At 37.3% G+C, this 72089-nt stretch overlaps 1 long non-coding RNA gene across 1 annotated transcript; it reads right to left on the bottom strand.

The window, feature by feature from the left end:
* Positions 1 to 14065: 14065 nt before the first annotated feature.
* On the bottom strand, positions 14066 to 61306 carry LOC132530929 (uncharacterized). The gene is made up of 4 exons (XR_009543945.1): positions 61125 to 61306; positions 44885 to 44954; positions 42869 to 43029; positions 14066 to 14183 (listed from the first exon to the last, which is right to left on the bottom strand). It is a non-coding gene; the product is annotated as an uncharacterized LOC132530929 (long non-coding RNA).
* Positions 61307 to 72089: the final 10783 nt, after the last annotated feature.

The following is a 72089-nucleotide window of genomic DNA, read 5'->3' as shown; positions in this document are numbered from 1 at the left end:
TCTTACACATGTCTACAGAGTTGCATTTGCATTTTGAAAGAGAATTTCACGGAGACGAACACAAAGAAATAAAGTCCTTGGCAATACCACTATAGCAGTAACAGCAACTCATTTTTGAACAGCATTTTGACAAATCATTTACATTTAAAGTTGTAATCCATCTTAAGCTCAGTGTGGATCAGTTGTTACCAACCTTGGGCAACATTTTACAAGTGTGACAATAGGCTCTCATTCCCCAACTAGGAATCTATACGTTTAAAATGCAGTCCAAGTGATTCTAATAATCAGCGAGGTTTGGAAACCACTGCACTAGGCAAATGTTCATATTTTAGAAGTTAGAACAACAACTAAGATTCAGAGGAGTTATCTAATTTAGTAAGAGAATATAACTGGTAACAACACATCAGAGAATTAAATATTAGACTTAGACTTTGATTCTAAAAGAGTGGAACATTTAATGTATATTGTTAGTTGAGAAGTATATGGATTGGGAGATCTGTTCCACCTAGTGGTGATGTAAACCTAAACCTTCCAAGAAGGGTTTATCTTGTGCTCCTTCCAAGAAAGTATACTCAATGAAGCATCCAGCTCACAACAGTAGGACTGGTTTGACCTAAAGAGGAACTTCATGATCCAGCCCTCCGGAATAGGTGTGGGACAGCAGTTTTGTGCTAGATTTCAAGGTCTATTATGTTCTGATAAATTTCAAGGTCTTCCACTTTCTGAAAACTACATGAATTAGTATGAATGAAATTTAACCATCTGTTCTCTTTGAGATGGCTTTGTGCTGTATCAACATATAGGTTCAAAAGTTATAACGTCTTTTACCCTCAAGTTACTTTCAAAGACAGACATCAATGGGAAACATAGGATTCTTTGTGCCAATACATCTTGAAAATCAAATGGCTTGGTTTCTGTCCTGTGCTGTTCAATCCAGAACAGAAAAATTGAGCAATCAAACTCAACATCAGTTCTTTTCACTTGGTTGGTTGATACACCGCCAAGGCTGAAGTTAGGGGCCAGCCTGTCACTGAATAATTCTTCTTTGAGGGTCAGTGCTATAATCTGAACTACTGCAAACAACACAGCAGTGTACCCAATCAGTGTTGTGCACACACTCTTTATTTCTTATGGTCTATATATTTTACTGGCTGAGTCCATTCTGAGTTTTCATTAACTTTTGCAAAGATATTCCTATTGAATCTTAGATAATAAGAATGATTAAATAGAGTGCAATAGATATAGCCTAAAATAGCTTCAAGGAGTTCAGAGAAAAAGAAATATAGACCTTCCCAGCCTATGTTTCACTGTTTACCTGGAAAGATGTTGAGGCAGTCTCTATTCTTTAAAAATACACTTAAGCATAATTTATGAGAGTGCTATAACTTTCTCATTAAAAAGTAACATATATATATATATATATATATATATATATATATATATATATATAAATTAGTGAGCAGGCAGGCAGTTTAAGCCTGGGAACTATCAGAGGAGGGGAGTTTAACCTGGCTATAGGAATCAGGGAAGTCTTCTTGGAGGTGGAAGGACAAAAGAAAAAAGTCATCGAGGATGGGAGAGCCACAAGATGCCTTAGTTCTATGAAACCTGGGCAAAGAAGGCCCAGGACCTTCAAGATCAGGAGGGAGACACACTCACATTTATTCATTCAACAGATATTTATTGAGTGCCTACTACATGCATGATGCTGGGGACACAGTAATGACCAAGACAGATACGATCCCTGCCCTCCTGGAGCCAATCAAGTGGTGGAATATAAAAATAAATGTATAAATTAATAAAAACTGAGCAAGTAAAAAGACAAAAATTAGGGGCTTCCCTGGTGGCGCAGTGGTTGAGAGTCCGCCTGCCGAGGCAGGGGACATGGGTTCGTGCCCTGGCCCGGGAGGATCCCACATGCCGCGGAGCGGCTGCGCCCATGGGCCATGGCCGCTGAGCCTGCGCGTCCAGAGCCTGTGCTCCGCAATGGGAGAGGCCACAACAGTGAGAGGCCCGCGTACCGAAAAAAAAAAAAAAAAGGTTCACGAATCTTAAGTTTAACAACTTGAAGGACTGTCACAGTACGCCAGTCAAGAAATATTAATACAATATTACCAGCACCCCAAAAGCCTTTATTTTACTCCCTCCAAAGCATTTCACCTCTCTCCTTCCCAAAGGTAATTACAATTGTGAGTTCTAACAAAAGAGATTCGTTTTGATTGCTTTTTCCCTTTGTATAAATAGAAAGTACAGTATTCATCCTTTGCTGTCCGGGTTTCTTTCACTAAACTCTGGGTCTGTGAGATGCATCAATGCTGTTTGGATATAACTGAAGTTTGTTCATTTTTCATTGTTATGTACCATTCCATTTCATGAATAAACCAGAATTTATTTATCCATATTAAGACTACTGGACATTTGGATTGTTTCAACTTAATGACGGTTATGAATAAAGCTTCTATGAATGTTTCTGCACATTTATTTTGATGCACGTGTGTGTGCATTTCTGGTGGGTATGTACACAGGAACGAAAATGGCTAAGCCATTGGGTATCTAGATCGAGGCAATTTTAGTGGCTGCACTACATAGATACATCCACAAGTTGTCCACAAATCGCACATTTAGATTGCTTTCAATTTGGGAGAAGGGGTAAAGCAAAATAGCGATTTTATAATTTGCAAAAATTTAGCAATCTCCAAAAAGGGCTTAGGCAATTATGGTAGTTTGTATGCTTTGATAAACAATGAGCTCTACTTTATTTATTTATTTTTTTTGAGATAAAGAGCTTACTCTAGGAAAAGAGAAAAATTCAATGAGAGTTGCCTTTTTTGTTTTAATGACCAGGACTTAATTTATTAACCGACCAAGCTCTGCTCTCAAGTTTGCTGGCGTAATAAGTCCTTGGTGAAGATGTGGCAGGCACTCTGGGCATGAATTAGGTGAAATAGCATCTAATCTTACCAATGCCACAGATTATTAATATAGTCTTTTTTTATGGCCACACCATGGCTTGTGGAATCTTAGTTCCCTGCCCAGGGGTTGAACCGGGGCCCTCGGCCGTGAGAGTGCAGAGTACTAACCGCTGGACCACCGGCGAATTCCCTGCTAATATAGTCTTTTACTTATTTTTGAAATCTCTTTGGGACTTGATTTGCTCATAAATGAGAAGATTAGACTATATTATTGCTAAATTAATTTCTACTCTAAACTCTAATATGATATTTTAATATAAAATTCATATTCACTCATTAATCTTACTTGTAGGCTGCATTGAATTTTACAGGACTTAGTAAGTAGTATTTGCAACCCCACTGAATATAACAAATTATCTAGTATGTTATTAGAGTAGCCCAAAATTGTTTCTGATAATTTTCCAGCATGAATAATTATTCTTCATTTAGAGAAGAGATTTTTATCTGTGCATTCATCCTCTAATTCCACTACTGTCATCTTCATAAATTAGATTTGGAGCATTGCAATTTCTATTTTAAGGCTTCCAATTAGAGGAACGACATACTGAGAACAATCACAAATCTGTGATTAGAAAACATTATGCTCTCTAAATATACCAGATTTTAGTTATTTTCTATGAAAAAGAACTCTGAGAATTTCAGAATGTATTGTGACTGCATGGAGTGGAAGTAGAGACACAATTAAAATTGCTTTAATGCACATTAATGAATGAACAACCATCTTCCCGTCACAAAGCTCTTTAAATGAGTCTTTTTTTTGTTTTTTTTTTGTTTTTTTTTGTTTTTTTTGCGGTACGCGGGCCTCTCCCGTTGTGGAGCACAGGCTCCGGACGCGCAGGCTCAGCGGACATGGCTCACAGGCCCAGCCGCTCCGCGGCATGTGGGATCTTCCCGGACCGGGGCACGAACCCGCGTCCCCTGCATCGGCAGGCGGACTCCCAACCACTGCGCCACCAGGGAAGCCCCCTAAATAAGTCTTTTTGATTCTCCAAATATGCAGTGAGAATGACACTCTATTTTAATAATGATTATGACAGTGTTTTGTGTTTTTTTTTCAATTTCACCTATCCATATTTCTTAAAGCCCTGGCTGCCTTCAGACTGCAATTTCACAGTTTATCATGTTTCTAGGACATAAATGGTCACAAGAAATTTCAAGAGTAATGGTAGAGGAAAAGCAGGCAGAAGCAGTATCTCCTTAATGGGCATGGAAAGAAGTGTCTTAGAAGACAGTGAAAAGCTATGTAACTTGAGGTTTGTGCATTTGAGAAGCAGGTCATCTTATTTTCAGTGGGTTTCCATGAGAGCCTGGCACTGCAGGACTGGCCATTTCATGGTTTTAAGGCTCCTTACAGCCCTGTGAGTGCAAAGTACACCGAATAGCTCCATTTGGCTCCGATTTTACTACAAGGCAACAGTAGTTCACAAACACAAAACTAAACAAAGACTGAGTGACCAAAAACAATTTTTTTTTGATAGAAAGAAGTGTTATACATGAAAGGGAAGTGTTTCAAAGCAAATTGAAAGTTACTTAAAAAGCATTAGGAAAGCAAATAGTAATGTCCAAGGAGAAAAATGCAAAAGTAAAACCAAGACCAAAAAGGCTTTTGAAATTCTTTGTATGTTCCTAAATGGATACAGAAAGATAAGGCTAGAACAGGGAAATAGAAATTGAACAACGGACAGAATTAGAAGGAAAAATAGTCCATTAATGAAGAAGGTAGTATGTTATCAATGAGATCATAAGTTGAGATGTCACCAAAAAAACATGTGGAAAAGATTCATAGGTATTATATATGAAATTAGGATTAAATTTAGTATGAAAAGGGGATCTCTTGGCTTCTATGTACTGCATTCCTAAAATGACATTTAGGGTTAAGAAGCGAATAAGATTCCCAAATGATCTGCAGTGAGAGAAAGCATGTATAGTGCTGCATTACTCATGACAAATGGAAATAGATTATTATGCCCTGTTCTAGAAGCAACATTAATCTCATGGAAAGATTATATTGGTGATAGTGCAGAGATAGGTTTTCCTTGAGAATTCTATTTCCAAGAGTCCTCTAAAATTCTGAGTCTAGATAGAATCTGTATTAATTCCTTCATAAAGTCTCCCTTAAACATCCAAGACAGTTGGTTCTCTCTGCTGATAAAATGAGAAATCTTTAAAGTCCTTTATAAAGCCTTCCCTGAAAGCCCCAGTGGTAGGAGAAGGATTCAGATTTCAGAGGTTTGAATGAGTGGCTTTGAAACGGCCTTACTGCTAGTGGTATCACTCTTGAGGCGTTTGCTTGTGTGAAGGAAGTGGGAGACGGATCACGCAAGGGGATTTTGAAGACAGAATTCCTAAAACATGTTTGTAGGGTAATGGATATAATGCCAGTGATTCAGATGAAATTCTTACTGTGCTGCAGAAAATGTTTTCTCTTTGCTCACTTACCTTTTTTTTTTAATATAAATTTATTTATTTTTGGCTGCGTTTGGTCTTCGTTGCTGCACGCGGGCTTTCTCTAGTTGTGGCACGTGGGCTTCTCATTGCGGTGGCTTCTCTTGTTGTGGAGCACGGGCTCTAGTCACACGGGCTTCAGTAGTTGTGGCACGTGGGCTCTAGAGTGCAGGCTCAGTAGTGGTGGTGCATGGGCATAGTTGCTCCATGGTATGTGGGATCTTCCCGGACCAGGGCTCAAACCCTTGTCCCCTGCATTGGCAGGCAGATTCTTAACCACTGTGCCACCAGGGAAGCCCCTCACTTATCATTAAATAATGATAGATATATCCATTTCTGGTAATTACTTATGAACAGTGTCCATAGATTTCCTCCATGGTCTTTCTCAGATTTTATCAAGTTGTTGATTAAATTCCATTGTTATTTCTATAGCTGGAGCTCAAGTCCTCAGCCCCTAGATCAGTTCCCAGCATTCATTCATCCATCCATCCATCCACTCATCGACTCAGCATGTTTTTGTAGGTTTTCTGTCTGCAAGATGTTAAACTAGGGTGGTCATTTCAGATTGAGACATCTGAATTCTGATCTTCAATCTCTCTTACTTTGTTCTGTTATACTCTTAACTCATTCAGAATATGAGAAACAAACAACTAAACAAATAAAAAATCATCTTCTGTATGAACTGCAAGGGGTCTTACCCCCTTCTCCTTTGCCTCCACTGGCAGAAACTATAACAAAACAAGGATTAGATTAGAAAAATTAGCTTTGTGAATTAAGTTAAGAGGCGAAGCACAAACTGCAAAAAATGTTTATAATACATGGTGAAGTATGACTGATATTCTTTAAAGATTTAAAAAAATCAATTGGAAAAGAAAGATTACCAAAAATGGGAAAAATGATGAACAGGCAATTCTCCATAAAACAAAAAAGCAGATCATAATAACATGTGTTCAACCCACATAGTAAAAAATAATGAGAAAACATATTTTCCCTTTTATACTATCAATGAGTATAAAGAATATGAAAACCTAGTGTTGGGGAAATATTTAGAAACTGCCACTTTCCTATAATGCTAAGGGGAGGGTCAATTGGTATAACCCCTTTTTTGAGGACAGTGTAGACAACATGTATTAAACCTGACAATGTGAATTCTTTTGAACCTAGTAGTACCACTACTTAAAATTTTTTTTAGGGAATTAATCAAAATCTTATGCAAATATTCATGAATAGTGGGGTTCAGAGCTATTATCTATAATTGCAAAAAGCTGGAAATATCTAATTACCTTTCTTATAACAAGGATTTGGTTAAGGAGATTATATTGTATTTCTATAATGGTATACCATATAACAATTAAAATTATCTCATACAGAATATTGACATAAATATGTGTGTTATATTTATTAGTGATAATATTATGCATTTAAAATACAGATATATATGTACATATAAAGCATTTAAATATAGATATCCACATTTGTTTTATATGTACATGGAGAAAGAGGAATTAATACAAAAATGATAATATTTAAATGGTGAGATCATTGTTGATTTCTGTCATACTTTTTTCAATATTTTTTTGTACTGAGTACATATTATTTTTACAAAGAGAAATAATTGCTATTTTTAAAACATAAGAGTGAATTATGATTCTTTCCCTAATTCCTAATGTTTAGATTGCAGAGAGTTGCAGTTTTTGGAGGTATGTATAAAAAGAGATCATGACTTCTGTTTCAAAAGATTAAACCGATTACAGCCTCTCTTTTCTTTCTCAAATCCATAAAAATAAAAAAAAACACTTTTAAATAATATTGACTTTAAGATTCTATAAAAACTTGGGAAAACAAAAGTGGAACTCCTTGATGAACTAAAAGAAGTAAGAAATCCCTTTGGGAAGAAAATTAGTAACACCCAATTAAAGAATGCCCAACAATGGGTGAACAGATAAAAAAGATGTGGTATACATGTATACAATGGAATATTACTTAGCCATCACAAAAAGGAAATACTGCCATTTATGACAACATGAATGGACCTTGAGTATGCTAAGTGAAATAAGTCAGACAGAGAAAGACAAATTCTGTATGGTATCACGTATATGTGAAATCTGAAAAAAGCGAACTTGTAAAAACAGAGAGAGAAATGGTAGTTTCCAGGGGCTGGGGGTTTTGGGAATAGGAGAGATGTTGTTTAAGGGTACAAACTTGCAACGAGTAGATAAATAAGCCCTAGAGATCTAATGCACAGTATAGTATATTGCGGAGCATGGGCTCTAGGCACACGGGCTTCAGTAGTTGCAGCTTGTGGGCTCTAGAGCTCAGGCTCAGTAATTGTGGCGCACGGGCTTAGTTGCTCTGAGGCATGTGGGATCTTCCCGGACCAGGGTTTGAACCCGTGTCGCCTGTATTGGCAGGTGGATTCTTAACAACTGCACCACCAGGGAAGTCCTCTGTGATTCTTTTTAGTGAATTATTGAACCTGAGGGTCGTCTTGAGGACCTGATGAATTGCACTATGCTGTGTCATCTTGCGAATACAATCAGACTAATCTCTCCCTCTTCTCGATTTAGAACAATCAGAATTCATCCCATACATGTTCCCCAGGTTTCTCTTAATATACAGCTTAGCAAAATCTTTTGTTTAACTTCCAGCAAAGAAGAGACAATTATGAAAATGTGACTAGCTTAATAGGTAGAAGAAATGGTCTAAAACTGTTAAATTGAGATAATGAAAGGCTAACGGTAAGTCCTTTTCCGATTCCCCTCTCCCTCCCCCTTCCCTATGGTGGTGTAGGGAAATGGATGGAAGCAGAAAAATAAGGATTGCCAAAACAATAAATCCCAGGGATGAAGTTCTCAAAAACAATCTAGCTAAGTGTGGCTGTCGAAAAAGAAAAATATCCCATATTTACCTAAAAAAAAAATTGTTCCACTCCTTTTGACATTTTTCAGATCTCATTAAAAGTATTATATTCAGACTATATTTTGTCATTACAATAGAAAACAGATCTTCATGTCATAAATAAAATGGAAAGCTTCATTAAGTAAAGTGTTTGAAAGTTCATGAAACTGATTATGTTCAGTCTGTTAGAAACATAGTAATAAAGCATGGTTATTTAATGGTACATAGGAGATCACTGTCAAGGAGATTTGGGTCACTTCTTCCTAGTTAATAGGAAGATAATTGTAAACTTAGGCCAGAAGAATTAAAATTAATCAGTAGGGACTGGATGAGGTAGCTACACATAAAATTTCATCCTCTATGTTATCCAGGCTTGGTCTAGATTGTTAACATTCCCTTGTGATTTAGCCCAAATTAACCACTGACCTCAGGGCATCTATCTACTTAGGTCTAACAAGAAAAGTGTACTCCAAGTACTTTTGCAAACGTGTATAGAGAATACTTGTAGAGGTGATTCTGGAAGGAAGTTATTACTGTCATGCTCCCAGGATCCTTCCTGACTGCTTAACATTTTTGCCAATAACTTGGTTAAAGTTTTCTCCATGTTATCCTGTAATTACTGATATTACCGTCTGTCTTCCCTTAAGGGATTCTAATTTCTGGAAGGCAGGGAATATGTCCTATCAGATTTTTGCATCCTTACATCCTAACATGGGGTCTTATACATTTTAGAAGCTCAGTAAAGGTTTAATAGAAAACAAAACCATGATAGACTATAACAACAGCCTGGGAAAATATTTCAAAAAATCAATTTTAGAAGAATAAATGTAAGTTTTCCAAAGGTCAAAATTCATGATCACATAATGCAGCATGTGTGCTAGCAAACTGCATGCATTAAATGAAGGCTGAAGAGGTTTTAGATGACAATACAACCTTAAAATTCTCAACAGTATAATGTCATTGTCTAAAAACAATATTGATTAAATTATAATACCTTGACTAGAAGTGTTTCTAATTTTTAAGGGCTGATTATGGCGCACATGGAATTTGGGATTCATTTTTGTATGCCATGCTTTAAAAGTAACAAAGTGTAATGTATAATAATTGTTGAGATAAGAAAGCATAGGAGGAAAAAAAAAAAAAGAAAGCATAGGAGGCAAGATACTGCCAAACTGGGGACAGATGTAGAATAGTTGAAGGATTTGTGCTGATTATTTTTAGAGAAGGGAATGAGGAAGAAATGATACGAATTATTTGAAGAGTTGCTATGTGGCAAAGGGATAGGAAATTTTCTCATATGGTCTTTTAGGGCAACATTAGAATTATATATATATAAGGGGACTTCCCTGGTGGTCCAGTGGTAAAGAATCCGCCTTCCAATGCAAGGGACGTGGGTTTGATCCCTCGTGGGGGAACTAAGATCCCACATGCCACAGGGCAACTAAGCCCACATGCCACAAACTACAGAGCCCACACACCCTGGAGCCCGTGTGCCACAACTAGAGAGAGAAAACCCGCACACCACAGCTAAAGAGAAGCTGGCATGCCACAACTATAGAGAAGCTCATGCCACAATGAAACATCCCGCACGCCTCAAAGAAGTTCCCACATGCTGCAACTAAGACCAAAAAAAAAAAAAATGAAGAAAATAAAAAAGAAGAATTATGTGTGTGTGTGTGTTTTCAAATCAATAGAAATACCTCTCACGCTAGTCAGATGTATCACAAGAGAGACTGAGCTTAATTCCCTACCAATGGAACCTACCAATTCCCTACCAATGTTGTACCTAATGCACATCCACTTGGTAGCAAAAATATTGGGATTCAGGAAAGAGATGAGCCGAATGACCTTTAAAGTCACTTCAAACCTTTTGAAATTCCATAATTCTATATGTTTTTCATCAGTCTAGTATTTAACCTTGAAACATCACGAGCAAAAAAAATAGAACTTGGTTCCTGTGGCTGTATTTCTTGGCGGCATTTTCTTTGTTATCTTGCAAAACTCTTATCACGCCAGATGCCTATCCGTGAGGCCAATTTTAACCAAAATGACTAACTATTAGCCTTTGGAGAGAAACTGTCACAAAGTGCTGCAATACTTATGACAATGGTTTCTAATATAATAAAGGAGAGAAGAATACTTAAAATTGACTTCCTTTTCTCTTTCCAAAAACAAATGTCCAGGCAATCACAGTGGGCAATGTCGGTACGAAAAGGCAGATATTTGCAAGGAGAAACCCTCTATTTAGAGTGGAATTCAGTCAGCAAATACTGACTAGGCACCTACTACATGCCAGGCGCTGGACAGACTCCTGTAACACATGACAGGAGTCTGCCTTCAAGGAATGCATCTTCCGGGGTTAGGGGCAGGCATCTAATAAAATGGCTGTTAAAGTAAGTGAATGGCACTGAAACAGAGATGTATGCAGGAGGCATAAAGGGAACGGCTGGAGTGAATAAGATGCCTTGAAGAAGTGACAGGAAAACATGTGTGGAACAGACAGGTTTGGGCACATGGGGATGGGTGTCCTTGGCAGGGATTGGATCACGAATGTCCTCAGATACAAGATCAATGATTCTGGACTTAGAGACATTTCTGACAGCTTTCCTTCGTACACCAGGTCCTCATGGTCTTAAAATGGTCTTACTATGGTCTTCACATGTACAACATGAGACGAGGAAACTCTGAGTCCCATATTTGAATCACAGCTCGAAAAAGTCCTGTGGTACAGAAGCCTCTTTATCATTGCTGAACCAAGGTTTTCTAAATTATTAGCCCAGAGAACCTTAAAACGATGAAATGCTTTTAAACATCTCTTAAGAATAATCATGGAAAACAATTAGAGAGGTGCTCTCCCATAGAAAAGGGGAGCCTGGGGAGTTACTGAAGACTTTACATTGGGACGACACATGAACAAACTTTCATTTGGCAAAAAGTCATCCTGAATGCTAAGTGGAAGATGGGCTAGAGGGAGGGAAAGCGGTCCCCTGGGAATAATCCAGGTAGGAAAGATCAAGCCTGCATAGTCAGGAACCTTTACTGCCTGGAACCGAGGCTTTGATTTCTGAATGTCAGGTACCACCTTCAAAGCACTCCATACATGGTCTCAGCTCTCAGTGCACATCTTCTATTTTGTTTCTGAGGTGTCTTTTATTGCTGCTGTGTTGTCTGAGGTTTTGTAAAATGGCCTCTTGAAAATAACATGTCAGCCATATCTTTTTCATGTGAACATCTTTCATGAGGTCTATGTGTTTCCTGTTAAAATTACTCCTGGATATATAGAGGTTTTTATATGCTCTCTCCTTTGTATATTTTGAGTCAGGAGACTACCTGAAGATGTGACCACTTTTAGCAGATGGCGTTTCCCAGAAAAACAAACATGGAGAAGCAAACAGTTCCCCAGAGGCAGCGTGTTTCACAGGTGAAATTCCTTTCTTGGCCTCTGCTCCCGTGTACCTCATTCTTTTTTTTGTTGTTAATTTTTTTTTTTTTTTTTTTTTGTGGTACGCGGGCCTCTCACTGTTGTGGCCTCTCCCGTTGCGGAGCACAGGCTCCGGACGCGCAGGCTCAGCAGCCATGGCTCATGGGTCCAGCTGCTCCGCGGCATGTGGGATCTTCCTGGACCGGGGCACGAACCCGCGTCCCCTGAATCGGCAGGCGGACTCTCAACCACTGCGCCACCAGGGAAGCCCTGTTGTTGTTAATTTTTATTTTATATTGGAGTATAGTGGATTAACAATGTTGTGTTAGTTTTAGGTGTACAGCACAGTGATTCAGTTATACATATACATGTGTCTATTCTTTTTCAAATTCTTTCCCCATTTATGTTATTATGGAATATCGGGCAGAGTTCCCTGGGCTACACAGCAGGTCTTTCTTGGTTATCTATTTTAAATACAGCAGTGTGTACATGTCCATCCCAAACTCCCTAATCTATCCCTTCCCCTCACCCTTCCGTGTACATCATTCTTGTTCTTTGTTTTGACCCATCTCTGGGCCCTGCCACCTCATGGGGACTTGACTTCCATTCCTTGCAGTCCTGACCTCTGACCTGACTGGCTCTGCACTCTTGCAGTGACAGTCCTTCTCCTGCTGCTGTATGGTTTATTTCACCGGCGTTTCCCTTCTCCTTGGGGCAGCTCGCTGAAACGGTCAGTATATGCCTGACCCACAGCAACTGGCTCCTCCCAGGCCAGCTGAGAATGTGGCTCTCAACTGGGAAAAAACAAGGTCGGAACAGATATCCTAACAAAGGATATCTCTCATACTTGAACAAGAAAGAGAAACCATCCCCAGTAATAACTAGGGGTCGGCATTTTTTCCAATAGAAATAGAAACTCTTTAGAAATATAATTGGCTAATAAAAAAGTTTTTTGCTTAAGTGATTTTTAGAGCTTATTTTCCAGGGATCTTAGTCTTTGGCCAGATTCAGCCAAAGCTCACAAAGTTTAAAGCTTGTGAAAGTAGACATGATGGCAATGCTTTAGAATATGACATTGCCATTGAGAAGGAAAGAAAACAACAACAACAACAAACCAGCAACTCCTGACATCTGAGAACTCGTCTGATGCTCACTGCTAGCCTATGTTTTTCTCATGTTAGAAATAAACAATCTCAAAGAACACCAGCCTCAGACAAGGTTACTCTGAGATCATCATAAAATGAGGCCAAAACAATATCTATTTTGGACTCTACTACCAGCCAAATATAAAATATCCCCCATCTCCAGCTAATATGAGTGACTGCTGCTTTTTTATAAATTACAGCTTTATCCCAATAAATCTTACCTATAGTATAAATAAATACACTTCAAAAATAAAATAAATTTAAAATCTGACAGATAAGATATATTGAGATACCCAATCATAGAATCATCACTCCAGCTTCCTGTCAACATCCAAATCCAGCCTCAAAAATGATTCACAGATAATACTGTTATAAATTTTTACTTTTTTCTAAAACATAATAATATATAAATATTAATAGATTAACAATAATATAAATCTTATAAAAAGGAGAGTAAATCAGTTCCAAACCTCATCCCACTAATTGAATTATAGTTTTCTCTTGCTTCCTAGCAGCCCACATCTATATTCATATAGAATTTTAATTATCTTATGCTATACAATTATATAAGTGTAAGTCAACATCTTCAAAAGAGTCGAGCATGTGGTGTTACCAATTAAAAAACAGAAATGTTGCATAATAGATAAAAATCTAATCAGGGCTGGATACCTATTTATTGTAGAACCCCACTTTTAGAGATTGTTTAACTTTGGTTCTTTATAAAGACAATAAAGAAATTCATGGCCATTAAAAATGGAATGACAAGTAGTATACAATTAATCCAATTTAACATGTAAAACTTTAAATGAATAATGGTGGAGTCTGATATTAATTTCCAACTCCTTCCCACTAAGGCCATAGTGAAAACCTTTGGTCAAACGAGGCAGAGAAATATCTCCATTCGGCCTAATTTCCTTTTCTGTATGGACTACATCTTGCCTCCGGGTGTGCATATAGATACTACTTTCCTCTTTCAAAGCCTTTGTTATTTGCCGAAAATGGTCTGTCTCTAAATCTGCAATTATACAAAGATCCTTTTAAAGGCAGATATTTGTTGTCAATGATATTCCTAAAGAGGTCATTATCATTGGAAAATCCCTACCCCTAGTTGCTTATTACTGGGGAGGTTTCTCCTTCTTGATCCAGCACTAAACTATCCATTGTCTGATTATCTGTCTTACCTGTGTTCTTCCCTGGCTGTGGGATAGGATGGTGTTCCCTCTGCTTCCCCGTGGGTGGGTCCAGATTGCATCTCAGGTGAAACTGAACTCCTGCATTGTCCAGATTGCATCTCAGGTGAAACTGAACAATAAGATATATACTGTGTGACACCAATAAGCGTAGTCTGGGCACAGTATATCAGGCATTTTATTATCCAGCTTTTTAAAACCAAGTCACTCTTCTCATAGACCATAGAATTTAAGTGAAAATTTAATTTCATTTTTTTCCTCTTAACAGTATAACATAAAGTTTCTATGTTTCTATAAAACCTTCACAAATATCATTTTAGTAGGGTTCTTAAAATATTTCATCTAATGAATATACAATAATTTAGTAAAACAATTCTCCATATTAGATACTTAAATCTTGCTACCAAATATCTGGAAGCTTTGTTCATATTAGAAGATAAACTCATTTTCTTCACATATGTGCTAAAACAGAAAGGTAAAAACAGTCACCATAAATGTCAAAATGTTTGTTTAGTTAGGCAAATTAAATAGGTAACTTTGGACATTGCAACAAAATTTAAAAGCATATTGATTTTTTATGGCAAAGAACAGCAGGAGTTGCCATTCCTCGTCAGAAAAAGACTTGTTTCCATAAGCCTGGTAAATAATTGGTGATTCAATGACTGACTCACAGATTGAATACAAAACAGCTACTTTACCAGAAGTTGAGAACTTTGTGGGAGGAAAGAGACAGGAGCAAGGAGAGGAAAGAATGGAGAGGGAAAGAGACAGGAAAAGATGGAGAAGAGAGAAGACAGCTGCATCTACCTTCAAGCAGTTACCCAGTTAGAAATTCTCCAAGGTTTGCTTCCTGGAGCCTTGTGTTTAAATTTCAGAACTACCTTCACAGACACATCTACAGACATTCTTTAACCTCCCTTTTTGTCATTCATTCTAGCAATCCTTTTGTCACATTTATACACCTTACTTAACTTTTTTAAAGTTTTCTTTTCAAAATAATGTTAAAATTTCATCTAGTTTTTCAACTCCATTTCAACTCCATTACATTGAGTAAATGAATATTTGATAAAAGCCTCTAATAAACTCTCCTCTTAGACAGCAACATGTGTTTTTCCTAAATGAAAGCTACCAGCCTAACAACATCTTTGTAAGGCTCCAATAGGGTTATATGAAATGAGCTCCTTCTTTTGGACACATTCCAAACACTTTGCTTCTGTTTACTTAGATTTGTTGTAACTCTTTCTCTTTCAAGGTCATTCTTTTTACCTCTCAAATTCAAGATTGAGAAGCCCTCTCGGTGCAGGTGAGGATGACCAGGTAATTGTGTAGGACCGAGTCACAAAGTGGGGTGGTTAACACTTCCTTGCCTTTTGCACGGGGCAGCCTTTCCTCAAAGTTGTTGCCAGTTAACAAGGCAGTGGCACTGTTCTGTTATTTTTTTTTTTTAATTAATGACATTTCTCAACTGTTCTGACAGCATAACAGAAAACTCAGTTAATGGATTTGGATACCTTTTGACATTGATTATAAGTTGTGTGACTGGGACTTTCTTTTATAAGTCCCTTGAAAAGTTGGATATTAATCTTTTCAGCTAACTTGCTTTATGTTACATTGTTAGCAATCAATCAGGCTTGTAATTGACTTTTATAACAATTCTAATACTCATATGACTTTAAGGATGATTGAGCCCACTTTTGTTCTAGCTTCTTCATTGAATATCAGATAACCCAGAAAGACTATAAGTCATAATTTTAAGAAGCTTAAAGTAAAAACCTCTCTAAACTAAAACATTAAAATTGACAAAATGGGCAAAACTTTAAATCATAATAAGCACTAAAAATTTTCTTAAATATGTACCATGTTAATAAGTCAAAAATTTTTTAAAAATTATATGCCTTTTATGAGTATACACACATACACAAATATATATTCTCTAATGTATCAGCAACCACATCTAATAGATATTGTCCTCAAAAACTAATATTCATCAACAAATGCTTTGAAAGCCATTTGAGGATTAAATAGTTCTATGTGTTGTTTTTGGTAAAACCAGAAACTTATTTCACAGCAACTTCTACCTCTTCCATTATTTGCAGAATACTAATAATTTTTCCAAGAGCCTTTTATGAGCAAGGAGAAGCAAATCATTTTCTCATTATTTCAAACAAATCAAATTTCTAATTATAAAACAGGATACATACAATTAGATAACTGAAGAGTAAGAGAGTTTGGGTAGAGTTGCTATTTAATAAAAACTTTTTAGACTTATATTTTATACCATTAATTATGAGTAAGTATTAAATTTGTAGGGATGATGAGTCCAGATAAATTGGGGAGAGGAAATCTGATTGTCTGAATTTTAATTTCTCAAGGAAATGAAAAACAAAAATAAGTATTTATTTTTGGAAAAAATTTATAATAGTTGGGAAAATGAGTTATCTCCACACTTTATTCCCTAAATCGATGTACTAAAAGTGGATGCAAGAGCAGTTCATGAGTAAATTTCTTGATTCATCCTTCTATTTCCCAGTCCAAATTCAACTTATACATTCCTTTGTACATACTTACTTATATAACCATAAGGTCCTTGTACCTGAACAACAGAAAATCCAGGCTTCATAAACTGAGGCAATGAGGCAAAAGTAGAGATCTACTTTAAATTTCACCCATGGATATAGATACATTTTAGCATGGCAGCTCTCTGGCAAGCTCAAAGTTTGCAGGCATATAAAATTATTTCCTCTGCCCTTTGCCAAAATGTACTTGCAGTAAGTGTAGTTGAGGAGTTTGGGGACAACAGATAGGATGGAGTATGAAATGGACAATAGAACTCTTAAGTAGAAATGTTTTTATCACTCTCTACAGGAAAAATGATCTTGGTAACTGATGTAAGTTGTGAACTGTGAAACCGAAGCCACCAGATGTTTAGGGTCTGTCATCTCAACTGTCCTACTGTGGACTACATACAATGCTATGTTTTTGGATAACTTCAGTAGAATCATAGAGCTAGAGAAGACTTCCTAAATTCTTGAGATATTTCAAAGCAAAAAAATCTTCTTCGAAATAATCGATTTATATTATTCTCTTAAAGATTTTTAGGGATTATCACTTTTGCCTCCATTGAATTTAAATTCTACTATTTACCCTAAATATATGTCAGAAACATACACTTTCCCTCCTTTTGTTGAATTCTTTCACCATTTTGAGTACAGGCTGGAGTAGAGATTATTATGTTCAAGTATAGTTAATGGTTACAGCATTTCAGTCCAATTGCCTTATTTGATTCTTCCTGAATTTGTTTTAAAATTTTATTTATTTTTTTATACAGCAGGTTCTTATTAGTCATCGATTTTATACACATCAGTGTATACATGTCAATCCCAATCTCCCAATTCATCACACACCAACCCCACCTGCTGCTGCTTTCCCCCTTTGGTGTCCGTAAGTTTGTTCTCTACATCTGTGTCTCAATTTCTGCCCTGCAAACCGGTTCGTCTGTACCATTTTCTAGGTTCCACATATATGTGATAATATGCGATATTTGTTTTTCTCTTTCTGACTTACTTCACTCTGTATGACAGTCTCTAGATTCATCCACGTCTCTACAAATGACCCAATTTCGTTCCTTTTTATGGCTGAATAATATTCCATTGTATGTATGTACCACATCTTCTTTATACATTTGTCTGTCGATGGGCATTTAGATTGCTTCCATGACCTGGTTATTGTAAATAGTGCTGCAATGAACATTGGGGTGCATGTGTCTTTTTGAATTATGGTTTTCTCTGGGTATATGCCCAGGAGTGGAATTGCTGGGTCATATGGTAATTCTATTTTTAGTTTTTTACGGAACCACCATAAAGTTCTCCATAGTGGCTGTATCAATTTACATTCCCACCAACAGTGCAAGAGGGTACCCTTTTCTCCACACCCTCTCCAGCATTTGTTTGTACATTTTCTGATGATGCCTATGCTAACTGCTGTGAGGTGATGCCTCACTGTAGTTTTGATTTGCATTTCTCTAATAATTAGTGATGTTGAGCAGCTTTTCATGTGCTTCTTAGCCATCTGTATGTCTTCTTTGGAGAAATGTCTATTTAGGTGTTCTGCCCATTTTTTGATTGGGTTGTTTGTTTTTTTAATGTTGAGCTGCATGAGCTATTTATATATTTTGGAGATTAATCCTTTGTCCATTGATTTGTTTGCAAATATATTTCCCCACTCTGAGGGTTGTCTTTTCATCTTGTTTGTAGTTTCCTTTGCTTTGCAAAAGATTTTAAGTTTCATTAGGTCCCATTTGTTTATTTTTGTTTTTATTTCCATTACTCTAGGAGGTGGATCAAAAAAGATCTTGCTGTGATTTATGTCAGAGTGTCCTTCCTATGTTTTCCTCTAAGAGTTTTATAGTGTCTGGTCTTACATTTAGGGCTCTAATCCATTTTGAGTTTATCTTTGTGTATGGTGTTAGGGCGAGTTCTAATTTCATTTTTTTTACATGTAGCTGTCCAGTTTTCCCAGCACCACTTATCGAAGGGACTATCTTTTCTCCATTGTATATCCTTGCCCCCTTTGTCATAGGTTAGTTGACCATCTGGGCTTTCTATCCTTTTCCATTGATCTGTACTCCTGTTTTTGTGCCAGTACCATATTGTCTTGATGACTGTAGCTTTGTAGTATAGTCTGATGTCAGGGAGTCTGATTCCTCCAGCTCCGTTTTTATCCCTCAACACTGCTTTGGATAGTTGTGGTCTCTGGTGTCTCCATACAAATTTTAAGATTTTTTTGTTCTAGTTCTGTAAAAAATTCCATTGGTAATTTGATAGAGATTGTGTTGAATCTGTAGATTGCTTTGGGAAATATAGTCATTTTCACAATATTGATTCTTCCAATCCAAGAACATGGTATATCTCTCTATCTGTTGGTATCATCTTAATTTCTTTCATCAGTGTCTTATAGTTTTCTGCATACAAGTCTTTTGTCTCCCTAGGTAGGTTTATTCCTAGGTATTTTATCCTTTTTGTTGCAATGGTAAATGGGGGTGTTTCCTTAATTTCTCTTTCAGATTTTTCATCATTAGTGTATAGGAATATAAGAGATTTCTGTGCATTAATTTTGTATCCTGCAACTTTATCAAATTCATTGATTAGCTCTAGTAGTTTTCTGGTGGCATCTTTAGGATTCTTTATGTATAGTATCATGTCAGCTGCAAACAGTGACAGTTTTAATTCTTCTTTTCCAATTTGTATTCTTTTATTTCTTTTTCTTCTCTGATTGCCACTGCTAGGACTTCCAAAACTGTGTTAAATAATAGTGGTGAGAGTGGACATCCTTGTCTTGTTCCTGATCTTAGAGGAAATGCTTTCAGTTTTTCACCATTGAGAATGATGTTTGCTGTGGGTTTGTCATATATGGCCTTTATTATGTTGAGGTAGGTTCCCTCTATGCCCACTTTCTGGAGAGTTTTTGTGTTGAATTTTGTCAAAAGCTTTTTCTGCATCTATTGAGATGATCATATGGTTTTTATTCTTCAATTTGTTAATATGGTGTATCACATTGATTGATTTGCCTATATTGAAGAATCCTTGCATTGCTGGGATAAATCTCACTTGATCATGGTGTATGATCCTTTTAATGGGTTGTTGGATTCTGTTTGCTAGTATTTTGTTGAGGATTTTTGCATCTATATTCATCAGTGATGTTGGTCTGTAATTTTCTGTTCTTGTAGTATCTTTGTCTGGTTTTGGTATCAGGGTGATGTTGGCCTCATAGAATGAGTTTGGGAGTGTTCCTTCCTCTGCAATTTTTTGGAAGAGATTGAGAAGGATGGGTGTTAGCTCTTCTCTAAATGTTTTATAGAATTCACCTGTGAAGCCATCTGGTCCTGGACTTTTGTTTGTTGGAAGATTTTTAATTACAGTTTCAATTTCATTACTTGTAATTGGTCTGTTCATATTTTCTATTTCTTCCTGGTTCAATCTTGGAAGGTTATACATTTCTAAGAATTTGTCCATTTCTTCCGGGTTGTCCATTTTATTGGTATAGAGTTGCTTGTAGTAGTCTCTTAGGATGCTTTGTATTTCTGCAGTGTCTGTTTTAACTTCTCCTTTTTCATTTCTAATTTTAATGATTTGAGTCCTCTCCCTCTTTTTCTTGATTAGTCTGGCTAATGGTTTATCAATTTTATTTATCTTCTCAAAGAACAAGCTTTTAGTTTTATTGATCTTTGCTGTTGTTTTCTTTGTTTCTATTTCATTTATTTCTGCTCTGATCTTTATGATTTCTTTCCTACTGCTAACTTCGGGTTTTGTTTGTTCTTCTTCCTCTAGTTCCTTTAGGTATAAGGTTAGATTGTTTACTTGAGATTTTTCTTGTTTCTTGAGGTAGTCTATATAGCTGTAAACCTCCCCCTTAGAACTGCTTTTGCTGCATCCCATAGGTTTTGGTTCATCGTGTTTTCATTATCATTTGTCTCTAGGTATTTTTTGATTTCCTCTTTGATTACTTCAGTGATCTCTTGGTTATTCAGTAATGTTTTGTTTAGCCTCCATGTGTCTGTGTATTTTACGTTTTTTTCCATGTAACTGATTTCTAATTTCATAGTGTTGTGGTCAGAAAAGATGGTTGATATGATTTCAATTTTCTTAAATTTACTGAGGCTTGATTTCTGACCCAAGATGTGATCTACGTTGGAGAATGTTCTGTGCGCACTTGAGAAGAAAGTGTAATCTGTTGTTTTTCGATGGAATGTCATACAAATATCAATTAAATCTATCTGGTCTACTGTGTCATTTAAAGCTTGTCTTTCCTTATTAATTTTCTGATTGGATGATCTGTCCATTGGTGTAAGTGAGGTGTTAAAGTCCCCCACTATTATTGTGTTACTGTCAATTTCCTCTTTCATAGCTGGTAGCAGTTGCCTTATGTATTGATGTGCTCCTATGTTGGGTGCATATATATTTATAATTGTTATATCTTCTTCTTGGAGTAATCCCTTGACCATTATATAGTATCCTTCCTTGTCTCTTGTAACATTCTTTATTTTAAAGTCTATTTTATCTGATATGAGTATTGCTACTCAGGCTTTTTTTTTTAACATCTTTATTCGAGTACACTTGCTTTACAATGTTGTGTTACTTTCTGCTGTATAACAAAGTGAATCAGCTATATGTATACATATATCCCCATATGCCCTCCCTCTTGTGTCTCCCTCCCACCCTCCCTATCCCACCCCTCTAGGTCGTCACAAAGCTGATCTCCCTGTGCTATGCAGCTGCTTCCCACTAGCTATCTATTTTATGTTTGGTAGTGTATATGTGTCAATGTTACTCTCTCACTTCGTCCCAGCTTACCCTTCCCCCTCCCCGTGTCCTCAAGTCCATTCTCTACATCTGCATCTTTATTCCTGTCCTGCGGCTACTTTCATCAGAACCTTTTTTTTTTTTTTTAGATTCCATATATATGTGTTAGCATATGGTATTTGTTTTTCTCTTTCTGACTTACTTCACTCTGTATGACAGACTCTATGTCCATCCACTAGAGGAGAACAAACTTTACAATACATTCAGTTTGGGAGATACAGAATTTGAGATACTTGTGGTCTAATTGGGTGCTTAATGCAGTATGCAGCTAGTATACCAGTTGGATAAACAGATGTGTATTACATTATGAAAGATCAGTGTTAAAATATATAGCTAACCAATAGCAAGATTCATCTAGTCAGTATTAGGAGCTAATAATATATTGATTGTTGGGTTGAATCCAGGTATTACATATTTTTAAAGCTCTTCATCCTTATTCTATGTGCCATCAGAGCTGGGACCTGGCTGAGGGGCCAGCAGTGTCCTAGGAGCATGAATGGATTAGAAGGCAGAGGAGGGAGGGATGGCCTGTGGAACCCAGACCTCCTGATAGGAGAGAAGTTGATGAAGGCAATGGAATAATGAGATGTAGGTGATGGAATGATGAGATGCTCTTAATGAACTCTTCATCCAAGCTCTAGGTATTTATAATTTTAAAGCAAAATAGTCATAGATATTCATAGCCCCCTCCTTTCCAAGCTTCCATTTTTTTAAATAAGAAAAATATGTAAGAAACCCCAATAATTATGTAATCCCTGATAAATATTTTTCCTTCCAAAATTGGTTGTCTCATTGGTAGGTACTTGATAATGACACAAGTTTTATTCTACTCATTTTTGGTATTTTTGAAAACCAAGAATACCATTTTATCCTATTAGGATAAAGAAAATAGATATGATTCATTTAAATTTGCTCCCATTTCCTCAATGTAAATGAAATGTCTATATATAAAAGCATATTGGTTTGCAAATAACATGTCCTATAATAATATCTGTTTTAAAATTAGATCTGTCTTGGGAAATCCCTGGTGGTCCAGGGGTTAGGACTCAGTGCATTCACTGCCGAGGACCTGGGTTTGATCCCTGGTCAGGGAACTTAGATCACACAAGCCGCACGGCGCAATTAGGTCTGTCTCAAAGCTTCTCTTAGAATTAGATCCTCATCAACTTCAGTGGACTCATCAGAGCTGTGAATAAGGACAGAACAGCAGTTCAAGAGTCTCCCAAACAGACAACCAAGGGAGGAAAATCAAAAGGCCATACATGTGGACACTTGGGCTTCTCTAGCATCTGTCCTGAATTTCTAGAGTGAAATTATTTTTGTTTTTGTTGCTTATTATTGAGATTTTTCTTTGCATTTTGAGAAAAGTGATCCCCTTTTACCCTTTCCTTTACTCCCCTCCTCTCCTTTCCTTCCTCCCTCCCTCTCTCCCTCCTTCCCTCTTCCTTCCTTCCTTCCTTCTTTCCTTCCTTCCTTTCTTCCTTCCTTCCTCCCTCCTTTTCTCCTTCTGCTTCCAGATGATCCATCCTAGGTGAGAGACAGGGTGACCTGCACCATGGATAGTAACAAGATTTCTTTACCCCCCTCACTGTTTGATTCTTTCCTCTAGACATAATATTTGGGAGAGCAGGGATTTCATTTTGTATCCTTCATGGATCACAGTCCTGACATACAGCACTGTCTCACAGTATAAGAAGAATTAGTTGGTTGAATGAATAAGGGAATGAATGCCCACCTCTGATCTTGATTCAGAAGCAGCCTTCAAAATAGATAGATAGTTAATGCTCTACCCTGGCCAAACCCAAGTTTTACTTATCTCAAAAAGCCTTTAACTTTTATCTTACCTTCATTTGAACTTCTTTAAGGTGCTTTATAATAGAGAGTTGATGCTTCCAATGTGCATGGAATTAATCCCATCCTTTCTAGACATGCATCAGCTCTCAAGACAATGAAGCCCTATTTCAGTGAATGGCTTTGTCTACTGTGCTAGCAGCCCTCACCCTTAAAACAAATCAATGCTCCTCTAAAGAGGGAGAACACTATTTTTCACTGTTAGTCAGGTATATGCATCACTGGCCTGAACATCCTCCTGACTAGAGATTGGTTATAAATGATGACAACTCCTTACAGAAGTGCAGTGAAGCAGCAGGAGGGGGAGGGGCTTGTCTCTGCAGCAGTTTTCAGTGGGACATTTCTTCACCATGTTCCAAACTGCCCACCCCACTTCCCCAAATACCTGCGTTTAAAACAGCTGAAAGTGAAAAGACATAAATATTTTTTTAAATTTTATTGAAGTACAGTTGCTTTACAATGCTGTGTTAATTTCTACTGTATAGCAAAGTGATTCAGTTATATATATATTCTTTTTCATATTCTTTTCCATTATGGTTTATCACAGGACATTGAATGTGTTCCCTGTGCTGTACAGTAGGACCTTGTTGTTCATCCATCCTATATATAATAGTTTGCATCTGCTAACCCCAAACTCTCAATCCTCCCCTCCCACACTCCCTTCCCCCTTGGCAACCACAAGTCTGTTCTCTATGTCTGTATGTTTCTGTTTCGTAGATATGTTCATTTGTGTCGTATTTTAGGTTCCACATATAAGTGATATCATATGGTATTTGTCTTTCTCTTTCTGACTTACTTCACTTAGTATGATAATCTCTAGGTCCATCCCTGTTCCTGCAAATGGCATTATTTCATTCTAAAAAAACATAAATCTTTCTTCACTCAAGACCACTTGACTCTCTCTGGGTGGATGAGAGGCGAGCCCCAGCTCCAGCACAGACATTGTGGAATAAGCCAGTAATGTGCCTGACACTGCTGTTCAGACTGAGCCCAGGTCCCTCTGGATTTGTGCTCATGGCCAAGAAGTAGACAATATTCCAAGCAGATAGCTGCCTGGGAATAAAATGCCACCTGTCACAAGTTAAGCAAAAATGCATCTCTCAGCTGTCCTTGAAATACATTACTATAGCACAAAGTCAGGAAACACACAAGAGTTACTTTGATTATGAACCCAAGAGAATTTCAACAAGGCCTTTACCACAGTAATGGGATTTATTTTTCCTGAAGCAGAAGGAGTATACTGAACGAAAATATACTTTTTTGGGCAATGAGGAGAGTATTTAAGGATCAAGAATATTATGACCATATGCCTTTTGGCCAAAATTTTATAGTTGATGTGTTGGAGTGAAACCCTAAGGCTGTAGCAATCAATCCCCAAAGTCACAAAATAAATAAAAAGAAGCATTCTTTTATTAAACTTTTATAATTGATAATTTTACCAAGAATGGACAAAGCTTTGAAAGCCAAGCTTCACATGATTTTTAAAACTTAACTGATGCCTATTTAGCTCTTTGTCTAATTGTAAAATATAACCAATCTATATACAAGGAAAATCTGAACAAAATCATTACCATCTGTGTTTAATGTTTAGAAGGTTGTTTTTCCCTTTATATTTAATTCAGGTTTACAACCTCAAAGATTATTCATTATGAATTTTACCTTTAATGTATTCTTCAGAATTGTGCACCTGTGATACCTAATAAATTTATGCACAATAATAACACTTAACAATTATATGAAGCTTTTCATCTTCAAAGCATATTATGCACATTAGGAAATTCATCATTTCCTAATGAGGAAGGTAAATATTGTTATCTCCGTTTTACAGATAGAGAAACCTAAAGAGACAAGCCATCCATAGGCGTAATTAGAAGGGAGCTTTAACTTTGTGTATGGGGTAGGGTTATGCAATATTTATATTCTATTTTAAAATTTATAAAACTAAGAGAGCACTAAACTATTATCTTGAAATTTTTCTATACCTGAGTCCCTACCCTTATCCCAAATGCACACACATATTCTCCAAATACGGTGTAAAGTTTAAAAATAAATTAGAGATAATTTATCTATATACCAACTCAACTTCCTCATAGTTTTTAAGCAGGTTCTATACTGTAAAAAAAAAAAAAATACTCACTATACTTTGTGGTAAGAGGGCTGACTTGTGCCTTGCTTCTTGCACTTAACCTATCAAATTGTTAAGAAGTTTCTTCTTCACGAGTTTTTATGGAAAACTGAGGATCCTTATGTTTTAATAGGTTGTCTATTGAGACCCATTCTCAATGCAATGATTTGTATTGCGTAACTTCAACGTTCACGGCACTATGCAGCTATTTATACATTCTGTTTTAGTCTCAATATTATTTAAAGCATGTAAACGCAGCTGTTTTCCAGTCATGTCTGCTTATCAACATATGTCATTCATGTTCACCACGACACTGAATCCATTGTTATGACACTAACATGAATTTACAGAAGATGCCATGACCTGTTGAAATGGTTGTGTTGAGAAACATGGCCTTGGAGCCCAAATTAACATTTAATTGCAAGAAAAGATCACCACTGTCTTAGGAACGAACTCCAGTAAAGAGATTTATGTGCAGGTTTTATCAGAGACTGTTCATCAGAGGGAAAAATACCTATGAGGGAGCAAAGGAAACAGGATTGGGTTGAGGGAGAAGCTGGAATGTAATGCAGTAACAGTAGAGACTAAGGGATGACTTGAAGCTGGGATGGACCTTTAATATTGTTCCAATTCTGGGCAAGGACGCTGGGTCATGTATCCCCGAACCAACCAGTCATAGGATTCTGGATGCCCCTGCGGCAGAAGCATAATCTGGGTAAGGCAACTTCCTTCAGTCAGAGGGAAACTTCCAGAGAGGAAATCAATGCTGAGCTATCAGTGGCCAACAACATCCTCTACACTAATGCATTAGGTATCAAGGTAAGAAGCAACCTTTGCTCTGATTCCCGAGCCCAGAGATAAAGCCTGGGATCCAGTAACACTCTCATGATGTCTGTGTCAATGCAGCCTTTAAAGTTGTCTGATAAGAGAAGGTGTGAAAAGATTGGGAGGGTGGGCACCCAGAATATATGCAGAACACAGGGGAACATGCTTCTACACTAAATGATTGCTAAATCTCTCTCCTCAACACACTGGGAAGATACAGTTAATTTACTGGCCAAAGGAACCATGACCAAGACGTTGATCCCAAAGGGCTGAAGCAGGAATAAGTTTTTCCACAGCGTTACTTTGAAAAAATATTCCCAGAAATTTAAAGCCAAGACAAAAATAATGATCATGTAGCATCAAACACAGGGGAATCAAGACTAAAAATGAAGTCCTGGAGACAGGAGCAAGCAGGAAAAAATTCAGGAGCTGAATGAAATTAAAAATGAACTAGAACAACTGGAGAGAAAAGAATATAACCCTGGCAAAGGGTCATGAACTGTTTCGGAGTATCTTCAGACTAGCCTTATTGGACATTGAGCATAGGTTGTGGTACAGGGTTCGGGCAGAAAGTTATGGGATAGACTTTTATGGAAGAGGGCCTGGATGTGCAAAAGAAGGCCCTTACTTGCTGAGCACTCATCAACCTATACGCTTCACCCAGGAAGTACGAAATGCCAACGATATGAAAAAGAAGGGCAAGTTCAAACACGTAATGAGAGAGTAGGGAGGAGAAGTGAAGTTAAGATGGACAATCATCTTGCTGTTTTTATGAAACCATTCTCCTCTGTCATCGAGAAATCTGTAGATGGAATCTGGGTGCCTGGGTAAAATTAGGATAAACAGCTCTGTTCCTTAATCTCCTAAAGGAAGCAGAATATTCACATCTCATTGATAAGCCTTCTGTCTTTTCAGGAGGTCAGCAGAGAGACTTCTGCATTTGGTTTTCTTCAAAAATGTTAGACCTTTTAAATTGCTTTGATAAAGTATATGCTCTGAAGCTTAGTACAAAGAAAGCAATTGCTCAAAGAAGTCGAACTAAAGGATCTGTTACAAGGAGTGTGTAAATGAGTTTTTGGTGGTTTAAAGAGGTCATTCCGTTGGACCTGTTATAGGCTCTTACAGGGCTCAGAGAATTTACTAAAGTAGGAAAGTATTTCAAACCCTAGTTCCCATTAAATTGATACTTTATTCAGTGCATTTGACCTCTGAGCTTGACAATGATTCTTTATAAGTGGACCTTAAAGTGCCATCTGTAGCATAAAATATAAGTATGTGGGTGTTACAAAAGCATATGCTGTCTTTGTGTGGGATGGCTCTGGGGGGAGCTCACTACTCACAGGATCTTTTATCTGTGAGTCACAGTTCCTGGCAAGGGCAGTCTCAGAGTTACCTTCAATAGACATGAACAGTGAAGTAAATGTGCGTTCTTTGTTCGGAGTTTAGTGGACAAGTAGTATATGGCCAAAGTTCCCGGCACAGTTTGTCTCAGTTAGCCCTGTTTCTAAGCCTCAGCAACGAAGCCTGGAACTGAAATAATTGGAGAATATTCTAGTTTGCAGGCACAGCAGAGCGGATGAAGTAGACCACATATATTAAAAATGAACTAAGGTAGCAGATAACACTACTCTTCAAAGATGCAGCAGGTTGGAGGAAATAGTGGATGCAAACTTAAAGCAAATATTCAGTAAGATGCATTTATGGGAATTTTGATTTATTAGGAATAACAAGTTCTTATTATGCAGTGAAAAAATTAATCGAGTCATAAAATTTCATAGCTGGAAGAGGCTTTCAAGATGGCCTTGTTCTCTTTTTCCTAATAAAGAAACTGAAATGCAAAGAAGTAAATTGATTTGCCCAGGGTATCTCAGCTTGTTAGAGGCTGGCTTGGAACTAGAAAGCAGGTTTTCTAGACCCTTCCAGTCGGGGTCTAGAACCCTGACTTGACCCCTCACTAGAAGAACTGCCTGTAAGGCTGTAACTAATAAGGGAATCAGGTCTCCAGGTTTGCTTTATCTCAATCCCAGTCATTGATGAGCACACGTGCATTTACTGGGATTGAATCATTACAAACTTAGTAAGAATATACAAAGTTTACAATTTCTTACCAAAGTAAGAACAGATGCTCTTATTGACATAAATTCCCTAGAGTCAGGACCCCCACTGTATCCTCATCTGTCCTGTCACTGTGGCAGATTAAAAAGTGCTGAAAATTCTCTGACATTCTTCTCATCTGAAGGCAGGGTCTATGTCTCCTTCCATAAAACCAAGCTGTGCTGTGATTGCTTTGGCCAAGAGAGTATGGCAGAATAACACCATGTCGGGTCTGTCCTACCTCAGACGGCTTCTCCCTTGGTCTTTAGAGCCCTGGGTCCCTTTAGAAGAAGCACAACTACCCAGCTATGTTAGTTTGCCAGGGCTTCTGTAACAAAGAACTACAAACTGGGTGGCTTAAACAACAGAAATGTATTGTCTTACAGTTCTGGAGGCTACAAGTCCAAAATCAAGGTTAGGCAGTGTTGGTTCCTTTTGAAGGCTGTGAGGGAGAATCTGTCCAGGGCTCTCTCCTTGGCCTATAGGTGGCCACCTTTTTCCTGTGTCTCTTCACATCATCTTCCCTGTATGTGGGTCTGGGTCTGAATTTCCCCTTCGTACAGTGACACCAGTCATATTAGATTAGGGCCCAACCTAATGACCTCATTTTAACTTGATTACCTCTATAAAGACCCTGCCATCAAATAAGGTTACATTCTGAGATAATGGGGTAATTAGGACTTCAACATATGAATTAGGGAGACATAAAAAAACCTGTAACACAAAATCCATAACAACAACTAAAGAGAGACGGTATGGAGAGAGAGGACGTCATTGAGCCCCACCTTTCACCCATCCTCACCAAGAAACCAAGCAGGCATGTGAGGGAAGATATTTTGGACTCTGCAGACCTTTCTAACAGTATATACCAACCTGCACTGATATCACAATAGGATTGTTTACTAACATCAGTTAGTATTAACACAATGCTTTCAGCACTATGTAATCTTATTCAACTAAAAGCTTATGTGAAAGTCATACTGATAAAAATTGAATATTTATGGATAAAGTAGGGGCAGGTGGGGATCCTCTATATCAGCATCCTTGTCATACTATCCTGTAGAAAATACTAGAAGACTTCAAATAAACCTCTGGTTTCCACACAGAAGCATTACTAGAGTAAATAGATGCTCTGGTTTGAGTTTTAAGAGGCTCTTTTCCTCCTCTCTAAAGGCTGGCTGACAGACATCACAGGACAATTATATGCTAACTCCAAAAGAAAATATGGGTGACAATGATTTCGCAAGCGCCTTTATCCAGAGACTCCTGCTTTGAGATTATGGGGAACTTGCAAAATTAATCATCTCAAAGCAGGAGTCTGGATAAAAACTGGATTGGAGAATGTGACTCAGAGCTGAAAACAAAGTGGGGTACTTTTCTCCTCTTGCACTGAAGAAAAGACAGAGGGCCGTAGAGGGCAAGTTCTAAGCTGACTTATTCACTCATCATGAAGAAGGACAAGCGGGCCTGTCAGGCTGGATGCAGAAAGTGAAAGAAGAAAATGTGAAGGTTGGAGAAGAGATGGATGTCTCTGCCAGAGGAAAAGTTCCTGGCCTCCCTATTGATCCATGACATTAAGGGAAAGAGGAGGTGTGAGGTCTGCTTTCTGCCCTTGACACCATGGCTCCAGCCTCTGCTAACCTGGCCAAATGGATGTACTGATTCAGACAAGCCTGACTGGTGAGCTCCGCTTCTGGGAGAAAGACCGTATCCCCGTGTGGAGAAGGGGGCAGAAGTATACGTGCTCACACTCTTATCCTCAATGGAAACAGGAAAAATACGAAGAGGAAGGAGAAAATTTCCCCCAAGAGTTTGGCCCCAAGTAGCCTTAAAGGAGGGAATCGGTATTTGTTGAAAAGTGGGATGGATTCTGTTCTTTGTTAGAGGGGTAGGCAGGATTATGGCCCCCAAAGATGCACATGCCTTGATCCCAGAGCCTGTGACTATATTATATTACATGGAAAAAGCGAAGTAAGGTTACAGATGGAATTAAAGTTGCTACTTAGTTTACTGTAAAAAAGGGAGATTATCCTGGGTTATCCAAATGGGCCCTATGTAACCACGGGAGCTCTTAAAAGCAGAAGAGGGAGGCAGAACAGAGGAGGGAAATGGAGAGATGTAACACCCAAGGCTGACTATGCCAACCTTGAATCTGGAGGAAGGGGGCTCCTAAGAGCTGAATTGCACTCTCACCAAAGTTAATTGGTTGAAGTCCTAAGCCCCAGTACCTCAGAAAATGACTACATTTGGAGGTAGGACTTTTCGAGAGGTAATTAAGTTAAACGTTGGTCATGAGGATGAGCCTTAATCCAGTATGACTGCTGTCCTCATAAGAGGAGATGAGGACACACACACACACAGAAGGCAGACCGTGTGAACACAGAGGGACAAGGAGCCCATCTACAAGCCAAGGACAGAGGCTGCTGAAGGAATCGATCCTGCCAGTACCTCTTCTCAGACCTCCAGCCTCCAGAACTGTGGGAAAATAAAACCGTGTTGTTTAGGCCATCGATCTACATTACCTTGTTATGGTAGCCTTGGCAGACGAATACAGGGCAATGAGCTGAGGCATAAATGAACTCACCCCAGCCTCAAGCCTCCTCCACACCTCACCCTAGACTTATTGCTAAAGGAAGGAAAAGAGGAAGAACCGCCAGCATGCCAAAATCACCCCTTGTGGGGAACAGCTCACAGAACATCAAAATTAGCACCAAAGCTCAAAGAAGTTCACAGAAGCCTCAAATCAGTGAAGTCAAGAGCGTGGGTGGAGGAAGAACACTGACACTGTTTCCTGTCATGCCTCAGTGCACAATGTGTATGGAATAGAACACTTGTACTTTCATCTTTTGACTAATATTAAGAAAAAGCTGAGCTATGAATGGGAGTGGGGGATGTGGGATGGGGAATGGGGGAAAGAAAAAAAAGAAAATAAAGGATTTTAAAAAGAAGAAGCTGGAGAGGCCTTTGAGATGGCATACGACTAAGACGTGGAGATCACCTTCCTTCCGACAAATACATCAGAAATACATCTACACGTGGAACAACTCCTACAGAACACCTACTGAACGCTGGCAGAAGACCTCAGACCTCCCAAAAGGCAAGAAACTCCCCACGTACCTGGGTAGGGCAAAAGAAAAAAGAAAAAACAGAGACAAAAGGATAGGGACAGGACCTGCACCAGTGGGAGGGAGCTGTGAAGGAGGAAAAGTTTCCACACACTAGGAAGCCCCTTCACTGGTGGAGATGGCGGGTGGGTGGGTGGGGAGCTTTGGAGCCATGGAGGAGAGCGCAGCAACAAGGGTGCAGAGAGAAAAGCAGAGAGATTCCCGCACAGAGGATTGGTGCCGACCAGCACTGACCAGCCTGAGAGGCTTCTCTGCTAACCCACCGGGGTGGGTGAAGGCTGGGAGCTCAGGCTTGGACTTTGGAGGTCAGATCCCAGGGAGAGGACTGGGGTTGGCTGCATGAACACAGACTGAGGGGGGCTAGTGCATCACAGCTAGCTGGCAGGGAGTCCGGGAAAAACTCTGGACCTGCCTAAGAGTCAAGAGACCATTGTTTTGGGGTGCGTGAGGAGAGGGGATTCAGAGCGCCGCCTAAATGAGCTCCAGAGACGGGCGCGAGCTGCGGCGATCAGCGCGGACCCCAGAGACGGGCATGAGACGCTAAGGCTGCTGCTGCCGCCACCAAGGAGCCTATGTGCGAGCACAGGTCACTGTCCACACCTCCCATCCCAGGAGCCTGTGCAGCCCGCCACTGCCAGGGTCCCGGGATCCAGGGACAACTTCCCCGGGAGCACACACAGTGTGCCTCAGGCTCCTGCTACGTCATGACAGCCTCTGCCACTGCAGGCTCACCCTGCAATCCATACCCCTCCCTCTCACAGCCTGAGTGAGCCAGAGCCTCCTAATCAGCTGCTCCTTTAACCCTGTCCTGTCTCAGAAAATAACAGATGCCCTCAGGTGACCTACACACAGAGGCGGGGCCAAACCCAAAGGTGAAACCTAGTAGCGGTGCGAACAAAGAAGAGAAAGGGAAATTTCTCCCAGCAGCCTCAGGAGCAGCAGATTAAATCTCCACAGTCAACTTGATGTACCCTGCATCTGTGGAATACCTGAATACACAACGAATCATCCCAAATTGAGGAGGTGGACTTTGGGAGCAACTGTAGACTTGGGGTTTGCTTTCTGCATCTAATTTGTTTCTGTTTTTATGTTTATCTTAGTTTAGTAATGAGAGTTTATTATCATTGGTAGATTTGTTTATTGATTTGGTTGTTCTCTTCCTTTATATATATATATTTTTTTTTTTCCCTTTTCTATTTTTGTGAGTGTGTATGTGTATGCTTCTTTTTGTAATTTTGTTGGTATAGCTTTGCTTTTACCATTTCTCCTTGGGTTCTGTCTGTACTTTTTTTTTTTTTTTTGAGTATAGATTTTAGTGCTTGTTATCACTGGTGGATTTGTTTTTTGGTTTGGTTGCACTTTTCTATCTTTTTTCTTCTTTTTTTATTACTTTTTAATTTTTTATTATTAATAATTAATTTTTTTAAATTAATAACTTTATTTTTTCTTTCTTTTTTTTTTTCTCCCATTTCTTCTGAGCTGTGTGGCTGACAGGGTCTTGGTGCTCCGGCCGGGTGTCAAGTCTGTGCTTCTGAGGTGGGAGAGCTAAGTTCAGGACATTGGTCCATCAGAGAGCTACTGGCTCCATGTAATATCCAATGGCAAAAGCTCTCCCAGAGATTTCCATCTCAATGCTAAGAGCCAGCTCTACTCAACGACCACCAAGCTACAGTGCTGGAGACCCTATGCCAAACAACTAGCAAGACAGGAACACAACCCCACCCATTAGCAGAGAGGCTGCCTAAAATCATAATAAGCTCACAGACACCCAAAACACACCACTGGACAAGGTCCTCCCCACTAGAAAGACAAGATCAAGCCTCATCCACCAGAACACAGGCACCAGTGCCCTCCACCAGAAAGCCTTCACAATGCACCAACCATAGCCATGGGGGGCAGACATCAAAAACAACGGGAACTATGAACCTGCAGCCTGCGAAAAGGAGACCCCAAACACAGTAGGTTAAGCAAAATGAGAAGACAGAGAAATACACAGCAGAAGAAGGAGCAAGGTAAAAACCCACCAGACCAAACAAATGAAGAGAAAATACAGTCTACCTGAAAAACAATTCAGAGTAATGAGAGTAAAGATGATCCAAAATCTTGGAAATAGAATGGAGAAAATACAAGAAACGTTTAACAAGGACCTAGAAGAACTAAAGAGCAAACAAACAATGATGAACAACACAGTAAATGAAATTTAAAATACTCTAGAAAAAATCAATAGCAGAATAACTGAGGCAGAAGAAAGGATAAGCGACCTGGAAGATAAAATAGTGGAAATAACTACTGCAGAGCAGAATAAAGAAAAAAAGTATGAAAAGAATTGAGGACAGCCTCAGAGACCTCTGGGACAACACTAAATGCATCAACATTTGAATAATAGGAGTCCCAGAAGAAGAAGAGGAAAAGAAACGTACTGTGGAAATATTTGAAGAGCTTATAGTTGAAAACTTCCCTAATAAGGGAAAGGAAATAGTTAATCAAGTCCAGGAAGCACAGAGAGTCCCATACAGGATAAATCCAAGGAGAAACATGCCAAGACACATATTAATCAAACTATCAAAAATTAAATACAAAGAAAAAATATTAAAAGCACCAAGGGAAAAGCAACAAATAACACACAAGGGCATCCCCATAAGATTAACAGCTGAACTTTCAGCAGAAACTCTGCAAGCCGGAAAGGAGTGGCAGGACATATTCAAAGTGTTGAAATGGAAAAAAACAAAAACCGATATTACTCTACCCAGCAAGGATTTCATTCAGATTCTATGGAGAAACTAAAACCTTAACAGAGAAGCAAAAGCTAAGAGAATTCAGCACCACCAGACCAGCTTTACAACAAATGCTAAGGGAACTTCTCTTGGCAGGAAACACAAGAGAAGGAAAAGAGCTACAATAACAAACCCAAAACAATTAAGAAAATGGTAATAGGAACTTACATATCGATAACTACCTTAAATGCAAATGGATTAAATGCTCCAACCAAAAGACATAGGCTGGCTGAAAGGATACAAAAACAAGACCTGTACTATGCTGTCTACAAGAGACCCACTTCAGGCTTAGGGACACATACAGACTGAAAGTGAGAGGATGAAAAAAAGATAATCCATACAAATGAAAATCAAAAGAAAGCTGGAGTAGCATTTATCATGTCAGACAAAATAGACTTTAAAATAAAGACTATTACAAGAGACACAGAAGGACACTACAGAATGATCAAGGGACAATCAAAGAAGAATATATAACAATTGTAAATATTTATGCACCCAACATAGGAGTACCTCAATACTTAAGGCAAATGTTAATAGCCATGAAAGGGGAAATCGACATGAACACAGTCATAGTAGGGGACTTTAAAACCACACTTTCACCAATGGACAGATCATCCAAAATGAAAATAAATAAGGAGACAGAAGCTTTAAATGACACATTAGTCCAGATAGACTTAATTGATATTTATAGGATATTCCATCCAAAAACAACAGAATACACTTTCTTCTGGAATATTCTCCAGGATAGATCATTTCTTGGGTCACATATCAAACCTTGGTAAATTTAAAAAAATTGAAATCATATCAAGTATCTTTTCTGACTACAACGCTATAAGACTAGATACAAATTAAAGGAAAAAATCTGTAAAAAATACAAACACAAAGAGGCAAAACAATACACTACTAAATAACCAAGAGATCAGTGAAAAAATCAAAGAGGAAATCAAAAAATACCTAGAAACAAATGACAATGAAAACACGACAACTCAAAACTGATGGGATGCTGCGAAAGCAGTTCTAAGAGGGAAGTTTAGAGCAATACAATCCTACCTCAAGAAAAAAGAAACATCTCAAATAAACAACCTAACCTTACACTTAAAGCAATTAGAGGAAGAAGAACAAAAAAACCCCCAAAGTTAGCAGAAGGAAAGAAATCATAAAGATTTCTTCATCAGAAATTGATGAAAAAGAAATGAAGGAAAAAATAGCAAAGGTCAATAAAACTAAAAGCTGGTTCTTTGAGAAGATAAACAGTATTAATAAACTATTAGCCAGACTCATCAAGAAAAAAAGGGAGAAGACTCAAATCAGTAGAATCAGAAATGAATAAGAAGTAACAACTGATATAGAAGAAATATAAAAAATCATGAGAGACTACTACAAGCAACTATATGCAAATAAAATGGACAACCTGGAAGAAATGGACAAATTCTTAGAAACGCACAACCTTCCGAATCTGAACCAGGAAGAAATAGAAAATATAAACAGATCAATCACAAGCACTGAAATTGAGACTGTGATTAAAAACCTTCCAACAAACAAAAGTCCATGAGCAGATGGCTTCAAAGGCGAACTCTATCAAACATTTAGAGAAAAAATAACACCTATCCTTCTCAAACTCTTCCAAAATGTAGCAGAGGGAGGAACACTCCCAAACTCATTCTACAAGGCCACCATCACCCTAATACCAAAACCAGACAAAGATGTCACAAAGAAAGAAAACTACAGGCCAATATCACTGATGAACATAGATGCAAAAATCCTCAACAAAATACTAGCAAACAGAAATCAACAGCGCATTAAAAGGATCATATACCATGATCAAGTGGGGTTTATCACAGGAATGCAAGGATTCTTCAATATATGCAAATCAATCAATGTGATAAACCATGTTAACAAATTGAAGGAGAAAAACCATATGATCATCTCAATAGATGCAGAAAAATCTTTTGACAAAATTCAGCACCCATTTATAGAAAGTATGCATAGAGGGAACGTAACTCAACATAATAATGGCCATATATAACAAACCCACAGCCAACATCATTCTCAATGCTGAAAAACTGAAACCATTTTCACTAAGATCAGGAACAAGACAAGGTTGTCCACTCTCACCATTATTATTCAACACAGTTTTGGATGTTTTAGCCACAGCAATCAGAGAAGAAAAAGAAATAAAAGGAATCCAAATCGGAAAGGAAGAAGTATAGCTGTCACCGTTTGCAGATGACATGATACTATACATAGAGAATCCTAAAATGCTACCAGAAAACTACCAGAGCTAATCAATGAATTTGGTAAAGTAGCAGGATACAAAACGAATGCACAGAAATCTCTTTCATTCCTTTACACTAATGATGAAAAATCTGAAAGAGAAATTAAGAAAACACTCCCATGTACCACTGCAACAAAAAGAATAAAATACCAGAGAATAAACCTACCGAAGGAGACAAAAGACCTGTATGCAGAAAACTATAAGACACTGATGAAAGAAAGCAAAGATGAAGCAAACAGATGGAGAGATATACCATGTTCTTGGATTGGAAGAATCAACATTGTGAAAATGACTATACGACCCACAGCAATCTACAGATTCAATGCAATCCCTATCAAACTACCAATGGCGTTTTTCACAGAACTAGAACAAAAAAATCCCACAATTTGTATGGAAACACAAAAGACCCTGAAGAGCCAAGCGATCTTGTGAAAGTACAACAGAGCTAGAGGAATCAGGCTCCTGGACTTCAGACTATACTACAAAGCTACAGTAATCAAGACAGTATGGTACTGGCACAAAAACAGAAATATAGATCAATGGAACAGGATAGAAAACCCAGAGGTAAACCCACACACATACGGTCACCTTATTTTTGATAAAGGAGGCAAGAATATACAATGGAGAAAAGACAACCTCTTCAATAAGTGGTGCTGGGAAAACTGGGCAACTACATGTAAAAGAATGAAATTAGAAGACTCCCTAACATCACACACAAAAATAAACTCAAAATAGAGTAAAGACCTAAATGCAAGGCCAGACACTATCAAACTCTTAGAGGAAAACATAGGCAGACACTATCAAACTCTTAGAGGAAAACTATGACATAAATCACAGCAAGATCCTTTTTGACCCACCTCCTAGAGGAATGGAAATAAAAACAAAAATAAACAAATGGGACCTAATGAAACTTCAAAGCTTTTGCACAGCAAAGGAAGCTATAAGCAAGACAAAAAGACAACCCTCAGAATGGGAGAAAATATTTGCAAATGAAGCAACTGATAAAGGATTAATCTCCAAAATTTACAAGATGCTCATGCTGCTCACTATCAATAAACAACCCAATCCAAAAATTGGCAGAAGACCTAATAGATATTTCTCCAAAGAAGATATACAGATTGCCAATAGACACATGAAAGAATGCTCAACATCATTAATCATTAGAGAAATGCAAATCAAAACTACAATGAGATATCATCTCACACTAGTCAGAATGGCCATCATCAAAAAATCTAGAAACAATAAATGCTGGAGAGGGTGTGGAAAAAGGGAACCCTCTTGCACTGTTGGTGGGAATGTAAATTGATACAGCCACTATGGAGAACAGTATGGAGGTTCCTTAAAAAACTACAAATAGAACTACCATATGACCCAGCAATCCCACTACTGGGCATATACCCTGAGAAAACTATAATTCAGAACGAGTCATGTACCACAATGTTCATTGCAGCACTACTTACAATAGCCAGGACGTTGAAGCAACCTAAGTGTCCATCAACAGACGAATGGATAAAGAAGTTTTGTCACATATATACAATGGAATATTACTCAGCCATAAAAAGAAACGCAATTGAGTTATTTGTAGTGAGGTGGATGGACCTAGAAGCTGTCATCCAGAGTGAAGTCAGTCAGAAAGAGAAAAACAAATACCATATGTTAACACATATATATGCAATCAAAAAAAAAAAAGGTTCTGAATAACCTAGGGGCAGGACAGCAATGAAGACACAGATGTAGAGAATGGACTTGAGGATGCAGGGAGTGGGAAGGCTAAGCTGGGACGAAGTGAGAGAGTGGCATGGACATATATATACTACTCAATGTAAAACAGATAGCTAGTGGGAAAGCTAAGCTGGGACGAAGTGAGAGAGTGGCATGGACATATATATACTACCCAATGTAAAATAGATAGCTAGTGGGAAGCAGGTGCATAGCCCAGGGAGATCAGCTCGGTGCTTTGTAACCACCTAGAGCAGTGGGATACGGAGTGTGGGAGGGAGATGCAAGAGGGAGGAGATATGCAGATACATGTATATGTATAGGTGATTCACTTTGTTATAAAGCAGAATCTAAGACACCATAGTGAAGCAATTATACTCCAATCAATTTGTTAAAAAAAAAAAATCAAGGGTGATGGTACTGAGGTAAGAAGTGCTTGTCATGTTGGATGAGCCCCAAAAGGACATTACTGTTGAAAAAATGTGAGAAAGGTAATAATGATAAGAAATAAAACTGGAGTTCGTGTCAGCCAGTGGCCAAACCTGTTAGATGCTTGTGGGCCAAAGAATAGAATTTTGCTCTAAGTATGATGGGAAGCCATTGGGTTTTGAGCATGAGTAACATGTTCAGTTTGATGTGTCAAAAAGATAGCTCTGGGAAACCACCAAGAAAAGGAAAAGACAACCTACAGACTAGCAGAAAATATTTGCAAATGTTGCTACCGACCAAGCATTCATTTCCAAAATGTACAAACAGCTCATATAGCTTAATATCAAAAAAACACAAACAACCCAGTCAAAAAATGGGCAGAAGACCTAAAAAAACATTTCTCCAAAGAAGACATATAGATGCCCAATAGGCCCATGAAAAGAAGCTCAACACTGCTAATTATTACATAAATGCAAATCAAAACTACACAGAGGTACCACCTCACTCTGGTCAGAATGGACATCATTAAAATGTCTACAAGTAATAAATGCTGGAAAGGGTGTGGAGAAAAGGGAACCCTCCTACGCTGTTGGTGGGAATGTAAATCGGTGCACCCACTGTAGAGAAAAGTATGGAGGTTCCTTAAAACACTAAAAACAGAGCTATCATATGATCCAGCAATCCCACTCCTAGCTACATATCTGAAAAAAATGAAAACTTTAAATAGAGAAGATACATGCACCCCAACATTCGTAGCAGCACTCTTAACAATAGCCAAGACATGGAAGCAACCTATGTGTGTATCAACAAATGAATGGATAAAGAAGATGTGGTATATATGCACAATGGAATACTACACAGCCATAAAAAAGAATGAAATAATGCCATTTGCAGCAACATGGAAGGACCTAGAGATATGATATTAAATGAAATATCAAACAGAGAAAGACAAATATCATATGATGTCACTTATATGTGGCATTAAAAAGATGATATAAATGAACTTATTTACAAAACAGAAATAGACTCACAGACATAGAAAACAAATCTATGGTTACCAAAGGGGATAGCGGTGGATGTGGGGGGAGACATTAGGAATTTGGGTTTAACACAGTCACACTACTGTATATAAAATAGATAAACAACAAAGACCTACTGTATAGCACAAGAAACTATATTCAATATCCTATAGTAACCTATAATGGAAAATTATATATAATAGAAAATTATACATACATACAATATATATATTTTTAACTTAAATATAGTTTAATGTGATTTTATTATGTTTAAAAATATTGTTCTGGGAAGGGTCCGTAAGCTTCACAAAATTGCCAGGAGTCCACAGCAGGAAAAAAAAGTCAAGAACGCCTTTGTCTGGCATATTCCAGACAGGCCGCTCCACCAGCCGGGTCCTGGAGAGAAGACCATAAAGACTGGAGCTGTCCCTGAGTCTTCAGTTATATGTAACTTCAGTTATATGTATAATTGAATCACTTTGTTCTATACCTGAAACTAATACAACACTGTAAATTAAGTATACTTCAATTTTAAAAATGTTAAACAAAAGATAGCTCTGGATGTTATATTTAGAATATATGGGGGCACTGGAAGCAGGGAGCATTTAAGAGCCTTCTGTACTAGTTCAGACTTGAGATGACGATGGTGTGTAGGAGATGGAGTGACGGAGGTGATAAGGCATGGGTGGATTTGGAATCTAACGCCTTCCTTCCCAAAGGCTACCTTTTGGAGGCCTCCTTCTTCCAGGTCAGGTTGGCCTGCCAGGTCTTTTGCTCTGCCAGCCTGTGGCTGAGCTGTAGTCCAGCAACTGCTTTTGCTTTCTGAGTTGGTGCCACTGACCTAGATCTTTTGTTCCTTGGTTCACTGCTCCATTTTTCCTGAACTTCCTAAGAAAATGTGCATGAAAAAACTTGTCAGATTAATCTTCAGTCTGAGGTTTATGTGTCACCACATTTAATTGATAGTTTGGCTTTTGTACAAAATTCATGAAAATAATTTCCCTCAAGGCTTTGAGTGTATTTGTCCATTGACCTTCAATATTTGATGTTGCTTGTCCTTGACAACCTTATTTTCTCTACTTTCTAAAGGTCATTTATCTTCTTTTCTAAATGTTTAGCATCATTTCTTCTTCCTAAAATGATTCAGACATTTCACAGTGATGTATCTGGTAGTAGGTCTTCATTCAGTGATTCATGAACTGGGCAACTGGTGGACCCTTTTAATCTGAAGACTTTTGTCCTCACTTAATTCTGGGAACCTCACTTACATTATTTCTTTCCTACTTCCTGTCTTGTGTTTCCTATATCATCTTTTTGGAACTTCATGTTTGATATCGCGACATTTTATTGATCTTCTAAAACTTCATATTTCTTCTTTCTTTTCCTCTTTGGCCATTGTCCCATGCTGGCAAATGCTGGATCACAGCTTTTTCTGTCCTGCTTTATCAACCAGTATCCGTGCATTAGGTATATATTAGTTTTATATTGTAGTTATGACAAACTACCCTGAAGATAGTAGCTTAAAACAGCACAACTTTGTTATTTTACAGTTCTAGAGGCCAGAAGTCCATTGCGCATTTCACAGGACTAAAATCAATGTGTCACTAGGGTTTCCTTCCTTTCTAAAAGCTCGAGAGGAGAATCCGTTTCCTTGCTTTTTCCAGCTTCTAGAGGCTGCTTGTGTTTGTTGGCTCACGACCCCTTTCCTACATCTTCAAAACCAGCAGCGTTGCTTTTTTCTCTCCAGCCCTGCACTCTCCTCCCAGCCCCACTTCTGTCTCTGTCCAAAGCCAAGAAAAGTTCTTTGCTTTCAAGGACTCATGTGATTAGATTGGGCCTACCTGAATAATCCAGAGTAGTCTCTCTATCTCAAGATCTGTAACCTTAATCATATTGGCAAAATACCTTCTGCAATGTAAGGTAACATATCCACAGGTTCTTGGGATTGAAGTGTGGACATCATTGTGGGCCATTATTCTACCTATTATAGAATGTCTCCTAGAAATGTATTGGACTCTGTGTCTGCTGTTAACCCCCTTCTATTTCCTTCATGACTATTGGCATGTAAACCATTTTATATTATCTTGTGATCATTTTACTGTGGTTCTGGGAAGAAGAAGAGGTAAATAGATGAGCTAAGTGTGGCATCTTGAATCAGAAGCCTTTCCCCAGGAGTTTCTACTGTCTATTACTTAAAAACCATCATATAGGAGCTTAGGTACAGGGACAATGAAACAAAACTTTTTGTAAAAATTTGTGAATGTACTTTGTATTTTCAAAACTATTATTTGCATTATTCTTTTTATTGTTCTCTGAGTTTCAACTTTATTATACATGGAATTACTTTATTTAATCTACTTAATTATAATTAATACTTGGGCCTGACTCTTATCAAGCCTTCTTGTATATTTTTAACATTTTAAAGTATTCTGTATATATCTGAGTGTTGATACACTTTTTTTTGTATCTGTGTGTGTGTGACTCTGTATATTTTTAGGGGGAAGTCGTATGTTAGAGTGGTACCAATTATTTTGCTAGAGATATAAGAATTTCTTTCAAAATGACTTTTAAATTTAGAATGAAATGTGTCATAAAATATTTAGTCCAACCTTATAGTTTAATTATTTTAAATTTTTAAAAGTTCTACTGCATTTTAATTTCTTATCAGAAATGATGCGTTTTCTGTAACTCACTAAAACTTCAAGAACTCTATTATTCTTACTAGAAACCATAATTTTCCTAACTGTATTCCACAGAACACTAGACTATTGTGATATTTAGTTGCTCTTAGTTCAGAGAAAGTGTGTTCTGTGGGCAAACAATTTGGGAAAATGACTCATTCAAGTACATTTCCCTCCTGAATATTTACAGAGTGCATTAGGAGAGATTTTACAGCAAAACAAAACAAATACATTTTTTAAAATCTTTGATCAACCTAAAATATTCTAAATATATTTGATCATAAAACAATTTTTGATTTAAATTTGAGGATGACTCCTTAACAGCTCTTGTGAAACTGTATCTCAGAAACATAGTTTGAAAGTGCTGTTGTAGCCTATTCCTCTAGTTGTTTTGTGCTAAATAATTTGACTCTAGCATATACAAATGCAATTCAGGGAATGAGGACTGGGACACAGTTTTACAGTTGAGAGGGAGTTAGACGCTGTGCTGGAGACATGTGACTAGTCTCCTGTTGTCCTTACCTTGCTCTTTCATGACACCCGTGGGATGGTATCAGTTTCCAGAGCTGTCCGTCTGAAAGCTCAGCAAGGACCTCCACAAGTTTTCCAGAATTACTCTGTGGCCACCAGCCCAGAATTCCTCTTAGTTTTACTCTTCTCTTCTAAGGAATGCTGGTGTAACACTGAGGTAAAAGAAAGAGCAGAAGAATGTAAGAAGGCACAAAATACTCTCTTCAGTGTGACTCTCATCTGTAGATACCACTTCCTTTAACTCAGTGAGAGGACCAGCCATCCTCTCTCGCAGGCAATGTGAAAATGGCTCAAAACCAGCTAATTGGGTACTTATTTGTACCTTTTGATGCTTCAGAAAATATTTCAGGAAATTTTCAAAAATACTTAAATTATAACAATATGATGTTAAAATGAATATTATTGTGACCTACGGATTTACCATGATTGGGCCATAGTTTACTGCTTTTCCATAAACCAGTTGCAAACAAGGAATCCCTGTCACTTAACAAGAGTCGCAATATCCCCTGGATAAAACAAATCAATTTCTTAAGAGAATTACAACTATTCTTTAAACTAGGATCAGGCAGAATTTTATCCTGAGGCTGTGTAAAGAGAACTCTTTGTGATTTAATCAACAGCATTCTCACAATTCAGCACATTTCTTAGGGATCTTTTTTATAACACTGTCAATAAAGCTGATGTTACCACACCTAAACATAATTTAGTAACAACAATTCTTTATGTATATGTGCAGGGGGGAGGTATGGTGTAATTCAGTGCTAATTAGGTATCCATCTCTTGGCTGACCTTGAAGACGGTTGAATTCCCTGTACCTAAGCCATTGCCCTGAACATAGCAGGTAACAACAAATCTTTGTTCAAGGTGATAATTTTGTTATCATGTTTAATACATGTTCCCATGATAACATGTATTGTAAAATGCATAGGAATGGTTCTCCTGCTTATACAGGGCTTACCCTAGCATCTTGTTACAGTGACAAATTCAAATATGCTGCCCTCATTCCTACACCCATGGTAATGCAGCAAAATGATGTCTTCTAACCCAGGCACGGTCAGAAAGATTGCTCCTCAAGCTCAGCCAGCCCATATTTCATAATATCCATCCCAAAAGCACAAAGTTGATCTTTCAAATATCTCTTTAACATGTCTACAGAATTACCCACAAGGCTTAGTGCTGCCCATTGCTAACAGATATAATAGTCCTGTGGAGTAGGAAGTTACCCATAAAGAAATTAAGATTCAGGATGGTTGAGCCCATTGATCCAGTTTATTGAGTCTAGCAAGTGGCAGCTGGGAATTGAACTCTGGTCTGTCTGACTTCACATTTCATAATTTTAACCACTACCACGTGCTAAGAGAGCTCCTGTAGGGCTTGAACTATATGTTTCCTTCCAAAGAAAGAGCAGGAAAGGGCAGCAAAGACAGAAGAAGCCATAACAACCTCACAGTCAATTATTCTGGAAATTCAGATATTTTAAGTCTGCTCTGATGCTCTCAGGTCTCAAATCTTATCTCTGCTGTCTTGTGGGCTGGTCTTTCTCAATGCCAACCTTTGTTTTTGTCTGATGTACCTTTTGACTTCCTTTCATTTGTTTTGTGTGCTCTCAAGTGGTATTTAAGTTGACAGCCAGGTCCTCAGTCTTCTTCTCAAGGGATTATAGGTGTCAAACTACTTTCATCTTTGTCTGTGCATTTCTTTAAGTGATAAAGGATCAAGAAGGCTCTCCATCCTCCTCTCTCCCCTGTAGTCCCCTGGCACTCTCAGTGAAATGTTAGTTGGAAAACTGCACTCCTACAGTAGTGGTGAGATAATTGAAATTCAGCGCAGCAGGGAGGAAATCAGTTCTGGAGGCCTATTATTTTTCAGATTCTTGGTTAGAATTTTGACCCTAGATCTGTGCTAGCCAAGATGAGGAGAGTTAGAAGAGGGGAACACAGTCCCCTAGAATGTTTTGAATTGAGATAATCACACCCCAAATCCTTAGGCCTGAGATGGCCTGCTTACCTTGCATACATCCCTCTGGGTTGCTGTTCTCTAGATGTTCTTTTTGATGTCAAGTCCTTCTGCAAAACACCTTTAGCAAACAGCATTTGAGGATTAGATACCTAGTATTCATATTAATGTGAAAGTGTATCAAATACAGTTTCTTTTTAACTCTAAGCAGGCCGACATAACTGTTTCTTACACGATTTCCTCAGGCATACATGTTACCAGGATGTGTTTGTCAGTGAAGTCAATCTAACCTTTTTTCATGGGAAATCTGGCTTTAAAAGAATGTTCTCTTCTAACAAGCATAAGACTGACACTAGCTAGAAAGAGAAAGTGTAATTTTAAAGTCTAATTTTCTGATGCACTGAATACAGTAGACATAGAAAGGAGCCCAAACTCACAATGTTATAAGATTTTGAAGAATATGAAAGGTAAAAGGACATTGTTAATCTTCTTTGTATCTGTATATGATAGCCCTGGGACAGTGAAAGAATCATAAAAAGAAAGGAAATGGGGAAAAGAGTTCTGCAGTGTAAACTGATAAGCTTGTAAAATGTATAAGTGAAGCATCAGTTCCTTCTTCCCAAATTTAAATTTTTGTTCGTTTGGGTCTTTTTTTTTTTTTTTTTGGCTACAGTTAACTTTCATAAAAAGAGTGATAAATGATATGTAATAGAAGGTGGTTTTTAATAAGGGGAAAATACTTGTGTCATCAGTGACAGAAATAAATTTAATATAGAATAATAATGTATTAATAGGTACATATAATGTAATATGTAATGGAGAGGCATTAATATATAAAAAGGCTTTCTGACATTTGTGTTACTTTGTTATTTGCAAAATTAGGAATCAAGAATCTGATAGTTAGTCAGATTGCTAAAGTTCCTTGAAATTACTCAGGAGGTGCTGAGGCAACAAGGACATTTTGTTTTTTATTTGTTTATTTTTTTTTACAACTTTTCTGGAGTATAATTGTTTTACAATGTTGTGTTAGTTTCTGCTGTACAACAAAGTGAACCAGCTATGTGCATACGCATGTCCCCATATCCCCTCCCTCTTGAGTCTCCCTCCCACCCTCCCTATCCCACCCCTCTAGGTCTTCACAAAGCATTGAGTTGATCTCCCAACCAAGACATTTTAATGCACAATGTTGAACATTTAATTTAAAAATTACCAATAATACCAAGGAACAGGACAAAGAGAAAGACCAGATAATAAATATAAATGAATTCAGACAATCCAATTTATCACAGCTGATAAGACACAGCTAAAAAAAGGAATTAGTGAACTTGAGGACATGTCAATAGAAAATATTTGGACTGAAACACGGAAAGTAATTAATGGAAAATATATACAAGGGAATTAAGGAAAAATGAAACATAGTGAAAAGATCATCAGAAAAAGGTCATACATGTAGTTGGGAGTTCCAGAAGCGAGAAAGAGTTTGAAGGAAGAAGCATTATTTGAAGAGACAGTGGATCAGAGTACTTCAAAATGGACAGAAGGAATCAGGCCAGAAATTCAAGAAGGGTTAGGAACCTTAAGCAAGATAAATCCAAAGTAAATCCTACTTAGATGCATCATAGTAAAAATGCTAATTTAAAAAAAAAAAGATAAAATCTTATAAGCTACCAGATAACAATAAATCAGAGCAAAACCAATACTGATAGCAACAGAAAAAAACAGAAGCTAGTGGACAATAGAATGACACTTCTACCATGCCAAAAAAGACCAAAAAAAACCCCCAAAACCCCCACTGCCAACCGAAAATGCTACACTTTGTGAAACTAACCTTCAAAAAATAAGGTAATCCAAGGTAAAATAGCTAGTGGGAAGCAGCCACATAGCACAGGGAGATCAGCTCGGTACTTTGTGACCACCTAGAGAGGTGGGATAGGGAGGGTGGGAGGGAGACACAAGAGGGAGGAGATATGGCGATATATGTATATGTATAGCTGATTCACTTTGTTATACAGCAGAAACTAACACACCATTGTAAAGCAATTATACGCCAATAAAGATGTTAGAAAAAATAAGGTAATCAATAATGAAAGAAACGGAAAGAAGTTAAAGAAACATCAAAAGGAATTCTTTCAGTAGAAAGAAAATAATCTTAAATCATAGAGAATTGCAGGAAAAAAAGAAAGAATACTAGAAAGTGTAAATATGCAGGTAAGTATAAAAGATCATTTACTATGTAAAGACCAATAACAAGCCTTGTAGAATCAAATATATATGTAGAATTAAAATGCATGGCAACTATAACATAAAAGATGAGAGGAGAATAAAAGGACTTTAAAGTTTGAAGTTCCAAGTATTATCATAAAGTGAAAAAATACTAATTTGTATTCAGTGTTAATAAGTTAAGGATGAATGTTTTAACCTCAAGGATAACTTTTAAGAGAAAAACCAAAGAACACAGAACTAAAAATTATAAAATAAGAATAAACAGAACAATAAAAAATACTTGAGGAGCAGTGGTTCCAGAGACAATTAAGTAGCCGGTATCAGATTCATCCTTCCCCATTAACTGCCATTATAACTGTGTAAAAATATGTATAACAACTCTTTCGGGCCGTGGATGGCAACCAATACGGGACTATGAATTTTGAAAGATAGAAAGCACATAATATGAGTTCATATTCACCCGGGCTATCTCCCTGAGAATATTTCCAAATACGGCCCAGGAAGATAGAGCCCAAGTAGAGAGTGGTGGTATCACTGAATACAAGAAACAGAAATCTGATTTGGGGCTGATCAGGTAGGGTTTGGGGCACAGGGTAATGCAGAGAAAGGGTCCATTGAGAAGAAATCCCAAAACTTCCTTAAAATTATACCTTGCGTCCTTTTTCTCTCCTAAGCTACAGATGTGTGGGGCAAAAGACTTTAATAGACACGTTCACAAAAAAATACATCCAAACAGCCAATATATTATGCATTGGCATCTCATTACTCATCAGGGAAATGAAAATTAAAATCACAAAGCATAATTCCCTGGTGGTCAATGGTTAGGACTTCGTCTTCCAATGCAGGGAATGCGGGTGTGATCCCTGGTCAAAGAGCTAAGATCCCACATGACTCGTGGCCAAAAAACCAAAATATAAAAAAAGAGAAGCAATAATGTAACAAATTCAATAAAGACTTTAAAAATGGTCCACATCAAAAAAAAACTTAAAAAAAAATTAAAATCACAATGAAATATCGCACATATTCACCAAGCTAGCTAAAACTTTAAAGACTGATAACACTGACAAAGCAAAGTATTGGTGAGGATTTGGAACACCTGAAGCTCTCATATACCACTAGGGGATGAGTAAATTGGTACAACCATTTTAGAAAGCTGCTTGGCAAACATACCCACCGTAAGAAATGATCTAAAGGCTTTTCTGCATTGTCATTTGTCAGTCAATGCCTATTTCTAGGATTCTTTAAGGCAATTCATTTAGCTTTACAGTACAAGCAACATTTCAATAAGAAATGAGTTTTCTGCCACACATAATAAAACAAATAAGTTCATCTATTTAAAGGAATGATAAGAAAAGGGAAGAAAAAAGAGAGTCCACTAGTTTAATTTCTCTGAATTAAGAAGGGTAATGGTGAAAAGTGTCATAAAGTCTCAAATCACTAAGTACACAAGTACATATATGACAAGTACAGATATAAGTACAACAGAGATTCCCAGATTGCACAAGACAGTTCCATGCTCCAAAGGAACTCAAATTTATTGTCATTTAACTTGAAAAAGAGTGATTCATTTAAAAAAAATTTTTTTGTTAACATCTTTATTGGAGTATAATTGCTTTACATTGGTGTGTTGGTTTCTGCTTTATAACAAAGTGAATCAGCTATACGTATACATATATCCCCACATCCCTTCCCTCTTGCATCTTCCTCCCACCCTCCCTATCCCACTCCTCTAGGTGGTCACAAAGCACAGAGCTGATCTCCCTGTGCTATGCCATTGCTTCCCATTAGCTATCTCTTTTATATTAGTTAGTGTATATATGTCAATGTCAGTCTCTCACTTCGTCCCAGCTTACCCTACCTCCTCCACATGTCCTCAAGTCCATTCCCTACATCAGTGACTTTATTCCTGTCCTGTCCCTAGGTTGTTCAGAAACATTTTTTTTTTTTACATTCCATATATGTGTGTTAGCATGTGGTATTTGTTTTTCTCTTTCTGACTTACTTCACTCTGTATGACAGTCTCTAGGTCCATCCACCTCACTACAAATAACTTAGTTTCATTTCTTTTTATGGCTGAGTAATATTCCATTGTATGTATGTGCCACATCTTCTTTATCCATTCATCTGTCGATGGACACTTAGGTTGCTTCCATGTCCTGGCTATTGAAAATAGTGCTGCAATGAACATTGTGGCACATAACTCTTTTAGAATTATAGATTTCTCAGGGTATATGCCCAGTAGTGGGATTCCTGAGTCATACGGTAGTTCTAGTTTAAGATTTTTAAGGAACCTCCATACTGTTCTCCATAGTGGCTGTATCAATTTACATTCCCACCAACAGTACAAGAGGGTTCTCTTTTCTCCACACCCTCTCCAGCATTTATTGTTTGTAGATTTTCTGATGATGGCTATTCTGACTGGTGGAGGTGATACCTCTTGTAGTTTTGATTTGCATTTCCCTAATGATTAGTGATGTTGAGCATTCTTTCATGTGTTTCCCGGCAATCTGTATATCATCTTTGGCGAAATGTCTATTTACCTCTTCTGCCCATTTTTGGACTGGGTTGTTTTTTTTTGATATTCAGCTGCATGAGCTGATTGTATATTTTAGAGATTAATCCTTTGTCACTTGCTTCAATCACAAATATGTTCTCCATTCTGAGGGCTGTCTTTTCGTCTTCTTTATGTTTTTATTTGCTGTGCAAAAGCTTTTAAGTTTCATTAGTTGCCATTAGTTTACTTTAGTTTTTATTTCCCTTTCTCTAGGAGGTGGGTCAAAAAGGATCTTGCTGTGATTTATATCATAGAGTATTCCGCCTATGTTTTCCTCTAAGAGTTTTATAGTGTCTGTGCTTACATTTAGGTCTTTAATCCATTTTGAGTTTATTTTTCTGTATGGTGTTAGGGAGTGTTCTAATTTCATTCTTTTACATGTAGCTGTCAAGTTTTCCCAGCACCACTTATTGAAGAGGCTGTCTTTTCTCCAATGTACATTCTTGCCTCCTTTATCAAAGATAAGGTGACCATATGTGCATGGGTTTATCTCTGGGCTTTCTATCCTGTTCCATTGATCTATATTTCTGTCTTTGTGCCAGTACCATACTGTCTTGATTACTGTAGCTTTGTAGTATAGTCTGAAGTCAGGGAGCATGATTCCTCCAGCACCGTTTTTCTTTCTCAAGATTGTTTGGCTCTTCAGGTCTTTTTGTTTCCATACAAATTGTGGCCTTTTTTGTTCTAATTCTGTGAAAAATGCCATTGGTAGTTTGATAGGGATTGCATTGAATCTGTAGATTGCTTTGGGTAGTATAGTCATTTTCACAATGCTGATTCTTCCAATCCAAGAACATGGTATATCTCTCCAACTGTTTGTATCATCTTTACTTTCTTTCATCAGTGTCTTATAGTTTTCTGCATACAGGTCTTTTGTCTCCTTAGATAGGTTTTATTTTTTAATTTAATTAATTTATTTTTTATATAGCAGGTTCTTATTAGTCATCCATTTTATACACATCAATGTATACATGTCAATCCCAAAGTCTCAATTAATCATACCACCCCCCACAGCCCCGCCTCTTTATCCCCTTGGTGTCCATACACCATACATCTTTATGATTCTCTATGTACAGTATCATGTCATCTGCAAACAGTGACAGCTGTAATTCTTCTTTTCCGATTTGGATTCCTTTTCTTTCTTTTTCTTCTCTGATTGCTGTGGTTAAAACTTCCAAAACTATGTTGAATAATAATGGTGAGAGTAGGCAACCTTCTTACTGATCTTAGTGGAAATGGTTTCAGTTTTTCACCATTGAGAACAATGTTGGCTGTGGATTTGTCATATATGGCCTTTATTATGTTCAGGTAAGTTCCCTGTATGCCTACTTTCTGGAGAGTTTTTATCATAAATGGCTGATGAATTTTGTTGAATGCTTTTTCTGCATCTATTGAGATTATCATATTGTTTTTAATCCTTCAGTTTGTTAATATGGTGTATCACATTGATTGATTTGTGTATATTGAAGAATCCTTGCATTCCTGGAATAAACCGCACTTGATCATGGTGTATGATCCTTTTAATGTGCTGTTGGATTCTGTTTGCTAGTATTCTGTTGAGGATTTTTGCATCTATGTTCATCAGTGATATTGGCCTGTAGTTTTCTTTGTGACATCTTTGTCTGGTTTTGGTATCAAGGTGATGGTGGCCTTGTAGAAGGAATTTGGGAGTGTTCCTCCCTCTGCTATATTTTGGAAGAGTTTGAGAAGGACAGGTGTTAGCTCTTCCCTAAATGTTTGATAGAATTCACCTGTGAAGCCATCTGGTCCTGGGCTTTTGTTTGTTGGAAGATTTTTAATCACAGTTTCAGTGTCAGTGCTTGTGATTGTTCTGTTCATATTTTCTATTTCTTCCTGGTTCGGTCTTGGAAGGTCCTGCTTTTCTATGAATTTGTCCATTTCTTTCAGGTTGTCCATTTTATTTGCATATAGTTGCTTTTAGTAATCTCTCATTATCCTTTGTATTTCTGCAGTGTCAGTTGTTATTTCTCCTTTTTCATTTCTAATTCTATTGATTTGAGTCTTCTCCCTTTTTTTCTTGATAAGTCTGGCTAACGGTTTATCAATTTTGTTTATCTTCTCAAAGCACCACTTTTTAGTTTTATTGATCTTTGCTATTTTTCGTTCTTTGGGTTTTCATTTATTTCTGATACGATCTTTATGATTTCTTTCCTTCTGCTAACTTTTGGGGTTTTTTTGTTCTTCTTTCTCTAATTGCTTTAGGTGTAAGGTTAAGTTGTTTATTTGAGATGTTTCTTGTTTCTTGAGTTAGGATTGTATTGCTATAAACTTCCCTCTTAGAATTGCTTTTGCTGCATCCCATTGGTTTTCAGTCATCATGTTTTTATTGTCATTTGTTTCTATGTATTTTTTTTATTTCACCTTTGATTTCTTCAGTGATCTCTTGGTTATTTAGTAGTGTACCTTTTAGCCTCCATGTGTTTCTATTTTTTACAATTTTTTTTCCTGTATTTGATATCTAGTCTCATAGTGTTGCCATCAGAAAAGATACTTGATATGAGTTCAATTTTCTTAAATTTACCAAAGCTTGTTTTGTGATTCAAGATATGATCTATCCTGGATAATGTTCCATGAGTACTTGAGAAGAAAGTGGATTCTATTGTTTTTGGATGAAATGTCTGATAAATATCAATTAAGTCCATCTTGTGTAATGTATCATTTAAAGCTTCTGTTTCCTTATTTATTTGCATTTTGGTTGATATGTCCATTGGTGAAAGTGGGGTATTAAAGTCCCCTACTATTATTGTGTTACTGTCAATTTCCGCTTTTATGGCTGTTAGCATTTGCATTATGTTTGAGGTAATCCCATGTTGGGTGCATAAATATTTACAGTTGTTATATCGTCTTCTTCGATTGACTCCTTGATCATCCTGTAGTGTCCTTCTGTGTCTCTTGTAATAGTCTTTATTTTAAAGTCTATTTTGTCTGATATGAGAATTGCTACTCCAGTTTTCTTTGGATTTCTATTTGCATGGAATATCTTTTTCCATCCCCTCACTTGCAGTGTGTATGTGTCCCTAGGTCTGAATTGGGTCTCTTGTAGACAGCATATATATGGGTCTTGTTTTTGTATCTATTCAGGCAGTCTATGTCTTTTGGTTGGAGCATTTAATCCATTTTCATTTAAGGTAGTTATAGATATGTATGTTCCTATTCCCATTTTCTTATTTGTTTTGGGTTGGTTATTGCAGCTCTTTTCCTTCTCTTATGTTTCCCGCCTAGAGAAGTTCCTTTAGCATTTGTTGTAAAGCTGGTTTGGTGGTGTTGAATTCTCTTAGCTTTTGCTTGTCTGTTAAGGTTTTAGTTTCTCTGTCGAATCTGAATGAGATCCTTGCTGGGTAATCTTGGTTGTAGGTTTTTCTGTTTCATCACTTTAAGTATGTCCTACCACTCCCTTCTGGCTTGCAAAGTTTCTGCTGAAAGATAAGCTGTTAACCTTATGGAGATTCCCTTGTATGTTATTTGTTGCTTTTCCCTTGCTGCTTTTAGTATTTTTCTTTGTATTTAATTTTTGATAGATTGATTAATATGTGTCTTGGAGTGTTTCTCCTTGGATTTATCTTGCATGCGTCTCTCTGCACTTCCTGGACTTGACTATTTCCTTTCCCATATTAGGGAAGTTTTCAACTATAATCTCTTCAAATATTTTCTCAGTCCTTTTCTTTTTCTCTTCTTCTTCTGGGACCCCTGTAATTCGAATATTGGTGCCTTTAATGTTGTCCCAGAGGTCTGTGAGACTGTCCTGAATTCTTTTCATTCTTTTTTCTTTATTCTGCTCTGCAGTAGTTATTTCCACTATTTCATATTCCAGGTCACTTATCCATTCTTCTGCCCCAGTTAATCTGCTATTGATTCCTTCTAGAGAATTTTTAATTTCATTTATTGTGTTGTTCATCACTATTTGTTTGCTCTTTAGTTCTTCTAGTTCCTTGTTAAACGTTTCTTGTTTTTTCTCCATTCTATTTTCAAGATTTTGGATCATCTTTATTATCATTATTATGAATTCTTTTTCAGGTAGTCTGCCTATTTCCTCTTCATTTGTTTGGTCTGGTGGGTTTCTACCTTGCTCATTCATCTGCTGTGTATTTCTCTGTCTTCTCATTTTGCTTAACTTACTGTGTTTGGGGTCTCACTTTCCCAGGCTGCAGATTTGTTGTTCCCTTTATTTTTGGTGTCTGCCCCAGTGGGTAGATTTGGTTCAGTGGGTTGTGTAGGCTTCCTGGTGGAGGGGACTGGTGCCTGTGTTTTGGTGGATGAGGCTGGTTTTTGTCTTTCTAGTGGGCAGGACTGAGTCCAGTGGTGTGTTTTGGGGTGTCTGTGAACTTATTATAATTTTAGGCAGCCTCTCTGCTAATGGGTGTGGTTGTGTTCTTTTCTTGCTAGCTGTTTGGCATGGGATGTCCAGCACTGGAGCTTACTGGTTGTTGAGTGGAACTAGGTCTTAGCGTTGGGATGGAGATCTCTGGGAGAGCTCTCACTGATTGATATCTGTGGGGCCAGAATGTCTCTGGTGGTCCACTGTCCTGAACTCGGCTCTCCCACCTCTGAGGCTCAGGCCTGACACCCAGCTGGTGCACCAAGACCCTGTCAGCTACACAGCTCAGAAGGAAAGGAGAAAAAAAAAAGAATAAAATAAAACAAAAGTTATTAAGATTAAAACTTAAAAAAATAATATTCAAATAAAAAAGTAATTTAAAAAAGTAGAGAGCAACCAAACCAATAAACAATTCCACCAATGATAACAAGTGCTAAAAACTAAACTAAAATAAACATATAAATCAGAAACTAGTTAGTCACATACAGCAAACCCCATGTCTACAGTTGCTCCCAAAGTCCACTGCCTCAATTTAGGGATTATTCGTTTTCTATTCAGGTATTCCAGAGATGCAGTGTAGATCAAGTTGATTGTGGAGATTTAATCCACTGTTTCTGAGGCTGCACAGAAAAATTTCCCTTTCTCTTCTTTTTTCTGCACAGTTCCTGGGGTTCAGCTTTGGATTTGGCCCTGCCTCTGTGTGCAGGTTTCCCTCCTGCATCTGTTCTTCACTCAGACAGGATGGGATTAAAGGAGTGGCTGCTTACGGGGCTCTTGCTCACTCAGGCTGCAGGGAGGGAGCAGGATGGAATGTGGGGCGAGCCTGCGGCGGCAGAGGCCAGTGTGACCTTGCAACAGCCTGAGTTGCGCCATGTGTTCTCCTGGAGAATTTGTCCCTGGATCACGGGACCCTGGCGGCAGCGGGCTGCACAGGCTCCCAGGAGGGGCGGTGTAGAGAGTGACCTGTGCTCGCACACAGGCTTCTTGGTGGCTGCAGATGCAGCCTTAGTGTTTCATGCCTATCTCTGTGGTCCGCACTGATAGCTGTAGCTTGCGCCTATCTCTGGAGCTTGTTTAAGCAGTGCTCTGACTCCCCTTTCCTCACGCACCCCAAAACAATGTTCTCTTGTCTCTTAGGCAGGTACAGACTTTTTCCCGGACTCCCTCCTGGCTAGCTGTGGCGCACTAGCCCCCTTCAGGCTATGTTCACGCAGCCAACCCCAGTCCTCTCCCTGGGGTCTGACCTCCAAAGCCCTAGCCTCAGCTCCCAGCCCCCACCCGCCCCGGCGGGTGAGCAGACAAGTCTCTCAGGCTAGTCAGTGCTGGTCGGCACCGATCCTCTGTGCAGGAATCTCTCCACTTTGCCCTCTGCACCTCTGTTGCTGCGCTCTTCTCTGTGGCTCCGAAGCTTACCCCCACCCCCCATCTCCACCAGTGAAGGGGCTTCCTAGTGTGTGGAAACCTTTCCTCCTTCACGGCTCCCTCCCACTGGTGCAGGTCCCATCCCTATTCTTTTGTCTCTGTTTATTCTTTTTTCTTTTGCCCTACCGAGGTATGTGGGGAGTTTCTTTCCCTTTGGGAAGTCTGAGGTCTTCTGTCAGCATTCAGTAGGTGTTCTTAGGGGTTGTTCCACAAGTAGATGTATTTTTGATGTATTTGTAGGGAGGAAGGTGATCTCCATGTCTTACTCCTCCGCCATCTTGAAGGTCCCAGCTTATTCATTTTAAACAAATATGCAATGCAATGGATTCAAGTTTTGTGTTTTTGATCAAAATTACAGCAACCTAAGATTCCATAGATTACTCAAGAGGAAGACAGAGACATTTATTAGTGCCATAATCTCCTAGATGATTCTAAGACTTCATTTATTTTTAGGTCAACTATATAAAATGAATGGTGCAGAGTCCCTCCCCAAACCCCACCGATGGTAGCTTTTTCCAATTTTCTGCTTTAGTAGTACAGCCTTTCTAAACAGTAATATAATTTTCAATTGTTTTACTACAAGTATGATTTAACTGAACACACTGATTGTTTTTGCAATTTTTTAATGTCTTTAAGATACATATTTGTGTTCTCAAGAAACAGAATTCTTATATTTGCATCATATTTTACTGTTTTTGAAATTAAAAAAAGAAAACTTTGGCTGTTGCAAACATTATAACCAAGCATCTTAATAGAGTCCCCAAAATGCAAATATCATTGAGGTATATCACTTCCCAAAGAAAAATGTGAAAATGGGCTCCAGACCCTTCATGATTTTCAAACATAACACTAAATTTATGATATTAAAACAAATTTTATTCTAAGAATAAAAGCTATTATTTACAAAGTTTTGGTGATAACATGAAACATATCTAAACCTGCAATGGAAATCAGTTGTCATTTTACAAGAGGATTTTTGTGTATGAGAAAAGAAGAGGCTGATGTAGTTGTGCTAAAGGATGGACACTGGGCAATTCATTAATTTCCGACTTGACCTAAATGATGTAGACTTACAGCAATATAGAGGGAAGAAAACTTGTGCCCAGCTTCCAGTAAACCCTACCATCTGGGAAAAGTATTCTAAACATTTCCTGCCATCCTTTGTTCCTAAGCTTAAGCTCATTCCCTATAGGGTAGAAGCAAAGAATATTTTTTTTAGCTCAACATTGTACAGTTTTTATTAAAAGAGAATCACAGGCTGAACAGTCAATTTTTCATATAGCAGGTTTACCATTGTGTCTCTGAGGACTTTTCAGTGGGATAGAGGAAAAAATGAGAATTGCTCTAAATTGGTTTCTAAGTATACTGACTTTTTAACCTGGACAAATTAAGGACTAGGGCATATCTTAATGCCAAATCTATGAAGGGCTTGGCATTGCCATGTGTGATAATACTTCTTATCTCAGATATAGTGACATCAAATATTTCTTCGATCCCAGAGGAGGAGCATGAGAGTTGGTAAATGACATTAAACTGTTTTGTGGGGAAAATATATACTTCATCCATAATGGGTTACTAAGTGGTGATTTTATTCAAGGGCAGGTCACAGGAAGCAGGCAATGGGTTATGTACCCAAGACACCTGGGAATACTCCTACAGAGGCCACTCAGAAGCCTGGATATGAGATTCTGAAGAGACTGATATCCTGTACAATAGCTTATTGAGTTTGTCACATTAGTCCTCCAAAGTGGAAATATACAAATGTCTTAGTGGGGGGTGCTTTTTTTTTCCACCAAAGCACTCAGTTTTTCTGATTTCTTTGAATTGACTTTTGATCTTGTTTTTCTTTTGTTTTCCCAATTATGTTCAAGTTGGGGGACTGTCCACCACAAACTTTTCTAGATCAGTTCCATATTATTGTGCATCCTTCCCCATTGCATTTGATATTAGAAAACAGAATTCCTGAATATTTCTTCTTTGGGGAGTCAGACTCAAACAAAATTGCAAAGTGAGTGAAATGTATCTCCAATGCCCTCCAGTCCTATTTCAGTCTTTCTGCCTTCCTTTTGGGTAATAGCCATACCAGAAGTGATACTTCACACTGTTCTGTCTTCTATCTTCACAGTAGAACCCTACAAGTCTTCTACAATTATTATCCTCACTTTATTTTACAGATTATGAAACAAGTAAGAAATAGCACCAAGGGCACACTTCTTGAATACAAAATTCAAACTCCATTGAGGTCTGACCTAGTGCTCTGCTGAGGTGACATCTTATCTGGACTCTCTCTTCCTGACACTGCCTTGCGCTGCCATCTCCTGCCCCTGTTCTGCCCTCTCAGATGCCAGCAATGCTCTATAGGGCCCTTTTTCCACCTTGTTCTCTGAGTTAAAATCCAAATTACCTAACCTGTGCTGCACTAAGCAATTGGTAGCATTCTAAATAATTTGAGAAGCAATTTCAAGTAAAGGAACTCATCCGGGATAATAAATCCCTTGTTGAATTTTTTTGGGAGGACTCTGGAACTCACTAACACAAATCACGATTTTAAGTTTACAGTTTAAAAATCTTGGTCTCCAAATTTTGCTGTGTAAATTTAACACTGTTTTATGATGAATTAACTCTAACTGTGCAAAGGAAAAGCCATTCCTTTTAAATTCATCTCCCTCCTCTACCTCAATTCCCTTCACATAATTCATAAGCTACTGAAAATTTGAAGATCCTCTAATGAATTCCAGATGCTTCTGCAATGATTTCCAGGCTCTGTAACTTTTGCTAACACTACTTCACTCTTGCAGCATTACATTTTTAGCTGAAAGCTTGAACCTTTTGAACTAGTGCTTTTCACACTATCCTCCCCAGTGGAGGACAGCCACGTCACCCTCACCCACACCCACCTGGGTCAGCACAGCCCTGCTTATAGATCTTTTCATGTTTTCACCATGACACCAAGGGTTCGAGGGTAAAACATACTGAAACCTTGAGCTAGATGTTTGAGAACTTAAAAAATTTTCTTATATGATATGGCCATATTGTTTTTACTAACACATTTTGACACTAAGTAATCATTGCTACTGATTTCTGAAGGACTTATTTTGCAGTAAAAGAATTAGAACTATTCATATATTATTCATGAACATATTCTTCTATAAGAAGAAAATATTCTTCTATAAGATAGAAGAATCCCTGCATTACAAATTATGATAATTATTCTAACTATAAAGAAAAAGAGGATAGTATTATTTCCACAAAGTGCCATAGCTTTTGTTTATGTGTTGTTGTTTATATTTTCCTTTAGTTTGGGGGAGAAGGGTAAATAATATGGGATATCAAAAAAAACAAGCTGTGTCAAGTTTAAAGTGTACAATGTTATCATACATGTATGTAATCATCTTAGTTTAAGACTAACAATTTAAAATATAAAATTTACTAGTGTTAGAAAACAGATTTACAGTGGGTTTGTTAGAGAGATCTATTTATTAATATTACTGAGGAGGGAAAAGATTCATGCAAATATATGGGCTAAATACTGCAGGGTGCATGCTACATCTCTCCATGATATGAAAAATTCTTTACAATTCCATGAGATGTGAATTAATAGTAGAAAATATTTTTTCCCAACTAACAGCAAAATAAGGAAATATTTCTCAGAATTATCAAAACACTGTATATGTGTGTATGCTTGTATATATCTTTGTGAGGATTTGTGAGCTCATTATAAGGAGAATATCATTATTGTTTATGTTCTAGAGATTTTTGACAAAAAGAAAACAATGGGGACCTTTCTACAATTTATATTAAGCATACTAGGATGTCATTTTCAATGAAGTGTATATACATATATATATATATATATATATATATATATATACACACACACACACATATATATAGTCTTCCAAAACACATGTGTTTATATTTGTTCTCTGCATACCTTCTGGGCTAAATTATTAGTTCCCTAAACTTTGGCATATTTAATTTTAGAGCAATTACAGTCTTTAAATTAGTAAAAGAAATGTTCATATATCATACTTTAATTCCCATTAAATATGATGGTTCCACCTGGACTGGTATAAGATCATTTCAGCAATTCCTTTACCCTCCCCAATGCAGGAGGATCTCCTGATTGGTTTCTGAATTCTATCAGTTTCCATAACAAGAACATATCATTTGGACATTTTAAAACAAATCCTGGTTTGCTGTTTTTGTTCTTGTTGTGCTAATTATGATGGTTGGCTTTATTTTTTTTAATTAAATGAAGAAATACCACGTTCACATACAACAGTTAGTCTATTCCATCTTGTAAGATCCATTCTTTACCAGAAGTCAAATCTATTCGGCTCACTCAGTGGTGGCCCTCTCTAGGACATGTCAAGTAACTAAAAATAATGATAGCAGCTGTGAATAAATAGAATCAGAACAAAAGTGTCTTCATGAAAAACAAAGCAAACAAAAACACCATCCTGAAAGAAGAATACAATGAAAACAGCACATAGAGGAGATGCTTTAGCCGACCATTCTGCTAAAAAGTCTGCTCTGACTGAAGTCCTTTCATGGAAACCGCCCATGGAACTTGTCAAATCCATGGAGGGGTTCAGATATTCCATCCTAGGTACCCTAAATTTGTTTTCTAAATTATGAAAAGAAACAGAGGGAGCTCTCATATGGGAAGACCCACGTGGCTAAGATCTGGCAAAGCCAGGATGATCACGAGGTAGCAGCCGATGAAACTTGAAATGAACACTTGTCAAAATTCTCCACCAGATGATCCGATCCATCCCAGTAAGGGGAAAATGTCCACAATATTAAAAACACTGATGGATAAAATATTTAAGGATAACAAAATACAGCCTCATCCACAGGTAACATAATTCTGGGAGAAAGTGTAAAAGCAAGGCATAGACTGGAACCATGCTCTGAGAGAACATTTGAGCATTTTTAACTGAATTTTATAAAATGACTTCCCTCTGGGTGATGAATATGCACAAATAATAGTATGCTTATTTTCTGGAGGGTTGAAATACTCCCTTGTTAAAACAACCACAGCACAGATTGTAGCTAAAAGACTGAATATCCTATTCTCAATGTAGAACATTTTAACCATTCTATTCAGTAAAAGGGGGCCATTTTACCAGCAGTTATTCATGAATTCTACAAGGATTTGCCCCCTGCTCAAAAATATTCACTGTCTTCATTACTGTGAAACCGCTAGAATAACAGAAAGCATTTTAACTGGAATTGGTAAGTTATACTAATTAAGTCCTAATAGTGGAAGATTTTCAGGAAACCCCACAAAAGTCTATCGCTAACCCAAGATCCTCAGAATAAATAATGGCAATGGACAGGACAGAGCTTACATTCAACACCACCAAAACCAGATCCTCCTAAATACCTGAAACCACTGACTGTTACACTTTCCTTTGCACACTTTTATTATCCTTTTATTTGTATCTTTTTCCTTACAAGTTTATACACTTCTGACTTTTTCCTACCATGTTCCTCTTATAATAATATAAACTTGCTTATTTTTAAAATATACGAGAACCAATTACCACCATAACTCTTTAATAGCTCTTCCAAGTGATTGCTGGTCATCTAATTTTAAAAAAAACTAAGTTAAGGTATGTTACACTGACTTTACTAATAATGAATCTCTTGTAGATAATACAAGTTTAGGGCACCAGAAAAAGGGGATAAGATATTTTGGGGATGAAAATATGACTGTCTTAACAACACCTTAAAAACAATATACTTACAGCTTCACAAAAGTTGTTCACTTCTCTCAGGAAGCACCTGTATTCTTCATCTTGTGTGAAAAGCAATGCTCTTCAGTGTTCACAGAGAACCACAGCTTTTTGTTCTGCAAGTCTATTAGTTAGGCTTCCCCAAGTGGATGACTCCCGAATATCTTCTGTTGGCCTTCAGATTTATAAAGATCCCAAAGTTGTGAAGTTCTTTGTAGAGAAATAACAACTAGTGGAACAGACCACAGAGTAGTTAGGCAACTCTAGGTAGGCATAAAAAGTCTGTTCTATAATTTGAATATTGTAATAAGTAATATAGCACAAAAATAAGTTTAAATTCCTTATATAAATCATTGGACAACATAGGATTTTCTTTTAGCTCCTCAGGGAAAATCTGTGCTGTTACTAACTTATTCTATTGTATCTGAATTAACACTACTCGTAAAATGAATCAATCTATATCTAAATGAAAAAGAAAGTCAACCTGGCTACCTAAAGTAGACTCAGAGAGTCACTGGGATCTGCTTTCTTGGGCAACCTAGAAAAACCTTGGATTATTTCTACAGTGCCTTTCCATCCCGTAGTTATTTTTGTTTTTCTCACAGTTGTTTAATATCTGTTGTCCATAAACTTAAATGCTTGTATGCAGTTTCTGTCCTGATAGGTGATTCAACAAACAGCTCAAAGACAACAGCAGAATAATATAATCATGCTGATCAATTATCTAACCAAAAATCATACCTGCACAAACAAACTTCATCTTAAAGGAGACCTGAAAACAAACCTCATCTTCAAGGAGAATCAACTACACCGGGGAAGAGCTGAGCAATTCATGATGGGCTTTACTCCAGTTGGCTGTGAAAGAACCAAAAAGAACTGTGAATAGAAAATGTCCTGCATTGTAGAAAAAAGCAAACCAAAAAACTGATCTTCTGTTGCCTTGCTAAAAAGAGCAATCAGAACTTATTTTTAACTTCCTCAATAAATAAATGACAGCCTTTTAGTCATCATAAAAATTAACCCCTAGAGCCAGTTTTAAATGTACTTAATCAACCAATGACAACTCACTCCAGTAAACATGGTTAGGCAAGGCAACCAAACAGAAAAGCCCTTCACTTCTGAAAGGCAGCCCATCAGGAAGAGGCTCATTCCACTGAACATGATTCTGAGTGCTAGCCAGTCACCGAAAGTCTTATCCACCTACAGTAATGGTAAATCATTCACATGTCTGAACTGCAGTGACGTTAATTATTGAATGTCATGCTTCCCAAACACGCTATGGAAGACTGCATTCTGCTCTGCTTAGAGACAGTGCCTGACCAACATAGTTCCCCCACCTGAAGAAAGCAGAAAGTTCAGCTGTGTGTGTATGTGTGTGTGTTTCACGTGCTGAATGGTTTTCTCCTTTACAGGGTAGCGGTTACATGGCTGTATATACGTTTGTTCAAACTCTATACAAACATTTATGATTTTTATTGTATTTTCCTTATATCTCAGTTGAAAAAAGAGTATTAGGAATAAAACAGCCAAAAAGAGGCAGATGTTTAGAACTGAGGTGGAAACTTTGAACACTGCCTATCTGGCCTCTCTCACATCTACATTAGCAGCCCCTAGGACACCTTTATGATCTCAGTGGGAACCACAGAACACAGTTTAAAAACAGCTGCTATATACATGATAATGACAACTCAAGGAGGCACTGGAAAACATAGCTTAAAATTCTTAAATAATGATATTTTGACTAATTTGGAGAGGCTTAAAAAGCATGAACTAAAATACAAGACAGGAATGACATGAAAGTAGGGAAAAGGGATCAGAACTAAAGCAACCTAAGATACCTTAGATTATTCAAGAAGATAAGAGATATTGGTTAGTTTTTGTTTGTTTGTTTTTGCAGTACGCGGGTCTCTCACTGTTGCGGCCTCTCCCGTTGCGGCGCACAGGCTCCGGACGCGCAGGCTCAGTGGCCATGGCTCACGGGCCCAGCCGCTCCGCGGCATGTGGGATCTTCCCGGACCGGGGCACGAACCCGTGTCCCCTGAATCGGCAGGCGGACTCTCAACCACTGCGCCACCAGGGAAGCCCTTGGTTAGTTTTTAAATCAATCTGCATGGCAAAAAATTCAAGGGTAATCACAGAGTTAATAACATAAAAGGTATAACTTCCATTCCAGTAAAGGAAAAGGAAGAGAATTTTAAAAATCTGGTCAATCCAATACAAGGAAGGAAAGGAGAAAAAAGAAAGAAAATGTATTGTCAGTAATGTGATAGAGCCAGGTTACAAAGTCTCTCAAGAGCTCTCCAGAGCTGCTGTGCACAAGTCTTCACATCAGCTTCTGTTCTTTCATGTTGATTGCTTGCATTATGCCACACAGAGAGTATTTACACCAGGGAAATAAGCAAATGTTACAAATTAGAGATTTTGTTACAGAGAGCCAGTTTTTAAACATTTACCAGTATACCTCTGTGCACATTAAGTAGAAAATGCAACTACTACTAATACCGAAAATAATAGCAAGAATATGGCTTAGTAATATTAATATCTACTCAAACTGGCTCTATGCCCCGCAAAGCATTTTTGAGGTAATTATTTAATCATATGAGATAATATAAGGATAAATTCATGTAAGGATGTAACAATCCTAAGCTGTGTACAAAGTCTTAACATTTATAAAGCAAAAAAAAGAATAAGAAGTGGAAAAATTAGTAGGCAGACTGGGGGTTTTTAAAATACTCCCCTCAGAAGCTGATAGATCAAGTTGACCAAAAAACAAAAACAAAACAAAACAAAACAAAAAAACAGAAAAAAAATCCCTCTCAAAATATATAAAAAGAGGGCTTCCCTGGTGGCGCAGTGGTTGAGAGTCCTCCTGCCAATGCAGGGGACGTGGGTTTGTGCCCTGGTCTGGGAGGATCCCACATGCCGCAGAGCGGCTGGGCCCGTGAGCCATGGCCGCTGGGCCTGTGCATCCGGAGCCTGTGCTCCGAGGCGGGAGAGGCCACAACAGTGAGAGGCCCGCGTGCTGCAAAGAAAAAAATAAAATAAAATAAAATTTAAAAATATATATATATATAAAAAGATTTACTACACAAATAAGAAGCATGATCTAATGTACACATATAGAACACTGCAGCCAATAAGTATAGAATACAATTTATTTGGAAGCACATATGATGCATTTATTAAATTGCCATAAAAAGTTTTGAATAGCTAAGAATTGGCACATAAACCTTATTTCATAATCATATTGTCATAAAAAGAAAACAAGAAGAGAACTGAAATTATACATTTGGTAACAAAATAAATAAATACTTATTTCACAGATCAGAAACTAAATTTGAATTGAAATTTAGGAAATGTTTGAAACTGCCCTACAACAAAAGCAGTTTGTTATAAAACCCATGGGATTCTGTTAATCAGGAGGTATTTAGGGAGAAATGTACCGCCTAGAATACAACATGTTAGAAAACAAAATGACTAACCATAAATGAGCTAAATGCTCGTCTTAAAAGTTAAAAAAAGAAAACTTACTAAACTTAATAGAATTAGGAAGAATGACACATTTTCTAGAAAAAAAATAAGTAATCAAAACTAACTACAAAACGAATACAAATATCTCTATTAGCGTTAAAGAAATCAGTCAATCTCAAAATATACTCACAAAATAAAGACGTGTAGGGCTTGGACACAGAAAATAAAATTACTTTTGGGAAAGGTCACTTTTTTTCAATCCAAACAAAGATGCTATATAGATTAGTATTAGTTTGGGAATCCCAAACCATTACTTTAACAATCGATTTCAATCTCCCTATTAGTGTGTGTGTGTGTGTGTGTGTGTGTGTGTGTGTGTGTGTGTGTGTGTGTCTTGTAATCCTAAAGTCTACATATTACCTCAAGAGACTTTTTCAAGTAAGTTAAACCACATAAAAATTAATTTGTCATTTACAGTGAAGACACAGCAAATATTTACCCCAAATCATATTTTAAATAAAACTTTAAAACTCCCTGAATAAGCACTATTGAGTTAATGAAATTAAATCTATATATCTCAAGTGCATAAAACATTTTGTAACCTTATTTTAACTTTCATCATGTGTAAACCATGGTATACTAGTGAACTGTATTCAGAAAAGAATGCTGTTCATGTAACACCACTTTTCCAAAGAGAAAAAGAGGTGAACCTGACCTCTGTCATTTTGACAAAAAAAAAATTTGTTTTCAAGAATCTCCTACTGGAATCTGCAGAGAGTTGAAGAAGTAGGAATTATTTGTGGCTAATATTAAATTTTCTACTTGAAAATATTACTTTGCCTCAATATTAGTACTCAATACTAGAAACATAACTCTAAAATTCACTTTGTACAGTTTTACAATAATTTAATGAAGCCTAATGATGTCTTAGGGGAGAAAAGCAAAGATATCCTATGTTGTATTCTGTTTTGCCTTTAAAGTTATCAGTATCCTATCAAGGTATTCAAAGCTAAACTGAATCTTTAATACGCATTTTCTCTTCCTAAAAAAAGCAATTGTTTAGTGTTTTCCTTTAAATGTGAAACAAATCAATAATGCAATACGGGGCAAGGAAGAACATTTTCACAAAGGCCACAGGCTTTTTTTTTTTTAACATCTTTATTGGAGTATAATTGCTTTACAATGGTGTGTTAGTTTCTGCTTTATACCTAAGTGAATCAGTTATACATATACATATATCCCCATATCTCTTCCCTCTTGCGTCTCCCTCCTTCCCACCCTCCCTACAACCCCTCTAGGTGGTCACAAAGCAGCAAGCTGATCTCCCTGTGCTATGCAGCTGCTTCCCACTAGCTATCTATTTTACGTTTGGTAGTGTATATATGTCCATGCCACTCTCTCACTTTGTCCCAGCTTACCGTTCCCCCTCCCCATATCCTCAAGTCCATTCTCTAGTAGGTCTGTGTCTTTATTCCTGTCTTGCCCCTAGGTTCTTCATGACCATTTTTTTTTTTTTAGATTCCATATATATGTGTTAGCATATATTTTTGTCTTTTTGTCTTTCTGACTTACTTCACTCTGTATGACAGATTCTAGGTCCATCCACCTCACGACAAATAACTCAATTTCGTTTCTTTCTATGGCTGAGTAATATTCCATTGTATTTATGTGCCACATCTTCTTTATCCATTCATCCGATGATGGGCACTTAGGTTGTTTCCATCTCCGGGCTATTGTAAATAGAGCTGCAATGAACATTTTAGTACATGACTCTTTTTGAATTATGGTTTTCTCAGGGTATATGCCCAGTAGTGGGATTGCTGGGTTGTATGGTAGTTCTATTTTTAGTTTTTAAGAAACATCTATACTCTTCTCCATAGTGGCTGTATCAGTTTACATTCCCACCAATCGTGCAAGAGGGTTCCCTTTCTCCACATCCTCTCCATCATTTATTGTTTGTAGATTTTTTGATGATGGCCATTCTGACTGGTGTGAGAGGATATCTCATTGTAGTTTTGATTTGCATTTCTCTAATGATTAATGATGTTGAACATTCCTTCATGTGTTTGTTGGCAATCTGTGTATCTTCTTTGGAGAAATGTCTATTTAGGTCTTCTGCCCATTTTTGGATTGGGTTGTTTGTTTTTTTGATATTGAGCTGCATGAGCTGCTTGTATATTTTGGAGGTTAAGCCTTTGTCAGTTGCTTCGTTTGCAAATATTTTCTCCCATTCTGAGGGCTGTCTTTTTGTCTTATTTATATTTTCCTTTGCTGTGCAAAAGCTTTTAAGTTTCATTAGGTCCCTTTTGTTTTTATTTCCATTTCTCTAGGAGGTGGGTCAAAAAGGATCTTGCTGTGATTTATGTCATAGAGTGTTCTGCCTATGTTTTCCTCTAGGAGTTTGACCACAGGCTTTTAAATAATGAAAATACAGTCTTGAGAGTCACGTGCACCGGGATCCATGATGCCAGGGGATGTGTCTATGGTCAAATTCTTGCAGATGGTTGCTTAATCGTAACAAGTAATGATTAAGAAACGTTAAACAAGTCTCATTATTCCCAGGCTTCTCAATGACTTCAATATTCTAATGCAAATTTTTAAATACCAAGAATATAATACACTGTGCAGCGTTTTCCAAATATACTTGAATATGAAACTTTTGCTTTAACAGAGCCCTTACTGGAGCAGCATTTCTTGCAGCATCTTTAGGAAATGCTATTGTAAAAAATGGTTCTTACACAGTTGAGAAGAGCCAAGCCTGTGGAATTAAGAACTCATAGTTCTGTAAAAAAGATTTTTTTCTCAAACTGTGGATGGAGCCAAATCCACGAATGCAATTAACATTTAATTTGTGATCCACTGTATAAGTCCTAAAGAGAACACATGGAGTAGAAGACTTACTTTCAGTCAGAGCATCCCTGAAGAAGCAAAGGACAAAGTAAGCTGTTGAATTTGTTATTATAGAATAATATTGTGCCAAAAAGCCAAGCATCTTGGGGTTATGATTATTATTATGATTTACTATTCTCCATAGAGAACAAAGGTTGAGTTTATACCGTCTACTCATATAGAAACGAGTTTCACCAAGGGACAACTTCTGGCTCTGGTGGCATGAAGAATCTAAAAAATCCATTCCCCCATCAAATAAAGTACAAAACTACAAAATAAAATAAAAATAATTTCATGGATCTAGAAATAGATCAAGGTAAGAAACAATAAGAAATATACAAGAAAAGCTAACAGAACTCCAACTAAGGATTACAGGAGTCTGTAGCCATCTTGGCTGGAGATGCTCCCATCATCCAGAACAGACCATGTTCTAGGCCATAAGAAAAATTTCTATAAATTTAAAAAGATTGAAATAATACAAAGTATGTTCTCTAACCAAACAATTAATTTAAGAATCAAAAGTAGTCATAAACAAAAAAGAAATTGGCAAACGATTGGAAATTAGACAATGTACTTCTAAATAGTCATGAGTCAAAGAAGAAATCAAGATGCAAATTAGAAAATATTTTGAACTGAATGAAAACAAAAATTCAACATGTTAAAATCTATTAGTGCTTATATGGAGATTTAGAGCTTTAAACATTTGTATTAGGAAGTAAAATGATCCAAAATCAATCATTGAAGCTTTCACTTCAAAAAGCTAGGAAAAGAAAAGCAAATAAAACATGAAATAGAGAAAGATAAATGAAAGGTTAGAGGAGAAAAGAATAAAATAGGAAAACAACAGAGAAACTCAATAAAATCAAAAGTTGGTTTCATGATAAGATGAAACAAAATATGACACTAGGGAGTTGCAAGTTAAAACAATGAAATACCACTGCATACCAATTAAAATGGCTAAAATCCAAAACACTGACAGTACCAAGTGCTGACCAGGATGTGGAGCAGCAGGAATTCTCATTCACTGCTGGTGAGAATGCAAAATGTGACTTTACATTTCACTTTGCACATCACTTTGGAAGTCTCTTACAAAGCTCAACTTAGTCTTGATAAATATATGATGGAGCAATCACACTCAGTATTTATCCAGCTGAGTTGAAAATTTATGTCTACACAAAAGCCTGCACACACATGTTTACTGCAGCCTTATTTATAATTGACCAAAACTGGAAGCAACCAACAAACCCTTCAATAGGTGAATGGATAAACAAAACCTGGTATATCCATACGATGGATTATTATTCAACAAGATAAATGAATGAGCTTTCAAACCACAAAAGGACATGGAAGAATTTTAAATACTTATTGCTGAGTGAACAGAGGCAGTCTGAAAAGGCCACATAAAGTGTGATTCCAATTATATGGTATTCTGGAAAGAGTAAATCTATAAAATGGTTCAGAATAATTCTCTGATGGCATATGCATAACATTATGCATTTGTCAAAAGCCATAGAACTGTACAACACAAAGAGTGAACTCTATGTACACTATGGACTTTTGTTAATACTAATATATCAATATTAGTTCATCAATTGGTGCAGCCACTGTGGAGAACAGTACAGGGTTTCCTCAAAAAACTAAAAATAGAACTACCATATGACCCAGCAATTCTACTCTTGGGTATATACCCAAAGAAAAGGAAAACACTAATTTGAAAAGCATATGCACTCCAATGTTCATAGCAGCATTATTTACAATTGCCAAGTTATGGAAGTAACTTTAGTGTCCATCAACAGATGAATGGATAAAGAAGTAATTGTGTGTGTGTGTGTATATATACATATATATAACATACATATGTATGTATATATATGTGTGTGTGTATATATATATATATATATATAGAGAGAGAGAGAGAGAGAGAGAGAGAGGGACAGAGAGAGACAGAGAGCGAGCGAGAGAGACAGAGAGAGAGCTATTAAAGCAGAAGGACATTTTGACATTTGCAAGAACAAACACAGATGGACCTGGAGGCTATTAGGCTTAGTGAAATAAGTCTGACAGAGAAAGGCAAATACAGCATGTTTTCACTTATATATGGAATCTAAAAAATAAATAAATGAAGATAACAACAACCAAAAAAAAACCAGACTCACAGATACAGAGAAAAAGCTAGTGGTTACCAAGGGGAAAGGGTTTGTGGGAAGGGGCAAAGTAGAGGTAGGGAATTAAGAATTACTAACTAGTAAGTATAAAATAAATAAGATACAATGATATAATATAGAGCACAGGAATTATAGCCAATATTTTATAATAACTTTAAATGCAATATAACCTCTAAAATATTGAATTACTCTGTTGTATACCTAAAACTAATATAACGTTATAAACAAACTATACTTCAACAACAAACAAAAGAATGTATAACACTACTGCAACATATTAATAATAGGGGAAATTGGGAGTGGCAGAGAGATATAGGAACTCTGTAGTATCTGCTTAATTTTTCTCTAAATCTAAAAATGCTCTAAAATGAATGTCTATTAATTAGAGCATAAAATGTAAAAAAAATCCACTGGCTTTTCCTTCCATCCCCAGCAAAAGAAAAAAAAAAGGATTATAAATCATGATCAAGTGTATTTCATCCCAGGAATGATGCAAGGTTAGTTGAAAGGATTGGACACAGACTTGAATAAAACTCCTAAGAAGATTTGTAGAGCTGTTTCCCTTCATCTCCCTGCTTCCAGTGGTCTGACTTGCCAATTCTAGCAACATTAGCAGCCCCAAATCACTATCTTTCTACTACTCAGATTCTATTTCTTTCATCCATTGAGACCAATGTTCTCAGCTTGGGCTTCATGTCCCCACATATGGTTTGAAAACTACGGGCAGGAAGAAAGCCAGCTCCACTTGTGTGCTTTCCCTTTCTCCAGTTTCTGTGCCATCTATTGGGTGTATTTAATCCCTTTAATTAGCTGCTTCTTATATTCTGAATATAGTTGTTTTTATAGTTGTTTATAGCAGGAGAGCAATTCCGACTGTGGCCACTCCATCCTGACTCAACCCAGATGTCTCTATAAATGCATTTTATGTGATCACTCTTTCTACCAAGTTGCTGATGGATTGGATTTAATGCACTGAATAGACAGAGATAAATAAAGTTATGCTGCAATTATTCAGGCTAGAGGTAATGACAGATTTGTCTAGCATAATGGTGATAGTGAAGAAGAAGAAAAATAAACATTTGCGGAATATGTAGGAGATATCATTTGGCATTTGATAATACATGACAATAAAATGAGGGGGCGTTACAGTATAACACAGTTTTCTGGCTCGTGTTACATGAAGGATGGTAATATTTTTCATAATGGAAAACAGAGCAGATTAACGATAGTAGTAAGACTGAGAGTTTCTTGACTTTTCACTCTAAGTATTCTATTTTCAGTGAAGTTTTTTCATTCTGCATTCTGTGTGTTCCATGAGGGTGTTTTATAAATAAGACTATGCCTACTTTTTCTTTTTTATGGCATAGAGGGAACATCTCTGAACTAAGGCAATAAAGGTAAGAGTAGTGGAACAGAGAAAAATACAGGGAAGGTTAGAGAGGCAGAATCAACTAAAATTAGTAATTAACTATCTGTAAAAGATTAGGGCAATGGAAGGAGAGTAAAATAACTCTTCAGTTTATAGCATAGGTATGTGGATCAATGGTGAAACCATTGATCAAAATACAGATTATATGAAGAGAAACAGTCTTGGGGGCTGTGCAATGAGCTTTGTTTTGGATGTGTGTGTGGGTGTGTTAGATGCCCACGTGAAGATGAAAGGTAAGCAGTCAGAAGTATCATCCTGAAGTTGATAAAGGAAATATGAGCTACAGATAAAAGACTGGAAGTCAGCATGTATGGCCATCCATAGATACGGATAATATGAACTGAGTATGGGGTCCAAACAGAGAAGAGTTCTGAGTGAAACCTTCAGGAACACCATCATTTAAGGTATTAAGTGTGGAAAAGACGATGAGTTCATTGAAAATCATTGAAAGGGCTTGAGAATGAGTAGCTAGAAGGGGAAAAGAAAAAACTATATATATATAAAGCAGAGAGGAGTGTCATATTCCATTGATTTAGAATTTTAAAATTTCCTCTTTTTTTTCCCCTTTGCTGCTATGAAAGCAGTAGTTTGGGGCTTACATACACCTTTGCTGGAGGAAGTAAAAAATTTAGTGAGTCATATTCCTCTCCTTTGACTTTATCTTTTTTTAAAAAAATTAAATACTTTAAATTCAGTAAATGCCTTATTTGTAGCAGCAATTGAACACCTTCTTATTGTTTCTGCATCACTGAAAGAAAAAAATTATTTCAGCTGAAAGTTCGGAATCTACAGAAAATATACTCTACATGACACTAATATTGTGCTTTTGAATATATTTGCTGTGTAGTAAAATTCTTTTGCTCCACTTTTCAAATTTCAAAATGCAGCTTTTCATAGTATACCTTTGATATGTTCCCTTTGCTAATGAAATTAATAGTTCCATATTTAACCCAAATCAATATAGAATTTCTCAGTATATTATTCTTGAAACATAAACTTGCATGAAATACTTTATCTCAAAAG

Source organism: Lagenorhynchus albirostris, chromosome 12 (genome assembly GCF_949774975.1).
Source record: "Lagenorhynchus albirostris chromosome 12, mLagAlb1.1, whole genome shotgun sequence".
Lineage (NCBI taxonomy): Eukaryota > Metazoa > Chordata > Mammalia > Artiodactyla > Delphinidae > Lagenorhynchus > Lagenorhynchus albirostris.
The sequence above is the reverse complement of the archived record's forward strand: the minus strand, read 5'-3'. Positions and strand labels throughout refer to the sequence as shown.